At 41.6% G+C, this 72,089-nt stretch overlaps 2 protein-coding genes across 5 annotated transcripts; one reads left to right on the forward strand and one right to left on the reverse strand.

Moving 5' to 3' along the window:
* The first annotated feature begins 1,202 nt into the window (after window positions 1–1,202).
* On the forward strand, window positions 1,203–12,247 carry elapor2a (endosome-lysosome associated apoptosis and autophagy regulator family member 2a). Its single transcript, XM_037452251.2, has 22 exons — window positions 1,203–1,453; window positions 2,819–2,939; window positions 3,946–4,135; window positions 4,214–4,361; window positions 4,741–4,830; window positions 5,354–5,459; window positions 5,539–5,691; window positions 6,458–6,546; window positions 6,628–6,808; window positions 6,921–7,049; window positions 7,444–7,534; window positions 7,626–7,728; window positions 7,824–7,961; window positions 8,673–8,936; window positions 9,045–9,218; window positions 9,588–9,768; window positions 9,959–10,055; window positions 10,174–10,275; window positions 10,375–10,501; window positions 10,814–10,992; window positions 11,253–11,421; window positions 11,522–12,247. Exons 1-22 carry the CDS (start codon window positions 1,358–1,360, stop codon window positions 11,588–11,590), a joined length of 2,997 nt encoding a protein of 998 aa, XP_037308148.2. The 5' UTR covers window positions 1,203–1,357; the 3' UTR covers window positions 11,591–12,247.
* A 1,772-nt stretch (window positions 12,248–14,019) lies between these two features.
* grm3 (glutamate receptor, metabotropic 3) lies at window positions 14,020–46,426 on the reverse strand. Of its 4 annotated transcripts, XR_005114243.2 has the most exons (15): window positions 46,256–46,426; window positions 37,752–37,811; window positions 33,995–34,549; window positions 32,656–32,799; window positions 30,151–30,420; window positions 29,081–29,699; window positions 21,683–21,925; window positions 21,388–21,577; window positions 20,294–20,603; window positions 19,991–20,184; window positions 19,595–19,727; window positions 18,356–18,533; window positions 16,095–17,557; window positions 15,870–15,925; window positions 14,020–15,365 (listed from the first exon to the last, which is right to left on the reverse strand). XR_005114243.2 is itself a non-coding variant. In XM_037451012.2 (13 exons), the coding sequence occupies exons 3-13, from the start codon at window positions 34,310–34,312 to the stop codon at window positions 17,481–17,483; spliced, it is 2,676 nt and encodes an 891-aa protein (XP_037306909.1). In that variant the 5' UTR covers window positions 34,313–34,549; window positions 37,752–37,811; window positions 46,256–46,426; the 3' UTR covers window positions 14,020–17,480. The 4 variants fall into 4 exon arrangements, 1 of the variants encoding a protein (XP_037306909.1); XR_005114241.2 differs by having other exon boundaries at window positions 14,020–15,925; XR_005114242.2 differs by having other exon boundaries at window positions 15,870–17,557.
* Between the last annotated feature and the right edge of the window lie 25,663 nt (window positions 46,427–72,089).

The raw sequence follows: 72,089 nt of genomic DNA on the forward strand, positions 1-72,089 counted from the left end.
GACTGCAACAAAACAGGGAGACAAACGAGGGAGCGGGCCAAGAGGAAACAATTAATTGTTAGAAAAGGCAATCAGAAAATGTGATTATTAATATGAGTTTAACTTTTATTTTGAATACAGTAATACATTCTATGCTGTTGTTTGATTCATTGTCAAGAGTAATGTTTCGATTGATAGACAGAACCATAATCTCTGTCTCTGAGGATTCAATATACTTTCAAATTCTGGTTATGTGAAACAAAGTCTGCCATGCTCTTCTCCTTATACTCTCAATAGAGGTAGAGCTCTGCATTGTGAGTGTGACACACCCCGAAAAATTAAACCACGGTGTATTATTGAAAAATGCATGAGCTCTTTATCGTCTAAGGTAAACAAAGAGAAAGTTTGCACTGGCTATTGGGAATGCCTAGAAGTGATTAAGTAACAGGAGACTTTAATAAACACGCACAAGGTAACTTTCTGTTATGTAATTTTTAATTTAATTAAATTTTTAATTTATACACATACCCATTATGCTGATGGATGGACTAAAAAGTATTTATTCTGGGAAAACCTGTAAATATGGGTCAACTGCAGCCATACCCACATTGTATAGATTACTTGATGATACATTGATTGATATAAAAATTGGTGCAGCAAGCTTGGTTGATATAATTGCTGTTGCATTGATGAAGTAATATTAGAAAGGGGCATATTATTAGTTGCTCAACAAGTATGAAAGACAGAGTCGTAGAGCTTGGCTTCCCTCTGGCGGTCAGTGACGTGGACTACAAGGGATCTCGGATTTCGGAACAATCCAATCCAACCTAACGAGGCTATTTTCAGCATTGGGACGAAATGCAGCGTATTTATGATTTTAAAATATTGTTTTTTTAAATGAGCGACAAGAGCGTCCGAACCAATAGGTATAGGCGAGCACACACACACTTACACGTACACGTACACACATTAAAAACAGACTTACTATATGTTTTCCTTCAAAATAAAGCAAACATAGTTAATCTTAAGACAATAGCAATGCTAACTGGTGTAGACAATATTACAAAAAATTACAATGCAATCAAAGGAAAAAAACAAGCAGGGAAATCTAAATTGGTGACTGACAAATCTTTCGCACGGGACTCGCGAGTTTTATTTTGCAATGAATCACCGGAAGTAGTATCTTATCCTGCCGCGCTTGACTGTGCCGAGCCCGGGGCGCACAGACCGAGGATAATCGCAGGTGGCAGGGGTTACAATCTGCCAGCAAGAGGCGACAGAAGACGGATCCGACTAGTCACTGGTTGGGCTCTGTGATCCGCTTCGCTTCATCCATCCCGGGTCGTGGCTGCTGTTTTGTCCCACTCGAGGATCCACGATGCGGTCCTCGGCTTGGTTCGTCGCCAATTACGCTCTCATCCTCGGTACGCTCCGGTTGATTGGCGGGGCCAAAGGACATCGGCTCTGTAGCGAGGTGAGAGATGCCCCAGTCGATCAACAAGGTCTTTTTACCCCGTTTCACGGACTCTGCCCTACTAGTCAGAGCCCACTAACGGGGATGGCAACGATAAAAAAAAACACACGCTCAGATTGGGCTGCTACGCCTTCACACGCTGACCGTGGGTTTGTAATCCACATCCAATACGATTAAAATCGATGACACATTTCCGGGGCAATTTCTGGTACATAACACTGAAATGGATCGTCCTCTGCAGCAGGCACGAAGACGTGAATGCGTCCTTTCACATGTGTTGTCTTTTGCTGAGACATCAACAACACAAATCTCTGATGAGGTCTGTTGAACTTCACCACCGGAGTGTTTGTTCAGACTGTTATCAGTTTTCCTGCACGGCCTGGCCTTTCCTTCCTTCTGGTCTGGCTCAGCTCAACACCTCCCAAGTCCAGGCTGGGGGGGCGGGGGGCACAGGCCCAGGCCCAAAGCAGACACACAGTCCCACGATAGAGGAGCAACATTCCGGGCACAATCTCTCTCTTCACACTGGTTTGAGAGATAGCTGCGGCCCCCCCAGTGAAGGGCTTGATGGTGACACATTTGCTAGGATGACAAGGCATGGCATCTGAGCGGGCCACAGCTCTTCAAGGAGTCCCCGATCGATGTACAGAATGCTACCTCTTCTTAAACATCTGGAATAAGTGCAGCTGTACTTCTTCTGTTTTTTTTTGTCAGTTGCTCAATTCTGCCTCTTTTCTCATTATTATTATTATTAGTGAGACTGAGTTCCATGTCCAGACCCCACAGGCACCCGTGAAAATCATTCCTTACACATACAACAGCCTGCGTGTGCTTTGGTGTCAAAATCTGGTTTGCCTCAAGGAGCAACATTATGTAAACTTTCAGAAATCAGGCCACCCTCCTCCGTAGATATAAATATGGAGAGAGGTTCTGTGGAGTCAACATCAAGTTCATAGGCTTCTGCTCCAGATGATGGATCATAATTATATTCATCAAATGTCTGACGGGTCAAACAGAACATGTAAGAAGAGCTGCCGGGTAAAACGCCTCTCTGCCTGCTGTCACCCCACTTGTTCCCCGTCACCGTGGAGATGGTATGTTGTGTGGCTAAAGAGATGACACAGTGCGTGGTGGTTTTTAAAAGCCCAGTGCAGCTGGTAACGGAAGTTTAGAGTCAGTGCTGATTTCTGACAGCACCACCTGATGCTTCTCTCCCACAGCGAGATGACTCAGGGCTCTGATGAGGGTGGAGGCCTATTGTGGTGTTTAGTGGCCTGCTTCCGGCCTGCGTTTGTTAATTGTTAAGACTGTTGTGTCACTGGATTTCTTATGCAGATGCTCTGTGTGTGTGTGTGTCATTGGTAGACTGACTACTACTATGAGTACACAGAGTGTGACAGCACGGGATCTCGTTGGAGAGTGGCCATCCCACAAAGCCCTGGGGCTTGCACCGGACTACCAGAGCCAGTACGTGGCACCGAGTGCAGTAAGTGTGTATTAAAAACATTCAATAATCCGATCAATGGTGATGTTTTGCCATGGAAACAGGTCTGCTAGTAAAAGGTAAGTCACAGAGGCTTACATATTTCTGTTTAGGGGAGGCTGCTCAAAGACATCTCAACTGTGCCTTATTGTGATGGTTCCAGGACAGCGGATTTGAACTGTGTAGCTCATTACTCTTTTTGTACAAGGTTATAAAGTGTGTTATTTTGTTAGACCTCCATAGAACAGGATTGTCCTGCTCTGTGACATTACCACCTCACTAGTGTCTCACTTGAGATGATCACTGTGGAATTCTTTGTGTTAAGAAAGGGAAAGATAACTTACAAAATGTGCTTCATGTTGATTGACAGCTGGTGTTGCTCATGATAACAATAGATTAGGAAGATGATATGAGAATTCTTTGGTCCACATCGCTTCTAGCTGTTGCAAACCTCACCTTTTAGCTATTTTAACACTTTTCTTTAAAAAGGACACCAAAACTGTGTTTCCTAGCATTTCTCCCAGATGAGAATCTTGCATCAGATACAACGATGATGTGCTGTTTATGTAATTCATCGAAAGATTTTTTTTTTTAAGGAAAATAAGTCGAACATCAAATTATGTCAAATCACACATAACAATCACTTGACACACATGAACAAACATGCTCTTGTTTGCTGCTCAAATTGCCCACACATTCAGTATTTGTTGTTCACGCACAGTGTGGCCTCACAACGGCATTTTGATGGTATGGTATGAGTGAGCAAAAAGCACTGAGACAGACCCAGTGTGTAACAGGATGTGAGGATTAAGTCCCCGATCACTGGGGCTGCATTACGCAGCCATTTGATTTGCATGGCTGTTCCTCGTTCATCTTCACTGTGCAATTCTATATTCTAAGTCCGATTTTTCGTTTTATTTTTTGCCACAGACTTCAAAGATGTTTGGGAAAATTACTTGTGTTCCTCTTCTCCCCCCCCTGCTGTACCTCACCATTCCTCGTCCTTCAGCCTTCTCCTGCGAGGCCGGGGAGTTCCTGGAGATGTCGGCTCAGGAGTGCACCCCGTGCGCAGCGGGAAGCTACTCCCTCGGGAGCGGCATCCGCTTCGACCAATGGGATTCCATGCCTGCTGGATTCAGTAGCCTGGCAACCTCACAGGAGTACAACCCCCGCAGATACGAGAGGCTCACCTGCAACAGGTGGGCAGTTAACGACGCGAGAAAAACAAAAATCCGGATCAAAAGTGCAAAACCAGTTACACATGTTTTCCCTTGCAGTTCTACCTGGGTGCCTCAAGGAAGCTATCTGGAGTCCAACAGGGATGAATGCACGGTCTCGCTCATCTATGCTGTTCATCTGAAGAAACAAGGCTCTGTCAGCTTCGAGTACCAGTATCCAGACAACAACTTGCTATTTGAGTTCTTTGTGAGTTCCAAATATTCAATTCTTTTTGTACCCTGCGTTGTGCATTTTGGCTCACAGACATAAGTGCCCTCAGTAAGATGAATCGTTGGACCTCTACTTTTTCCGCCAAGCCAAATGATGAGTCCCCTGTTTAGTGTTCAATTGAAGGCAGGAGTGCCAGACAGATTAAGATTAAACTGAGGACGTTTCTTATTTATTATCCTTTATGAAAGCCAGATGGTGCACTGTTCAATTAAAAAACACAAATGTCTGCTAATCGACAAAAAAAACCATGGACACTTTTTGCAAGTGTATATAATGAATATTGAAGTCATAAAACACTACACTGCCATAGACAAGGGATTCAGCTGAAGAACATTGATTATTTCTGTGTGTTTAGATCCAGAATGACCAATGTCAGGAGATGGATCAGTCAGCTGATACAAAGTGGCTCAAGCTCACCAGTCATGGTGAATGGGCAACCCATACCGTAAGTGTTTCATGCCAGAAGATGGACATCTTTGCCGCTAGCTTCCTTAGCACTATACATGCATGCTTTGTGTCCGTTTAATGGTCCTGCTCCATACACAACTGAAATTGCGAACCAAAAACAATCGGTTACTGTTGTAGGCTAAAACACCAGTAGCATTTCCATTTAGTGTGTTTTTTCCTATCCATCTAATTATGCACTTTATGGTTCCTTCTGTAGATAAGCCTGAGCTAAATATCTTGTAAACTAGCCAATAGATAGCATTTGTTTTAATTTCCGACCTCATTATTATTCATCCAATATCATCTTTGTGTTTTGGTGCATTTTGTAAAAAAAAAAGCTGTTCAATAAAATCTTAGCTAAAACAAATTGGAAAAAAAGTATGTTAAATGTTGTACTACCTTGTTGCCTTCAAGTTATTTTAAGATCATGTCATGCCTCGCTAATTAGCTCTACATCATTTAATTGCGCTCTCTTAATCTACCATACTGTCACAGCTTGACTGATAAAACATGTATTCTAGGTGGACCTTAAATCTGGCACCAACATCCTGTACTGGAGGACAGGTGGAGTCCTGATGATGGCCAAAGGGGTGAAGCCGGTTTTGCTGAAAAATGTTCAAATAGAAGGTCAGCAAGAATCTCCTACCTCTTATCAACGACAAATCCATGCACTGATTACATCAATGGCTTAATGTCCTCGTACCAGGAGTGGCGTACACATCAGAGTGTTTCCCGTGTAAGCCGGGGTCATTAAGCCGAGTCCCAGGATCCACTGCGTGCGATCCCTGTCCTCGGGACACCTACGCTGGCCACGGTGCGAGCTCCTGCACCCCCTGTAACACCACCACTCAGTATGCAGGTAGGGAACATGTGCACGTAGCGCGCTGAATCTTTGAAACAACACGGTGTAACTGCAGTGCGAGATTGAGGTTAGCCTTCTTGTTATCAGCGCCGCTCACAGAGCCACATAACAACAGCCCAAGGAAAGAAAGAGAGCTTGTCCTATTTTCAGCCACATTACTCAAACCTCCGGTTAGATCTGTGTGGAGGACTGGTGTGATGTCAAGGGAATTGCAGGTTTGGGCACAGGATGTAGAAAGTATGCTCTTGTATTTTTCTTAAAGCTTCTATATTACTTAGATTTTACAATTTTATTTTCTAATATGCTATTTATAAAGATGGCTGTCTTCTTGGTGTATTTACTATGTTCCTCAACAAGGATGGACTAGAATACATTTTACTATACTATATTATTATATTTAATATTTTTGATATTCTAACTTTTAATTTGCTGTGATATAACGTATATTCACGCCCTCAGACGATGTGTTTCCTGTTTAGTGAAGTCAATGAGAATTGAAGGTTACAGTATTCATAACATATTGAATACATAATTTAGTGAACCTTTTGATGCATATTGTAAGACTTCTGTGCTTCACTTCTTTGTTTTTAGCAGATCCTGCTTTCAAGGTGCTCTTCTTTAAGAGCACATTATTTTATCTGATTGTTTTATTCATTATCTGTGTTTACATTTTTTTTAGTTCTGTATATATCTTCTAATCACCTTTTTCATCTTTGGCTCATGTTATTTTATTTTGCCTTATCACTCCTTTTACTTTTCTAAGCCGAGGGATCTGCTTATTGTAAGTACAGACCTCCTTGTTCAAAGAAGGACTATTTCCAGTTCCACACAGCATGTGACAATGAAGGCAAGGTGAGAGAAATATAATAATAAAAATCCAATTCTGTAATCACAGTTTTTTGTCCATCACCCTACATCGCTGTGTAATTTCAGACGCAGGTCATATACAAGTGGATTGAACCTAAAATCTGTCTGGACGGTGTGACTGGAGCCGAGCCGTTGCCTCCGAGTGGAGAAAAGGAGCCCTGCCCCCCCTGTAACCCTGGTTTCTATAACAATGACACAGCCACCTGCTCACCATGCCCACCTGGGACCTTTTCCGATGGAATGAAACGTACGGAGAACTCTCTTGAATCATATTTTTTTACTGCCTGCCATTTCCCTCTTTAGTTACTTTTTTTTTTGCCACACGTGGGCTTCAACTTTTCATTGTGTTTGTCCCCCAGCATGTGATCGCTGTCCAGCAGGCACTGAGCCCACCTTGGGTTACGAGTATAAATGGTGGAATGTTCTTCCTGCAAACATGAAGACCTCCTGCTTCAATGTTGGCAACTCCAAATGTGATGGTATGAATGGTGAGTACATTTTTAGTTTTAACTCATATTGTTAAAAAAATGTAAGATAAGAAGATTGATAGTGCTCTCAATGGTGGAGACAAAGCCAAAAGATAATGAACGTAGCTTAGTCAGGGACAGTAACTTTCTGGATCCTCTACTGGTTGCCTAGCAACCTCATGGTGCCAGCAACACTCTTGTGCTAAGCTTAGGTAACTGGCAGATAGCTGCAGGTTTACTTTTACTATACAAATATGAGAGGGATATTCTCTCTTTCAGTGCGTTGCAATTTGGGGGATCTATCAGCAGAAATGGAAATTAATATTTCTTACAATTCACCCGCAACTTCGTGTGTGTGTGTGTGTGTGTGTTTCTGTGAGATCATTGAGTAATTTAGAGTTGTCCTGTTCTTCAGGCTGGGAGGTGGCACGCGATCACATCCAGAGTGGAGCAGGGAGCTCAGATAATGATTACCTCATCCTCAACATCCACATTCCTGGCTTCAAGTAAGTGCCATCATGTTGTTTTTTCAGATCCTTCTCTTCACTCGGCTATTTGATTTGTGGTGAACTCCTCTTTGTTTTCCTTCGCCACCAGGCTTCCTACGTCCATGTCGAGCCATTCCGGAACCGAGTTCGGTCGCATCACATTTGAATTCGAAATAGTGTGTGTTGCTGACTGTGAGTTCTACTTCATGATGGTGAGAACGCCCTGGACAAATGTTTGCTGCTACATGTGCGTTCTTTATTTTGTGGAGGGAGAATTAAGTGCAAAGTGGGAAATATTGTTCCTTAGGATGTAAACAGGAAGAGTACTACGGTGGTGGAGTCATGGGAGAGAACGAAAACGAGACAGACGTACACACACGTCATGACCCAGAATGCCTCGGTGTCCTACACATGGGCTTTTCAGAGGACAAACCAACCTTCAGATGTAAGTATGAGTCCACTCAAAGTATATACTGTTGTTTATTAATGTCTTTTTTGTGTTTTATGTGTGTATTTGTTTTGTTTTTTCCCTAGTTTCCTTCTGTCAATCCAAAAGCCCGTTAGATATTAGATAGTCATTCAAATATGTTTCCCCTTTGGTTGGAGAAAATCACACATATTTCATAGTATCTACCGCTGACCCAGCATGTAGCGACTCACTTACGATTTGTTCTCTTTGTTTCTTTTGTTTCACTTTTTTTGCCCCGTCTCTGCCCTATGGAAAGCTCCTTTGGGTATTATATACAATTAGTATTAATAAGAATTATAATTTAGCGACTAGGCCCTTTTCAAAAAGTCAGAAAACCCGGACAAATTTCTTCAAGTCCAGAAACAAGACTGCTCTGAAAGACTTCCTGTCAGTAATTTCAGAGTATGTTGTTGGAAATCCACTCCCCACTCGGTACACCGAACACTCCCTATTGTTTGCTAATGACGATACCATCCGCCGAGGTGTTTGAGTTTAGACCCAAGCACAAATCCAACAGACACTTTATCTCTGTGCCCACTTAGCCGGAGCTTGAATCACTAACTGTGTAGAAGGAATGTGGGTGTGTTTACGGGTTTCTGTCAGTCTCACACAACAGGTCGACAACACCTATGAGCAATATTGTTCTGTACCCGTCTCTCTCTCTTTCTCTCTCTCTCTCTCTCTCAGGTACGCCGATATGTCAACGACGTGGTGCGAATCTACTCCATCTCCGTGAGTAACGCGGTCGATGGGGTGGCCTCTAGGTGCCAGGCTTGTGCCCTCAGCACCCAGCCCTCCAGCTCTACGTGTGTGCCGTGTCCACCGGGACACTACATCGATGCACGCACCAGCCAGTGCACAGAGTGTCCCCGCAACACACACCTCGTCCCACACGCCACGCCGGGCCCTGACGCCTGCAAACCCTGTGGACCGGCTAGCAAGAGCGACAAGGTTTGTTTTTCTTTTGATTGGGGAACGGAATCGGACCATTATTACTATTTTTTGTATTATTCATTTAACACACAACCATGTACTGGTGTCCTTGTCTTTTTCTCTCAGGACCACAGTTTATGTTACAGTGACTGCCACTTCACCCACACCGAGGGCAATGTGACTCTGACTTATGACTTGAGCCTCCTGGGGTCTGTAGGATCGCTGATGAACGGTCCAAGCTTTACCTCCAAAGGGACAAAGTACTTCCACCTCTTCAAAATAGGCCTGTGTGGAGGAAAGGTGTGATGAAATAAAACATACACACACATGCTGTGTTGATGTATTTGTTGATTCTGTACACATGACATCCATTGCAGTCTGTCCATCCCGGGAGAGGGATCCCTCCTCTGACGTTCTCCCTAAGGTTTCTTCCCTTTTTTCCCCATTGAAGGGTTTTTTTCATATTTTGGGGAGTTTTTCCTGTGCCGATGTGAGGGTTTCGGGACAGAGGATGTTGCATGTGTACAGACTGTAAAGCCCTCTGAGGCAAATTTGTAATTTGCGATTTTGGGCTATACAAAATAAAATGAATTGAATTGAATTGAACATGCTGAGTAAAATCTATCAAACCGTTATGTATATCAATGCAATACCCTTGCTTTTTGCCAGATGGCAGTATGCACAGACAATGTCACAGACCTATCCATCACCGACTCCCAGAGAGAGAAAGGCGAAGGAATCAGTGCCGTGAAGACCTTCATCTGCCAGTCAACCATAATCCCAGCCACTGGACGAGGCTTCCACACAGCCCTCGCCTCCCAGTCCATTAACCTGGCTGACACATTACTTGGTCAGTGAGCATGATATGCAGACGGAAAACTGCATTTGGTGTGCTTTAAACCGTTGTTAGTGTTTCAAAGGGTGAAGATGTCCTTTTTTTGTAGGTCTTTTATCAAATAATTTGACCGGAGAGAGAAAATCAAAGATGCACTAAATTGTACACACGCACATTCAATAATGTCGCTGTATGTCATCAACAGGAGTGACAGTTGCCAGTACACTTGATGGAATAAGGGCAAGGCCAGAGCTGTACCCACAAACCACCAAGAAAGTCCCTGACGTTAACTTCTACTACAGGTAACTATATGACTTCAATTGAATTGTTTTAACCTGAGAGCACTATAGAAGAAATGTGCATGCTTTCTGGGTTACGTCTTCCTCTTTGTGTGTGCCTTTTTTTTTTTTTTTTGCTAAGGTCCCTGGAGCCGACCTCATCTTGTGAGTCGGGTCGCAGCGCTGTGGTGACGCTTCGCTGTAACGCAGAGCAGAGCAATAAAGGAGAGCTCACTGTTCCCAGGTACTGCCGCTCACACTGTTTCCCGTCCTGTACCGCAGCCCCCTTCATATCTGCAGTGATGTGGTTGTCGAGGTGACGCCTTGTGTTTGGCTATTGCAGTCAGTGCCCGGCGGGGACGTGCGATGGCTGCACCTTTCATTTCTTGTGGGAGAGCTCAGCAGCGTGTCCTACATGCACAGAGAGAGACTACCATCAGATAGAGGGGGCCTGCAAAGGAGGACACCAGGTGTGTGTGTGTGTGGACGTATTCACTGCGCAAGTGTTGGGACAGATTTTAATTTGGTTCTTGTGTGAAATGGATTTAAAATGAAACAATGCGCTGGCAGCTTTAATTTGAGGGTGTTGACTGCGTATCATTTTAAGCCTATTTTAGAAAGCCTCGGCCAATATGGATGCAAACACCCTTAAAGCTGAAAGTCAGCACTTTCAAGAGTTTTTATTCCACTTACAATTTAGTAAGTATGTGAGGAAAATGTGTATGTACAATATTCAGTGTGTGTTTTGGCTTATTTGCTGCTGTATGTATGTCCTTCCTCAGGACCTGCTGTATGTGTGGACTGAACCAAAGCTGTGCGTGGGAGGTCTGTCTTTGCCTGAAAAGAAGACCTTGCCATGCGAGGGTGTGGAGTTCTGGGTCCGGCTCGGTGCAGGTCTGGGAGCTTTCACTGCGGTGCTGCTCGTCTCGCTCACCTGCTACTTCTGGAAGAAGAACAAAAGGTACCTTTTAATTCTTGTACTTTCTGCCCCTTTTCTTCCTTTCCCACTTACCGCCATCCAAACTGCACGACGCTTCCTGTTTCCCTCCTTCATGCCTAGCACATCACTTTTCTTTTTCCTCTCTCCTTACTTTCCCCCTTTCTTACTTTACCTTTTCACCTTCTGTAGGTGTTTCATGGTCACATTGCAAATGTGGTCAATATTGATGATGACAATATCAGTTCTTTTCGCACAGTATTGATTTGGTCCCTCTTTGCTAGGTTGGAGTACAAGTACTCGCGGTTGGTTATATCTGCCAATAAGGAGTGTGAGATGCCAGGAGCGGACAGCTGTGCTGTGATGGAGGGAGAGAACGAGGGAGACATGGAGGATGATATTGTGTACACAAAACCTTCTCTACTTGGCAAACTCAAAGCCATAGCATCCAAGGTGCGAGTGTAATCATTGTAAATTAGCAGTTAAATCATTTTTCTTTGATTAAAAAAAGTCTTTATGCTCTGTAAAAATAATGTGTTTTTCCTTTTTCCAGGGAAACGGAGAGCACTACGAGCATGTGCAGCTAAACTCCTCTCATTCAAAAGCGTTGGTATGGAGCTAGAAAGGTGGTAAAGTGAGGGGAGAGATCGGACCCCCGAGAGACTTTCTACTGACCCCTACCCCCTCATACCCCCCCCGAAACCCCCCTTTAAACAACCACCCCCTTTAGGAGCTCTGGTGCCTGGAATAACAGTTGTGTGTTTATGTACACTTAAACCCACACGTCATGCACCGGTAGCCAGTTCCAGAGAAGGCAAGAGCGTGGTGGCCTTAAAGCTCAGTAAGACGGAGCTGTCCAACTCTGAGCATAGTACCGTGAAGCAGGTGTGTGTGTGTGTGTGTGTGTGTGTGTGTGTCTGTGTGTGTGTGTGATGGACACGTCTGGTAAAATCCTCATTCAAACTGATGTCAAAAAGGCTGTTAGAAGAGCTCAGGGTAAGACGAAGACCTGTTTGATTGATTTTTGATTTTCTCTCTTCATATTCATTTCAGTGTGTGTAGAGCATAATGCTTCTATAGCTGTGTGTGTGTGTGGGTCTGTGTGTGTGTGTGTGTCTTTCTTTCATCCGTTTTTTTTTGCTTATTCAAAGTTATTGTAACAGGGAAAAGAAGAGTTTTGCTGATCAAGTGTAAATGAAGATGTCATGTTATACGGATAAGGTTTTGTTGTTGAGTGTCTATTTATGTTGATTAAATGATGTATTTATGTAGAAGTGGATCCCGTTTGATTCATTTGTCTTTATACTGATTATTTTGAAAGTCTCAAAGCTCATGATTTCCAGTTACAATGTAATATATTATGTGGGAGTAATGGTAGTTTTTAGGTTTTATACTGATCAACTTGATTTTAGCTTTCAGGGTGGTATGATGTATTGAAAGTACACATATTAGTACACATATCCTAGCCTACAAGCCAATGGCTTAGCAATTTCATACTAATTTGTTTAAAAATGATCACAGCACAAGTCGCATCACTGCCTCGGTGTCAGAATTCAATACCTAACCTAAAAGTTTTCTTGTATTTAAAACTTTATTCACAATATACCCCACATTTTTTGTTTTCTGTAAATGTAGAGTGAAAGTTTAGATTAAGTTTTTCTAGTTCAATTTACATTAAAACCAATTAACAAGCACAAACCATGGAACATATTCAATCAGGTTATTGTTACATAAAGTTGATGTGCCTGTAGCATATTTGATTTGTCCTACTTTGTATTGATTAAAAGTAGCCTTTACTTAATGTTGCATCTGTGTCCAAATAAAATCTAATGTATTCCCATGAAATCTTCCTGATAAAAAAGTAAAGTTTAGTAGGAGGGCGGAGCTACTTCTCCACAGAGAGCTTTGCAAATGTTGCCGAGGTTATTAGTAAAGGCCACATGTGGGCTGTGTTTAAAATTTGCATTATTTTACTGAAGCATAAATATCCTAATTAATATGCATACATCCATACATAATTAATGACCTAAAGAAATACATTCCCAAATACTCAGAAATCATTCAAACTGGTGTGTACTACAGCACACCACTGGACTCGTTACTTGTACTTTACTTGAGTAATTACGTAATACATAATTTTTCTCCACTACACATCTGTAGTAACATTGATAGTTACTGATTAAGTTTCAGATTATAACTATGCAATGACATATAATGTTATTACTAGAAGGTATTTTAGCTTATCTCGTTGCTAATTGATTAACTGTACAAAAAGAGGGGATTCCCCATAAACTTCTCAGATTTGAATAAGAGTTTGAGGTCACAGAGGTTAATGTATACATTTTTTCAAAATAAACAGAAAACCATTTTGTGTTGAGGTACTTTGGAAAGGGAGATTCCGCGTTATTTTGGGTAATTTAGGTAATGGCCAAAGCCTACCACCAGGTGGCGAGCTTTGCCAGGCTTTAAGTAAAGAGTCAACACGTAGTTCTAAAAAAGAAAGAGCTGTATGCAGTATGATGAAGCCAGAAATAAGAGACAAGGGTAACATTGCAATGCGTACATCCAGTACCTGCAATGTGTTATTATTTCATGAACCGAATCACCAACCACACGCTGTAGGATAAAAAAACTTCTGACAAACGTCACCTTAGCTGTCTTTTTCTTTTCAGACCTTTTCTTTTTTGTCTTTCATTCTTTTTTGAGGAAAGTGGGACTACACACTGGAGTGCATTGTCCTAAGGCAGTGAACACTCGAGTAGATGTTTTAATTGGAGTGCCATCACTTAGGGAACAGATTACGCACAAGTGTTAAAGACATCTTTCAGCATTTGCCAGCACACGCTATGAATAGAGCATGTGTGTGTGTGTGTGTGTGTGTGTGAATGAGTGCGGTGTGTAGTGCGTGGAGTGTGGTGTGGCTGCCAATGACGCTGTAGAGAAAAATCGGTGTACTCTTCAACGATGAGATTCATAAACACAGTGAGCCACTTTTTTTTCGTCAGCAGGAGACACGGGACACGCAAGGACGAGCAGACGACCCCAGCTGTTTTGATGTTATTTATTATGACGTAATCACAGCCTCTTTATTGCATGTATCATAAACACGGAACTATTGCTTTGATTGATCAGTTCCAGAGTCTAGCTCGACCTCAGCTTCATTTTGCCGCAGAGATCTTGTTTTGTTTCAAAGTCGAGAGGCCAAGGACACATTCTGTTACACAGCAAGAGGCTACAGCACAGAGACCCTTGTAGAGCACATGGCAGTTGGCAGAGGCTGAATGGAGGAACAATGTCCGTAGTGGATGGCTTGCTGAATGAAAGGGATATTCATCAGTAAAGCCATTTAAAAAAGTTTCCACTGAGTGTTACTGTGTACATGACACGATAAACTGAGCACAGTGGGGTGAGACATGTGATATATTTGAAAGTGATGCATTTTCTTTATTTCCAGTTTTAATTTTTCTTTCTCCAAATTCTTCATCTATCTTTCCACCTCCAACTTCCTCAAGCCTGCCTCATCGGTATGTGCCGCGGTACGAGTGTTAAGTGTGGGGGCTCCCAATCAGTTGTTCTGGCTCCAGCATGGTCTTTGGCTGAGGCCGACTCAGCAGTAAGTTTCACACACTGAGTGGAGATGAGGTGGACACAGGGTTCAAGGGGTGAGGTGGGTTTAAAGAGACCGGGTTAGTGGAAGAGTGTGAGACTGTTGTCCGAGACTAGCAGCCTGGACTAAATGAGAGGAGAGCCCGGGTTAAGTGCTCTATTTGTGTGGCCATTAAACGCTGGGAGTAGAGTACTGGGCCGAGCTGAGCCAAATCTCATCACTCGATGCCAATTTGAATCACAACCAGCAACCACTTTTTCTATTTCCTCGTCTTTTGCTTTCTCCTCACCCCTCCTCCCGCCCTCCCTCTACATGCAGACAAATAGACATTCCGGCAGCGGATGTGGCGGTGGTTGTCCGTAGCAACCTGCCATGCGGGGTGTATCTTGTGGGAGCAGGACCACTGAGTGAATGGCTAAGCCTTCTGCTAACAAAGACTGTGAATCTCTGAGATGCTTTCAGCCTCCATAGAAGCGCTGTGACTTCTGGGCTGTGGGAGTGCTTTACATAATCTAGCAGCAGCTCCCCTCTGCTTTGCCACATCACTCTCTCCTTCTGCTCTCTGCACCTAAACACACATACACACACACACACGCCCCTATGCAGGTTGGCTCATCTTGGTGCATCCTCTCAAATTCCTTCAATCTATCATTCAGTGTAAAATTACAGGGTGCTGTTGGAGAACGGGTGTGCGAAAGGTGCCAACTGGTCAGGAGATGAATGTTCAACCGTTCTGCCAGTGCCTGCTCTGTGTATTTTAACATGGAGAAACTACATCTGCAACGCTTGTCTGGGGACAAAGAAAAAAAAGGTGATTGTGATCACACATATAATGTGTAAACATTTGAGACAGTATATTGTTGTATGTTCCCATTTAAGATCCGTTTGTCCTGATGGCAATACATTGTTGCCTAGGAGGCCACTTTTTTAGCAATACCATTTTTTATAACCTTGTGCTAAAGTAGTTTAAGCTATTTAGACTTTCTTGGAACAAACTTAATTCATATTTTTGTCAGGTAATCTCGCCCCCTCAAAACTGTCACCCAGCAGAGTCTGTTTGTATTGCATGGGATGTTGTGATAAATGTAATGCATGTTCTGCATGAGTTCTACTCTAACATTCTTTTGTTAGATGTAGTATCTGCAGACAGCTGACATTGTGTGCTCTGTTTCCTCTCGTGAGCCTCTCTGGGACTGCCGTAGCCAGCTGCTCCACTGTGCCTCTCAACGTCAACACATTTAACACAGGCATGTAAACTGCACACTTCAATAAGTCGACAACTCAGTAACTTCACCTTATTGGTGTATGAGCTTTTCTCTTCCCCTTCCTTTCTTTATTGGTGCAGCCGAGCTGTAAAAAATATAAAGTGAACTCATTATGATCGGTTTCGGTCAGAAATATCCATTTCATATTTCTTTTAACCACAGGCTGGACAAAGAAGGGTGGAAAGAGAAAGTCATTTCAACCTAAATTCCTCAGTTTCAACACTTAGGTAAACAATCAATAGCAGAAGGCTTACGAGGGAAGAAGACTGGCGTTGCCTTGAAACAAGTGCTCTACACTGGGGTCACTTTTACATTTTCCAGTAATTTCCACCCTGTAATGTAAAATTGATCTATTTTCAATCCCTACCTGGAGCACTATCAAACATACATTAAGGCACAGAGCCATATTAAAAACATCACCACATACTGTATCTATGGGGCACAGAAAACAAGCTACCACTCCCCACTAGTTGTAAAAATTCTAAACGTGTTCAGCAAAGAAGAACTTTCTCCTCCATTAGTGGTTGAACTGTCTGAGCACAACTTCGTAATTACTGGGTAAGACACCAATTTGTGTTTGTTTGTTGACTGACTCTGTGTACTGACAGGTTTGAAGCAAAAGAAACACATTTGATGTGTTTTATCTCTTCAGTCCTGTTGTTAGTTGTTATTAAAAATGCAATACAACAATCCTCTAAATAAACAGGCAGTTTGAGAGTGGGAGTGAAAATACTGTTTCCTTGGTGAACACACGTCTGGAACTCTGGTCATTAAGATAAAGGGATTCCATGATTAGAAATAGAAAAATGAAAATTTGTATCAAAAGCAAAACATATTTTCCCTGCAAAAACAGCTACCACGGGTTCTTTATATTGATCTAGGAGGCAAAAAAAAATCTATCGAGAGGCGAATCGATGAATTGTCTAACTGAAAATTGTTCCGGCACAGTGTCACAGTAAGTTGATGAGTTGGGTGGATTTTTGTACACGTCTGTTCCAGCCATCCTATACCGTGCACTTTATGTTTTAGTCCACATTCATTCAAGGGTTACAAGACTGTCAACATTGTGCTGTTTGAACCATCAGTAGAATAATATACAAATGTACAGATACACAATAGAAATACGTACATTATTGGTTATTACAATGAGACCTACAAAAAAGCATGAGAATAAAAAGTGTGTGGGATATTGCAGGTGAGTCAAGCAGAGCCACACATGTGCATCCAGACTGAGGGACACACACCCTCCTACCATGATGAAGCACATGTCTATTTACACCGCATCATAACAAAGCTATCAAAAACAAAGGCTCCAAAAATTCCTCCTAAAAACTTTTTTTGTTCTTTTGTTTCTCTACTTACAACAATGTTGATTCCATGTATGTACATCCCTAGAAAATAATTTAATTATAGTTACACACTTTCTACATTTTTGAAACAATACACTTCTAAGTCCACAAAAGAGATTGTTTGTTTGTTTGTGCATGTATGTGTGTATGTGTACGTATGTTTTTATGTGTGTTTTTCTGAGTGTAAATCAGGGGAAAGGGGGGGGGGGGTGATGGGTTTGTAGGGGGGGATAATGTTCATGGATTGGCTAACAGTCGCAGGGGCAAATTTAGAGAGTGGACTGGATGTGGTCACAGAGAGGAAGTAGTGGAGTCGACAATTTCTCTCCCGTTGCACACGGTTGGGACCTGGTGGGCACTGACAGATGCTAGAAAAAGAAAATAGAAAGAAAATAAATACGTAGAAAATAAAAAAACAAAAAAAATTGTCCATATAATAATTCACAATAAACTGTAGTTGAGCATTTTTGCAAAAAAACTCACCACATCATATTATGCCATTACATCTAACCAAAATGTCAAATAATCGTAATGGTGATTGAGGTCCAGGCGCCTGGTGGACTAATTAAATGAATGAGTGACACATAACTACTATATAACTGATGCAAAAACATTAGTGAGCTTATTAATGCAGACTCAAACTAATGGTAATACTAAGTATTACCATTGACTAAGTAATTTGTAAAAAAAATACTTCCCACCAAACCTTTAAGTGATCTTTTATGTGAGGCACTTTGGAATATGTTTCAATTTCAAGCCATCTATTTGATCCAAGCTTCTTACTTTGCATCTCACTGTACTGTTCAACACCACATCCTTGTCCGTCAAACAGGACGCCATTCTCTGCAGTCTGACGAGCTTACGTTTGAAACTGTCAATCATACGCCACCCTGAAGGTAACAGCTTTAGAGGAACAGCATATTTAATGAGAGCTTTCTTGCCTCTGGATATTATAACTTGGCTGTAATACATTTTAAAAACTATATACTGATGTTATATTTATACATTCTACAAGATATTGTGTCCCTCATTGCAAAGATGCAACACAGGGCGACCACATATTAAATGCGGAAAACCTATCTCTACTTGCATGATAATAATAGAGCAAGACAGTGCTGCTCTAAGCCCCTGTCTCTTTCAAAATGAGGTAACTGGATGTAACCTACCGTGAGATGCGTACGTGGTGGCGGCCCCACTGACACTGAAGCGGTTGAGGTTAAGCCTGTGGCTGGTCACATTCTTCTGGGGCTGGAACATGATAATATGGACCTTGGGAGCAAACATACAGCCCAGGACCACAAACCCGCTCAGACTCACTGAGATACACATGGTAGTGGTCTGAACCTGCAGAGCAAAGAGGAGGAGACAGTAATTAGTAGCCAGACTTTGATGAATACATATTACGCTAATGTGGTGCAGAGCAATTTCTCTTAAGTGCTAATTTGGTGATGAAAATATGTGATAAGGAACATCTGTCAAAAGGACTTTTTAAATGAGTATTAAAAAGTGTAATGGATACTTGTAAAGCATGAAGATGCCAACGAGGCCTGTGAATAGAAATCATAACTAGTTCTTGGCAGTTACATTGCTACAGTTCAAAGGATAACAATCACAGGATGGATCAATAAACGACATAATCAGACCACAGAAGCCCAACAGCATCTCAGTGGTAGTTTTTACTTCATTCTCTGTGACATATTGTAACACAGCAATGCTAAATCAAATCTAAGGACGATCTGAAATTGAGTTTGCGGTGTGTGATGTAACTTTCATTATTGTGCCTGATTTTGTGTGGCATAAACAATAACATCAATTTACAGAAGAAAGTGAGTGTTTATACTTTGTGTGTGTGTGTGTGAGAGAAAGATTTGGGGGCTTTGGTGTTGTGCCTCTCCTTGACTAATCTTGAAGTCAGATTACAAGGCCAGAGAAAGAGAGAGCGAGAAAGAGCATGCAAGAGAGAGAGAGAGAGAGAGAGAGAGAGAGAGATTTTTTCTTGTAGGGATCAAATGAGCTGCTCTGGCATCAGCATTCCTCTCTTATGCCCTTCAATAAAGTGTGTGTTTGCCGGAGCTTGTTCTTAAGGTGTGTGCGCATGCTTACGGTTTGTATAGATCAAATGAACACTCCCCCCCACCCTTTGCTGTTAAATCTGGACACGTGTCAGCACTTTGACAGAGCCTGCCTGTTTGTTATGCCAATACTTCAGAGCTGCAACATTCGCCAGCTGGATTAGAAATTGTTTAAGTTGTTTCTGTCACTGCTTTGTGACCTGTGTGCTTGTGTTTCCATGTTGAGCAGACAGCAATATGCTAACACAATTGTCTTCAATGTTGTCTAACAATTGCTTTTGTAGAAGACAGAAACAAGCATGTGTGTGTGTGTGTGTGTGTTGAAGAAGATACCCTGTAGTCACTGGATGTAACATAAAAGATGGGAAGAAAGGCCAGCCAGATGATACATGTGGTGTACATGGTGAATCCAATAAACTTGGCCTCGTTGAAGTTCTCTGGGCACTTCCTGGTCTTGAAGGCATACCTAGAGGGAGATAATCATATTTCTAATTAGTTAGACATCATCAAAATAAATAATCTACTGGAGCTATTGTTGATATGAAATCAAAAGACACATGGATTTTTTTTCTAGTTGTCCATGAAAACAATTGGCACAAGAACTGTTGCTGCACAAAACACAGTGGACAAGGTTCTCAGGCTGGAGGACATGAAGCACTTTATTTGGAACCTTTTTTTTTTTTTTACAAAACTCTTTGAGGCGAATCCAACCATCTCTGACCCACTTACACAGTGCACAGGATGACCAGGAGCACGTCATATCCCAGTGAAAGCAGCATGCTGGAGTCGCGCACGTTACACTTGAGGATGACAGTCTGCCGTCGCTCTGGCAACGTGAAGCGGCGCGTCCCGGGAACTTCCAGCAGCAGCCACACCGACACCATCACTAACTGGACGGAGATCAAACTCAGGCAGATGAACACCTGAAGAGAAGAAAGAAGTGTACGGTCACGAAGATCCACTGTCTGTCTGTCTGTCTGTCCATTCATCTGAATGATGGAGATGGATGGACGCGGCGCCGCGATCATTCACCTGAGAGGATGGGCTAATGAAGCGGGGCCTCACTGCACCCGCTCCGTCTTTCACGCCACTGAAAATCCTGGCGATTCTGTTGGTTTTAGTGAGGAGGGCCGAGTAGCAGACAGCAAAAGAAGTGCCCAGGCCGAGGCGCCGCAGGGCACAGATGGCAGGAGAGGGTTTGGCCAAGAAGAGGAAAGTCAAGGCGTAGGACATGAAGACTCCACAGAGGAGGATGTAGCACAGCTCTCGGCCTGAAGCTTTCACCAGCGGCGTGTTGTTGTGTCGGATAAACACCCAGAACACCAGACCGGTGCACATGAACCTGTGGAGTTAGCCGAACACACAAGAAAATTAGCAAACACATTATATAAAAATGCCCTCAAAACCTGTTAAAATGATTGGACATGTTTAGGTATGAAAAGCACAAGTTAATTAACCACTTGGTAAGTCTACTCTCACTTTTAAACGGTTGTTTTGTTGTAATTTCTGGGTGGACGCAACACAGTTTAATAGCACCATTAACCATTTAAATGTATAAGTTAATCTTTTAACCTTAACTAGCAGATAATCAGCGGTGGGTAGCTAGCTTGTTGGGATCATGCTAACACAGTTATGCTGCATGTTCCAAGCAAAATATCAACTCACTAATTGATATACAGTATATTATATATATATATATATATATATATAAAATAAAAAGCTGCATTGCGGATTTTTGCAGTGTAGAGCTGTGTAATTCTAGGAATGTAGCTATAATAACAAAGATGTGTGATGAGGTTTTAATTACATTTTAGAACTACAGGACAAAATGCATTAGGATCATAACGACTACCTAATGTGTTTGTAGAACATAACAGCATCTTGGGTAATATTGGCAGGGGTGTAAATACCACCAAATCCAACAAAAAGCCCCAGAGACCTGCTGATGTTATCTTGAGCTCTTATGGCATCCAGGAGCAACTTTCACAAATTGAGGAAGAGCAAAGTCACTCCATGGAGGAATGGCTGATCCCTTCCTCCAACCCAGCACACACACACACACACTCGCACTTACATCACCCAAGCGTTAGATACTGTCATTACGTTGACAGCCTTTTATCACTCACCCTAAACAGGCAATGGTAATTGGACCGATGGCCCAAGCATCTTCCCACATAATATAGTCCTCAGGAAGGTCGTAGCAGGACGTCAGCTCCTCAGTGGGCCACTGGCCAGGAGCGCAGGGCGAGCAGGTGAACTCATCAGCCAGGTATTCATGAGGCTCGCAGGCCGTACAGATCCAGCAGCAGTACTCGCCTGAGGAGCAGCAGAATTTGTCAGTCTGAGATTTCTCAAAAGACACTGCTGCTGGGTGCGGTGTGATGTGACAGAGGAGAACATCGTTGGAATTCAGTCTCCTACCTGCCTGCATTTTCTTCATCTCATTGCGTTCACAGGGGTCACTGCACTGCGAGGTGGGTACCACAACTCTGGGCCAGTGAATAAGATCGTTGCTCAGAGTCAGACTCTCTGCCCAGTCCCCCACCGGCACGTAACCGTAACGATCGGCCGAGCGCTGGTAGCTGAAGATGTTGTACCGGCCAACGCCGTCACCCTGGGAATCAAATTTCACTACTGTCTCACTGCCTGGAGGAGAGAAAGGAGCTGCAGGGGGTGAGAGGAGACAAAGAGTTGCAAATAAAGGGATGAGACAAATGGAAAAAGAGGAGATTAAAGCTAAACAATCACACAAACAATCATTCCATTGATGCCTCATTGATGCCTCGTATACGCGACAGTGAGGACAGGAACAATGAGCCGTGGTCAGTTAAGCCTTAGGAGGCCAGAGCAGACGGTGGAGGGCATTCAAATAGTCTTTTCATTACTGAAGACCAGCCAGTTGCTAAAGTATTTGCTAAGAGGCTATAAATGCCTGGTATGGTTGGTGATGTCTGTGTGTATCAATGGCCTCCCATCCTTCCCTGAGGTCACATACGGATAAAACACTGCTACGAATTCCAATCTGTCTATAACCAAACGCATCATTAATAAACTGCCTATAAAATCATATAGCCATGAAGTTGAATCCCTGGACATTGATATAGCAACCCACACATTGATAGAATTAGCCTCTGGGTCTCTTATGTGAGGGAGGTACACCGCTGAAACTGCCAAATTGGTTTGTATACAAGCTGTTATGAAAGGATTACCATCTACCCCGAGGATGTGGGAACAGAAGAGATTGAAAAAATGGGCAGGAAGCTGAAACTAACAACAACAAAAAAAGAAAGGGGAAAAGCGACCATGAACTGAGAAAAAAAAGAGAAACTTCTTCATGTGCTGCAGGCAGCGTCGGAGTGGACATCGCTGACACTTGATCGCCGTGACACAGACAGCGTATGTCACTCCCACAGAGGAGCTTCTGTCCTTACCGCGGAGCGAGCAACGCTGCGCTGCTTACACGCTTTATGATTGTGTTACCCGCTGCTGCCTCTCCCTGTCAAACCACGATGCAGCCTGGTTTACAAAACATCACTCTTGAGCGTCTAACAAGGATCTCGGCCTTCAGTGCACAGCAGCATTGATGACACTGCGCTGCCTTCCTTGTGTCTCCGTGTCATGGGGTAAAAGTGAAGAAATCACCTGCCAAACGTACAACAGCACAGGGATTAGGGGAATGGATCAAAATACAGATTTGGGCTGCGTGTGGGCGTGTGCCTGGGGAAGCTCCATTAGGTTCTACTTTGCAGTGGGATGGTCAAGGTATCGCTCTGAGCGCTGTGGGAGGCCGTGCTGACAGAAGTACAGCTCGGACCCTGCTGTTAGCGACACGCAACACCGACGAGGGCTAAAGCACTGCGATTGTTGTACGAGCTCCGTGTGCTCGGAGAATAACGGCGTGTCTGATGGCAGCAGAGGGGGTTAGGGCTTATGAAATCCATAAATCACGTAGACAGCACAACCCTCTCTCTGTGTAACAGGAAATTCCATGTGTCAAGTCTTCTTTGGATTTTGGGGATAAAAGTTTCAGTGACAGCTAAATGAAAATGATTTCAATAAGATGGCGATAATATCTACGGACGGCGGAGAGATAATCCATTATATTGCAAGTTGACAGATAATAAAGTCTGTTAATAACACTGAGCAATAAGACAAACCGGCCCTTGTCCTCTCAGACACATACAGAATTTCAGAATCGCTAATTATCAGAACTGCTCCTTACTGGGACTTTAGGTGTGGGTTCAGGCCTAATTATCTGTGTTTGGTAATTACATGTAATACAGACTAAAGAGTGTGGAGATATTTAATATCTCCTGAATATGCATGTTGGGATAGATAACGTTGAATGCAATATTATAAGCTTATGAGCATTCTCAAACATAAATGATTGAATTTTAGATTTCCGGATGTGTTGATTACACACAAACACACACACACACACTTGAACTGTGGGTCCTCCAGGTGAGGTAATGATTTGTGTGTGACAAAGGTTGTTCAGCAACTACCTACAGAATGTAAAGAACTGACCATTCGGTTCGGACTGAGCCATAAACTTGCAAATGCCCGTGAATCCGCACAGAGATGACGACCATGTATGTCCTGCCTAGCCGCCCACTTCTATGTGATGGGAGGGTATAAAGGTTTTACCTTTTCTCTCACAGATGAAGAAATGCTGCAGTCCAGCTAACTGTGATTTCCTTCTGTTAAATTCTGTTGAAAATGGATCCACAACCTCTTCTGTGACTCGTCTGGCCGAGAAATCAAGTGCCACAAGAAAAAACAACAAAAGCCTACAGACCCATTTGAGGGAGACATATTGTCCTTGACTTCACAGCAATAAATCACATTCTTGGAGCATTAAACCCGGACAACTGACGTTACTTTCCTACATCCAACAGCAGAGACCTTGCTGACATGACAGGGCGAGCAGATTATGAGAAAAAGTGTTTGAGAGTGCAAGATGGAGCTGATGAAGGCCACCAAGAGCCTTGGCAAGCATCACAAGTACTTGACTGATGTATACCACTCTCTCTCCTCAGCCTTGTCCTGTTAACAATTCAAAAACATGGTCAGGTAGGATTTAGTGGTCTTACTTAAGCAAGCTAACATACTCACAAATCAATTTGAGCACATATTGGTGCTGTACAGCCAGGAATGTCAATAGTTTTGCAGGTATTGAGTTAAAATATTGGTCAAATTTTAAATGATGATTCCGCTAGATCAGAAATCAGGAATCAGGAAACGTTCATTGCCATTATATGTTAGACATACATGGAACATGGAATTTGACTTTGTGGTTGGTGCATAATGATAATAATATGCATAATGATGAGGTAAAAAACGGTACGTATCCTCAAAAATTATGCTACGATGAACATGATCGACAATTCGTTCATTGGTGAAAAAGAAAGGCTTCATACCCAGAGGATGGAAAAGTCAGAGGATTGTGAAATTAAGCAGAATTAGATTTTTCTGGGATCTGACCATCCATCTAAAGATATATGTTTCACAATGAAGTCAAATTTGTGTATACTGACATTGCCAGCCGTATGGCCATACATGTAGCATGGGAACAAAGCAATCACATTTAGTCAGAAACACCAGTAGTGGACAGGGAAGCTCACAGGAAGTTTCTCCCTCAGCTGCCTTTTGTACATCGGTTTTCTATCTGATGTAACTCTGATGAACTGTGAACTGATCCAATTTCATCATTCCAAGAATTGCATGTGGTGACTGCTTCCTTTCAGCAGCTTGAGGGCTTTCTTGTTGTGTCTGAACCATTACACAACATTAGGTCTGAAACTGTGATGATTATTAAATGTGTGTGACCTCATCTATACAGTACTTCCCACTGGCCCGGTCCACTACAGCTGAGACTAGCTGCAAGCTCCGCCCACAATTCATAGCAAGTGTTGCCAACGTCCAATTGCGGACCACAGCTTCTGAATGATATTCTCCCCAAATCACTCACTAAGTGTAGCAGAGGCGGGATATGAAAAATCATTTTACAAAAAAATAAACAAGAACAATTGAAAGTGTTCTGTGTCAATATTCTGCTGTTTATTTAGATTATTGAATTTTTGACAGAAATCTACTGAATATATCAAACAGCTGGCGCCACAGATAACAGAACAAATGAATGTAAATAAAGTAAGGTGAGACAATCTGCGATTACAACCCAGCCTTGCCAAATTCCTAATTTTTGTACGAATTTATTTAGAGCATTCCCGCTAACTTGAAAAACACTTTATTATTCTTAATTAGAAGCTTGGTGAAAACAAGCTTTTCATTCAGAAGCTGTGAAATTAATTATGTTCTCGGCCATGTCGGGCTGAAGCGAAGCCCAAAGGGGATTGTGGATATTAAAGGCAGGGAGAGAGAGAAGAGGCTAAGAGGCTTGGGAGGAATAAGTAGGAATAAGTAATCTGAGAAAGAGAGAGGGAGGGAACATCTTTTCATTGTATGAGTGTGTGAAAAAAATTCAAAAGCCGGTTGCTGATGTCTAAGATTATTGTTTCCAAGTGTCATTTTGCCTGATTTGGTGATTTACTTCTAATTTTAGCCTGACAAAGTAAAGCGCTGTGCACAAATGCACACCTGTTCCAGGTGAAATACATCTTCTCTTGTATATCCCTCTTTCTCTTCCTGCGAAGGGTTCTCGACCTTACACATCTGTGACCCACACAGACACACATCCCTGAGCATGTGAAGATACGGACACAGGGATGCACTCACATGTCCCTAACACACACGCAAACAGATCCCATTAGCTCTATTTGTTCTCCTTGTAGATTCAGTCACTGGGGATCGAGGAGCTGCTGAGGCCACGTCCAGCACGCCTCAGTGGAACAGAAGAGAGACAGGGTGGAGAGAAGGAGGTCGAGAGCGAGGAGCATGAATGTGTAGGAGGAAAGGTAGCAGCAGCAGCAGCAGAAAGCTGAGGCTTGACGGACATAAAGGTGGTGAGATACAGGGAACAAAGACAGAAATGGCGGGCCGAAAGCAGGAGGTGCTGGGAGGAGGGATGAGCTAAGGGACAAGATAAGAGCAAAGAAAGGAGGGAAGTGACAAGGGAGAAGAGGGAGACGAATCAGAGTAAAAAGAGAGGAGATAGCAAGAGAGAAAAGAATGTGGTGTGACAGCAGCAGAGATATAGGTGGATGGAGGAAAGCCTTTGGAAGGTGGAATCAATATAGAAAGGTGAAGGATATGTGGAGGGATGAGCAAAGTGAAGGAGTGAAGGAACAGACCGGAGCAGAGAGGCGGCAGAGGCAGGGAGCAACCTTGTGAAGTCCAAGTTGGATGTGCTGTTTTTGAATGTAGAGATATAGAAGCACTCTCTCTGGGTGAGAGAGAGAGAGAGAGAGAATGGAGTTTTTTTTTTAAGCGCCAGAAAGACATAGAGAGACAGAGAATGACAGAGGCAGGGAGACCGAGGGGAAAGACTATGAAGAGAGACAAAATGAGGGAGAGAAGGAGGGAAGGTTGTTCTCTAGGATCTAAACGTTGCGGTAAGCTCGCTGCTCAATATGGCCCTGAAGGCACACCGCCTCTGCTAACACAGACGTATTACACACACATGTACACACACACACACACACACACACACACACGCACACAAGCTTAGGGAAGGGGAATATCACATCTATCATCAGTATTTGAACAGAAGACTGCCTGCATGGTGTATATACTGATATGTTTGCTGCAGATCTGTTTGGTGGGTGGGTGGGAGTTGAATGATGGCTTTGAGAAGTGTGTGGGTTGGGGGTGTCTGCAATTTTATATTGGAAAAAAAAGTATTTCTAGCTGCGTTTAAAAAAAAAAAAAGAGCTGACAGTATGTGTCTCTTGCAAGGACGTACTTTGGTTTTGTGCTGAAAGTCAGTGCGTCTATTGCTAGATGGCAGGGAGCAGTTCCCATGATCTATCACATTACTTCAACAGTTGGCAATGGCGTCGGCTTCATTACCATAGCAACTAGCTGGATGAGACCAGATGAGAGAACACCATCCTCACCATACAACATAGTGCTCAGTGCATCACATACGCTGTCAGTAGCACACCACGAAAACGCCCTTCTCACAGCCTTTGTTTTGATCGCAAAGTTTAGGACAGGGGACAGTATTAGGAAGCTATCCCATCCAGTGAGACCAAACTTTGATGCACTGTGCGGGCTGTGCATGAACATGCATGTGTGTGGGAGAGAGAAGGCGACGGCAGAGAGATAGAGTGCAGTGTGCAGTTGCAGTTGGTTTTCTGTCTGCTAAGTTCAGACTGAGAGCACTGCGGATGGTGGTGCCGCAGTATTTATCCCCCACATCCAACCTCAACTCACCTCAGCTTACGTACAGGCTGTAGATGGAGAGACTGGTATGTGCAGCAGTGAGGCTAAAGCGTCACGTTGGGGCTAAAGCAACATCTAAAAGCAAACCGCTGCCACGGCTCCCAGTTTAACTGTACCGCCACTTTCATCATCCTCATCGTCTTATCAGCACAGACTCTTTGAATGCCTTATTTTTACCGAACCAATAAAGCTGTTTGCCATGCTGTCACCGTCGACACTAACAGTGAGCTGTGAAGAGCTTGAGATCCTTTGACACGCTGTTACTCTCTTTGCGAGGCAAAGACATGCGCCTCACGCACATGCATCAGGGGTGAAAAAGAAGGGAGGGGGAGAGGGGGATGTAAGTAAGAGGGATGATCAGACATAATGATGTGAGGAAGTCGCACTAGATGCACACCTCTCCCTCCTCTGCAACTTACTCCTCACATTTTGAACTTTCTGTGTGTAAATCTGCATATCTATTTAATCCAGCAGTTATCATTTGTGAGACTGCAATTCCTCTCTCTCCTTTCCTCTCTATCTTACTAGCACTCGTCCTCTCTCTATCCTTCTTTAGGTCTCTCTCATGCAGAAATGCTCCAAGTCCTTTGATTTGTGGCAGAAATGAAGATGGGGAATTTCAAAGAGAATCCTCATCTCTGCTGAAGCACGCTGTCCCACTCTGGCATTGCTCCAGTGTTCCCTTATTCCTTCCCTCTTTCCTTGCTTACTTCTTTTCTGTCTTTCCACCTTACCCCAAACTCTTTTCTCATTTGAGTCTACCCGTCGTTCTTATCTGCAAGCTTCACTCCCCCTCCTTTAATTCGGGATATCATTCTTCCGTCCTCCATCCATCCCTCCTGCTCGCTCCCCAGCGTCTCGTGGCAAAGCTGCCGCGTTAGCGCTGTTTGTTAGGGCGTTTTGATGTCTGCTCCTGGTCACGGTCGGCGGAGGAATAAGCACCTCTAAACCTGTGTCAGTCCCCGAGACGCAGCAGTTTATTTATACCGCTGCCTTTGTACGCCATCTGTCAGTCAAGCCAATCCTCCGTCTCTTCTCTCTCTCCTCCACAGAGACCGACATACAGAAAGGCAGCCTGCTATAGGAGCTATTATAACACACACAATTTCATTAGTTCAAGACACAAGAATATGGCTGACGGATTAGCTGCAACTCTCATCCCTCAAAGCAACTTTGTGGTGGCGTATCAATTACGCATGGGTAATAGGTGTCAATAGCACGGCTGGCTCAGACAATACGTAGCAATTAAGCGGATTTGTCCCGGTACTTTTTATACACTGCGGAAGGACAACACATCCTAGTGTTGTTCGTGAGTGGACTGCTAAGAGTGGGGACGCCACTGTTCCTGGCTTGTTTCTGTTCTATTTTCGCCCCCTTTTCCTCCTCAACTCATTCTCATCCACTTTTTTTCACTCTATCCATCCATCCACCATGAACGACTTATCTTAGACTCCACACTAGCTCCAGCTCCCTTACCTGTGAAGCTGACATTAAGGATGTAATCCCTGTAGAGTCTGCGGCCATCCAGCGCCTTCATGCTGTCGCACAGCTTGGTGGTGTTGAAGCACAGGCTGCGTTGCATGTAATGGAGCGCGTGAGCCATTGCGTACACCGCGTTGACCACAAACATGATCTTGGACTCTGGTTCAAAGTTATTCTTGTCCAACGACAAGTCCACGTCGCACGGCGGGAGAGACGTCCCTCCCAGCCCTCCGCCTCCGCCTCCCGCTCCGCCTCCCCCACCCAAGGAGCACTGGAACCGCTGCTCCCAGAATTCCCTGTACCAGGGATTACGATGGTTTTTCACTGGGTTCAGGCTGAGAAAGTAGCGGTTGAATTCCGGCAGGGGATTGGCTGCCAGCTCAAGTGTGATGGCCCCCTCAGCGGTCACCTCATTTCCCTTGACAATGCTTTCCTGGGCACCCCAGCCATCGCTGGCCACCCAGATGAAGGAGGTGTTGAGCCTCGCAGCTGCTGCCAACAGCTCTCTGGCATCGTCGCTACGCAGGAAGAGGACGGCCACGCGGGCATTCGGCTTCTGTAGGAGCTGCCGGATCACGGCTTCATAGGACTTCTTGGCATTGGAACGCCCCACCTAGAAAGAAAGGGGATATTGGCGTCAGGACGGATGTACTGTAAATGTCGCCGCTCCTGTCAATTGGTTTGCGGTTCCTGTTTGTGATCATTTATCAGCACCATCCAAAGGAACAAACAAGCCAAAAATGTCGTCAGTTGTCTTCCGCTTCTGTTTTTTCTGTAGCAAATGCGATACAAATGTCACTGTGAAAGTATTTAGAATGACTTCATGGAGATACGCTTTCATTTTCTGGTTCACAAGTGATAACTCTAGTGTAATATCACCTCCATTCGTGTATGATACATGGAGAGAACGTTTTTTTCAAACTCACAAATGTAGGGCCTCATGGGTGCACACCCAGCCCATGCATTAGCGTCACAAGTGGAAGTGGTATCTTTTGGTGTTTTGCTTTGAGCAATTGTTTTTAATAGTCATGCTGAAAAACGAAATGTTCTATTTCAAGTCTTACCTTCTCTGAAGTAGCAATACAGATGTTTCTCATGCGTGCCTCTTGTTCAAAGGCCTCTATACCAGTTTCCCCATAATCACCCTCTGATGCCACAGTGGACACATATGTCCAGTTGAAAAACCGGAGGATCTCGGCCATGGCCTTGGCCTGGTAGAAGTCGGGGGGCACCGTGCGGGCAAAGTAATCGTAGCGGGTCTTATCACTGAGCTTGGCACTGGTCGAAGCATAGCTTATCTGAGGAATCTGAAAGAGCCTGAGAAGATTGGCAACCTGTGGGGAGAAACAGTAAAATGAGAAATAAATCATACAAAATAATTCTAAACCTTCTTACAAATTAAACCCTTTTAACGAATTAACTTGATTGAACTGTTATTCGTTTTTGATACCCATCATATGTCAAATTTTGCTTGATGAAATTAATATTATTATATTATGTGCATAGAACTAAATAAGCCTTTTGGATTTTGCATAGCTAAACTGCGAAGTTAATTTATTGACTGACCGTTTTGATTATTCTTTTGACCAACTGACTGTGTTTAAGAACAAAGCAGTTAAATAATTGGAGTTAATTTGTATGATCCTCAAATGAAAGGTTTCTGCTGATAGGGATGCCTTCATGCATAATGTGATTATTTAAAGATAAAATACAAAAGTGTGGGCTTATCTGAGCATGGATAAACACAAAACAGCACACACATGCCGAATACACACACACACACACAAGGATGGTTCAATAAATCACTGACTCATGCATTAGTGATGGACATCATCTAGGGTGTACTGATGTCCATATATTATTCTCTTTTACTGCTGATTGGTGTTCGGTCATGTTCCCTTCATTACAATTTTAGTCACAGATGCCAACACAAATATAATTGCTACATATCCTCATCCACACAAAGACGTGTAAACATTCACATTCAAACATGTATACACACACAAATAAACAGAAACTACGAAGCCCTTCTATTCTCGCCTCGATTTAATCCTTTTAGAGCGCATCACTCTGGGCTTTTCTATATTCCATTCATAGCTCATTTGATGAGCTGTTTTGACAACATGTCAGAATCTCATGAGACTAATAATGTAGAAGATTAGAAAACCACACTGATGTGCACATGAACTGCTATACACATACACAGGCACCTGCATTGGCACACAGACACACACATGGATGGCTGCTTAGAGTATTTGAGGTAGGTTTTATGGTTTTAGGATGCCAGGTGACTTAAATGTCAGGGAAGGTCGAGGTGCAAAATGTACCTGCATTGTTCCGTTACCTGCCACTGAGCAATGACTGCAACTAACTAAGAGGCCTGTCTGTAGGTACATGCAGAGTTTACTCTGTATGGAAACGCTGCTCTCTTCCTGTGAAAGAGAGTGAGAAGTGAGATCTACTGAATGGGTTGAATATGAGAGACGAGTATAAAAAAATGAAAGGGAAGGAAAAAAAAATGGTGCAGTGGAGGGCTGCTGTGTGTTTTCTGCTTGGAATGCAAGTCACACACAGAGACATAGAGACTCACACACACACACAGACACACACGCGCGCACACACACACACAAACACGCATGTACGTATGAAGGAAAGGAATTAGGCCTGCTATCTGAATGGCCTCAAAACATTGGAGTTTAGTAGTGCATGGTTAAACATACAATAACTCCCTATTACTTAATTTAGAAGCAACAGAGATTGGGCAGGTAGAGTCTCCTGGAGTATCTGGGTTAGCTTTTCAGGAAACAGATCAAAAGGCAGAGCACAGTTTGTAAAAAAAGTTCTGCATTTGGGTTTAAAACAGGTAAAAACAACTGCAACAAGGGGCAATGAGAATGAGCTGCAAGAGGTAATTATGTGTGATGAAGGACAAGAGACAGAGCAGATGTGTTAACAATAGCTGCCCCAGGAAGGAGGAGGACGAGGAGGAGGAGAAGAAGGGGGCTGAGGTCAGCATACACTGAGCTCTCCCCAAATAGCCGCAAGGGATGCCTCTGAATGCATAGAGAGAAGGACAAAAAAACACTAAAAGGCCGTGATGAGAAAGAAGAGAGAAAATATTTAAGGGACAGAAAAGAGACATCAACATAAAAAAGGGATAGAGAGAAAAAGAGACAATGAAAAAGAAGAAGAAAGAGAGGAATTTGCAGAGATCAGGGATTTAAGAAGTGATAGGAGGATGCTTTTGTGTAGTCACATAGGAGTAAGGGAGAGGGAGGTTTTATGCTAAACTATGCAAATTACCTAGATCTGTGACAAGAGCTGCATGAGCCGAGGAGACACACAAGAACACGCCGATGGAAAAGCTGATGCTAAGGAATAAGTACACACACAGACACACACACACACAGACACACACGCAGACATGGGCTTGCCCCTCAACATCAATGGAAGTCAGGTTCTGCATGCTTGGTCATGAGTAAAAGACGAGAGTGGAAGCCACCGAGTTGAAGTTAGATGATGATGCTAAAGTCCGATAAATACTTGGGTACCTGCAGGCTGCACGTTACCTGTATGGAGACGCTGCTGAAGGATCCACCTATGACTCCAGCGATTGCCAGCGGGCTGTCGTCCTGCAGAGCGTAAGATCCGTCTGGACAGATAAACTCTGTGTCGTCCACCTTAGTCAGGGAGGCTCTCACAAACTCCAGAGCCTACAGGAAACACACCCAGGTGGATTTAATCGCACATGTTGTGCAATATACGGGGTACAATATGATCTATACCATGTATCTGTTCTTGGACGGTCTCTAACTCACTTTGAAATATGCTCTTTAAAAGAAATCTACAACATAAAGAAAGACTGGTTGATACTTTCTATAATGTAACGTTTCAATCGCTATGAAAGTGAATATATAAAAGTTCATTGCCTTCGTATAATCCATAGTCCATTACTAGCAGCTCTTAGATGCTTTGGGAACAGGGTCCAAAATTGCAAATGAGCTCCCCAGACATCAAGCCACATTATAACATATTGGTGGGATGTAGAAAACCTGCAACCTACAGAATTCAGGGTTTGTACCATCAGTCAAAGAGCTAATTGTATAAGATCACTGGATGCATCATCCCCTAATAGCTCAGCAATAAGACATAATATATCTTTCGGAGATAATCCCTGAGGGAAAAGGCTTTTTTTAAAATATAAATCTGCCTCATTTCTCTCATCCGAATGGCTTCAATCTCTATTTCTCATCAAGGACTTGCCCATATTATTTCAGGGAAAATCTTTTTCCAACATGGAAGAAATAGAATTTCTGGGTGCATTTACTTTTTTAATGAGACCATATAGATTTTATTTCATTTAAAATGGTAACATTGCACCTTTTATTGCACAACCAACTTTGCGGTGCAACTTTTTGAATATAAATTATAGTTAAAGTTCAAGTCGCCATCTGCGCGAAAGAACCAACAGCTAACTAAACATATTGTGTTCGAACTCAGTAATGCACAAGTAGGACTTTGTGCTAGAATAAAAGAACCAACGGAGCTATTATTTCTGATAAGATGAGTTACTCTGGTCCTTTGATGATCTCATTACTTTCAACGCTGTCATATACAGACACAGAAATGCAGCAGATAATAGTTAGTTGGAATATTGCTACTGGTGAAACAAATGCAAGAAGCACAGCAAATACTACTCAAAGAACACAAACCTAGCTGTCAATGTAGTTTTTTGTTTTGTGGTAAAAAAAGTACTCTAAAGCAACATTTTAGTTTAAACCTGAACAAATCGAAGCGTAAGCCAAACAAATGAACATATTTAAGATGTAAAGCAAAATAAACTTAAGATGGGAAAACTTTTTTTTAGTCCAGTAATCCCCCTTTGAGACACTTGCACAGTATTTGTACCTGCTCCAATGCATACGTATCCCTGGAGCAAGTGTCCAAGATGTGGACTCCAAGAGAGACCCCGGGCAACAGAGCGCTGTCCTCATTGATTCTGTCAATGGCAAACAGCATGGCCTCCAGCCTCTGGATCCCTCTGTCCTCATTCACACGCCCGCACTCCTCCATCCCGGCACCTTTCTCGTGCACAGGGAACAGACCACCGAGCACTAGATCTCCCTCGATGCGGATTTCCCGGCGGGACGGAGGAGGGTCTCCGACCGAGAGCAAAGCGCCGCGAAACATCATGACTAAGATCAGAGCGGGTACGTGGGCCGACATGTCGGGATCAACGAGGGAAAGGACTGTCAGAATATGAGGAGAGGCTTAACAGAAAGCGAGGCAGAGGGATGTAGGGGGCTGAGGGTGAAGGTTAGGACTGAGGGATTTGGGGTGGTGCACAGTGGGGTTGTGTCAAATAGTGGCCTGGGCTGCTCGGGTTGGTTTGTGGCCCATGAAGCGGTCAGGGAGAGGTGAATTGGACCACACATGGAGGGAGACACCATCTGGACATCATTCCTGTGCGGAGAAGAGAGGAGATTTAACTGGAGTTAGTTCACGTACAACAGCAACGAAGCCCTTGAGTAAAGTTTGGGGACACTGTTTAAAAGGGCTTAAAGTTGTTTTCCGCCATGACTAAAAGGGATTTGGAGTTGTTTTGTACCCCCCTGCTGTCCCACCCCTCCTCCCTCTCTTACATCCCCCAGTAAACTTTCTTCTTGTAAATGTGTATGTGTGTTTTTGCCCGTGGTTGTGTCGGGATAAGCCAGTTTAGATGGCTGGTTGATACATGAGCCCAGCCTTCTCGTGCTACAGATCAGAAAAGCTTCTCTAATCTGATCCTTGTTTCAACAATTCTCTGCTCGCCCATGAGTTCATACCCCCAAGAATATCTGTGTGTGTGTGTTATCAGATGCATTGCTCCTCTCTTCTCTGCATGATTACAGTGTGCAGACTCAATGCATATTTACCATGAAAGAAGCTAACCGACAACAATGATGCTAGTTATCATAGATTACGACTCAATTAAAGTTTCATCACTTTGTGTTTTGACGTGTGTGTTCTCATCCTCTGTATAAAGTTTTGGATAATGTCCCTGTATGATACAAATTTATTGTCCGCGAGGGATGAATTTAAATAACTTTGATCTCTGCGTAACACCATCATTAAATACATTTCAATAATTGTCTTTATGAAGCTACAAAATAATAAATTTTACATAGGAAACAGCCATACTTTGAATTTTGTAAATAAGCAAATGTTAAAATGCAAACAGTGCACCTGCTGAACATCAATATGTTAACATGGTCCTGTTTAGCATGCTGAGAATCAACTCAAAGCACCAGTGAGTGTTTTATAGCCTCAAAGGGCAGCTATCAAGGCTGTAAATTCTTAGTCTTTGAATGTAACAAAATACAGATTGCATTTACTTGTGTAGGAGACCCAATTACAACGCAATCCATATCACCTCCAGGTATAATCTGGCTGATCAAGATATATTGCACATTAATACCATGTTGAAATGGGCAACAACTGATATCCAAGGATTTAAAGATTCAGCTATAAGATATAATAATTAACCTGTTCTTACTGTAGTCCATTTCTCTTCCTCTCTGTGTTGAAATATTTTACTATTCAGCTATGTTAAGACGGTAAAGCCCAGAGAAGGAAACAGCTTTCTTTTCTTCTCATGTCTCCCTACAATTAAGATGTGAGTTGATGAGGATAATGGAGAAAGCGAGTTATGAAATTTCCGTTGATTGCTGGCATGTCTGGCCGAACCTGTGTGTGTGTGTGTGTGTGATTGAGTGAGAGAGAGAGAGTGTGTACCCTCCCCCCCATACCCCCACCCTTTGGTGGGCAGGTAGGAGGATGAAAGCTTCTCTTAGATGCAGGCAGCTCAGATATTTCTGCAGGCGGCTGCCATGCCTTTACCACTCTGCTCTGTAATATGACACACACACACACACACACAGCCAAACACACAAACCCAGACAAACACCCACCCCCACACACACACAGCCATACACACTGACACACATGCACAAACACACACCTCCACCTCTGCTGCTTCGAGGGGATTGACCTAAAAGCAGACTATTTCTATGTTTCCTTTCTCTCCCAACGAACAAAGATCTGTGTTAGTGTGTAAACAAGACACCCGTAATCAGGATATACAATCAATGCATAATTATTGTATTTTACAGAAGTTTTTAGTGCTACTATCCCATTTGAACGTAAAGTGCAAAATAAAATTTGAACGGTGTAACGTGACGTGGTCTTTTAAAGACATTCTTGTACCAAACCATTTTGCTTTAAAAGTTGTTTTGTGTCAAGATCCCACAGGAAGTTACCTGACATGTATTTGATGAATATTCTTTGGAAATATTTCTTTTTGGAAAAGAAATAGAGGTTGTCTATGAAAGATTCATATCCTTTCTCTAAGCTATCACACATGCTCGATGTTTGTGTGGGTGAGTCTATCGTATGTTTGTGAGAAAAAGGCAGAATCCCTTTGAATGATTTCAAATATTTCACTGAAAAGCTGTTCCTGGAAATCCACTCTTCAAACAAACACACTTTTTAAACACAAATGGGAACTTTGTAATGAGCTCAGTTTTGAGTACAACACTGCAACAAGGCAGACAATGTGGTTTGTTTTAGAATGTCTGCGAGTGCAAACACACTGTTGTGGTTTATAAAACAGCATATTTATAGATAATCTTCAAAATAGCGAATCTTTCAGTTTCGCTCAATGCTTTACTTTGGCAGTATGCTCTAATGTAATTGGCAGCTCTTGTAGCATTTTTCATTGACGTCATATTGTCCACTGCTTCAGTATAACTTCATGCAAAGTGCCCAAACTGCTTCCTGTGTCAAGAGAAACTGTACAAGCAAAGCACACACTGTGAAACAGAAAACATTTCACTTCTACCCCATTTGGTTTTTTTGGTCCAAAATACCGCCAGGCCAAGCATGCTAAAGAACAGTAGTGAATATATGACTCAGGCTGATTCATTTGTGCGTTTTAGCTTCTTTGTTGGGAAGCAAGTAAACTATATGTTTTAAGCATGAAACAACTTATTTTAGATTTCTGAATGCCCTATTCTCTATTTCTAGTTTTGAGTCCACATTCTTTGTTTTGTCAGAGAAACATTGTGTTTCAGTCTTAAGCATTCAAATAGGTGAGAAGAGGTTGAGGTTTGGCTTACAAACATCATCACATTTATAGGCTGGGCATCATAATGTGAAATTATAAAAACCTCTTGCATGTAAATCTTTGCACATGGAGACCACCTTTCAAACTTCAGATTTTAAAGTGTCTTGCTTTAAGGAGGAAAGCGGAATTATTACCAGTACCAAAGCCAGCTTATTTCCTCCTGATGGTTGTATTCTTACATTAAAAACAATAGGCATAACTATTTCTTAATATATTTCTATATATATACATTTCTTAAAACATATTTTTCACATTCTGTCAGTAAATTCAGGTATGAAGATTATATTTACTTGAACTTATTACACATCAGTCATTTTGCTGTTTTGTTGTTTCCAAAACCGACTTATTTTCCCCCAAAATAGGAGCTATTGTCTGTTTAACACAAGATGTAAAGGGATGTTTTTTTTGTTATTCTTGCAGAAGTTAATCGATAAGTCAACAAAGTGGTTCCGAACAGCCACATATATACAACATCTATACAGTAGGCATTCAATGTCTTACCTGAATAAAGCATGATAAGAGCAGATGGCAGCTGGCACATGGCAACATCACCACAGACACCTATTAAAGAGTCATAGGGGGAGAGACATGAGGAAAGTGAACAACAGGCAGAAAACAAGGTGACTGTCAATCGGAGAAGAGGAGAGCGAGCATCCAATAAAAGAGGAGGCTGCCTAATGAACCTTCTCCCTGGCTGCTGTGATGCACAGTAACCTCTGACAGACAACCCCATTTCACCTCTGACCCTGTTCGAATGTAAAGCAGCACACGCACTACCGCTCTCCTCTTTTGCTTATCGTGGTTCGTCCCGTTTCCTTCAGGATATCTCCCCGGCATTCTCCCCCTCTCCCACCCTCTGCCTACTAGTGCTCCTCTCCACACTTCCCATTTATTTCCAACTCCCTCCACAGGCCTTGCTCTCCCCCTAACCGGCAGGGCTGCTGTGGATGACACGTATCCAGCTGAGAGCAGCCATGCAGGGTCGATGGACCGCAACACACTGAGAGGACAGACAACCCAGCTATCTCGGTGTGTGTGTGTTTTTTCTGTTTTCTTTCCTCTTCATACGTGCGTGTGCGTGTGGGTGTGTGTGAACTCATAGCTGCACCACTGACGTGAATCTCTCAGTACGGGGAGACACTGCATATGTTCTTTCATTTTTGTTGTGTTTTTTAGAGTTAAAATGAGTACCGAATAAGAACAGTGCAATTCAATACTTTCTTAAGATGTATGAAAAGTGGACTACTTGTTCTGTGACCCTCCGACAGCAATTACGTGCATGTGTGTGTACGCGTGGTGTCCCGGACTTCTGACAGTCTCGCAGTTAAAATGGGCTGTGACCATTAATTATTTACGAAGTGCATTTTAGGCAGGAAAGACTGATGATCCATAAATAGGACAAAACACAACAGCCCAACATCCAGCAACAAACAATGCACATCCCACCATCCTTTTTAAAGCACACCAATTATTGTTGGATAAACAATAATGCAACTTTTGTAGGTTCTGTACAATCACTAAAAACAGACTTGAGAAATTATAGAGAGGGTCACAATGGCTAATAATATATCATAATACTGTATTTTTTGCACTATAGGGCACACTTAAAAGCCTTTAATTTTCTCAAAAAACGACAGTGCGCCTTAAAATCCAAAGCGCCTTATATATGGATTAATTCTGGTTTTGCTTACTGATCTCTGAGCGTTTTTTTGTGGTACAAGGCGCTCACGGCAATAAGTCAGAATGTTTTAGTATGACTTTTGTAAACTACAAAGCCGCACCGCTTGCAGCATTACGGCTACCGTGTAAAGGAGCGTCGCGGAGTAATACATACTGTACTTCACCATAATACTACAGTGTGTATCGGTATCAGACTGTGTTTTTTTACGTGTTACAACTGAACAAGGTTGGTAGTCATTGTGAATTTGCTCATTAACGATTGAATAATGTTATTTTGTTTTTCGAAAATAGACCATTCATTTACAGTGCGCCTTATAATCTAGTGCGCCCTATAGTGCAAAGAATTTGTTAATATAATAATTAAGTTAAAGTTCCTTTTTAGTGTTCTGATCTAAGATGGCTACTGATGGTCCGTCAAACAGAGTACAACCTTTCTTGTATTGATTAATCAGTCCACTTTGTGACATGCATTAGGTTCAAAGGGCAAAGGCCTTATCATGTTTGAAACAGGAATTGATTTTCTGGACAGCAGAAAATTGAAAACATTTAACCACACAATCGTTGATCTTTGCTTGACAAAAGAACTGCGCCTCCACGTTTTGTAGCGTGCAATCCGCCTGCTGTGATAGATAAAGAAGTACATTTACAACGAAAATGAATTAACCTCCAAAAGAAGAGCTGTGGCGCTTCAGGTGCACACAGAATAGCCCGTTCTCTCATGTACAGTGGGTACTCCAAAGGGATCCTACACTAAAAGAGCTTTTAACCTTTTGCGTACAACACAAAATCTACAATGGTCTATTTAACTCGGAACACTTTACTTTAGCGAGACCTTCAAAATGACTTAAAACATTATAAGTGTCCGGTAAATGTTACATTCATGAAACAGAATTTAATCTTATATTTTTTTTAATTATTCCGACAACATCTGCCTGCATCAAAACATTTGAGAGATTAATACATTACAAGTAAAAAGAAAATATTGTTATTTCAGCGATTCCTTTGTTTATGTCTTCATTGACTTCATTACGGTGGTTTTTCCCTGAGTTTTTGGTGGTGCAAAAATCACATCCTGGTTAAAAATGGCTACTCAACCTAAAAACAGACCAGGGTTGTGTGAAGGCATTCATTAGAGCCACATTCCATCTCTGTGGAGGGCGGCGGATCTGTCAGAAGGAGAATTACCCCTCTGTGGATGGCATATATCAACTTAACAGTCACGTAATGACCCTGGGAATCAACCTCTTTGTGACACAGGTGCTGCTGCATCTTACTTAATTCATTTTCACCTTCCACTGATCTGTCGTCACTGCAGTCAAAACTTGAGGTGAACAGAGCATTGCAATGAACAGAGTGTAATGGAGAGAATTGACTACCTTAGACCAGACAGATGGACGAATATATAGCGGTTTGGACAGAGACACGAGCCTTCTCAGTTGAAATAATGGTTGATTCAGGTTAGGTGGTGTTTATAGACCTTTACAACATTTCATTAAAGTTGTCATCCATTTTATGCTATCTTGTGTCTGTCAGAATATGAATATATATTGATCATAAGAGACATCCATATTAATCACTTTGTAGGTTATAAGGAAAGGAACCCCCCTTAGGTTAGGAGTTAGGATTGCATTTTAACAGTAGTTGCCTGTTGCAGTAGTGAGAACAAAGTTATGTGTCTGTGATGTAATCACAACCCGAGGAGAGGTTATTTAATAGAGGGCCATTTCTAAAAAAAAATATAAACAATATAAAAAATAAAATTGTATTTATAGTGCTGTGGATAAAATAATTTAACTATGGATTTGCTATTTTGAATCTTTGTCTGGAATTGGTAAAACTGAGCGGGGACATTTTCTAATTTTTAGATATTTCAACTGTTGCACTTAGTTAGTTAAAACAGAATAGACAGGCGCATTTTAACAGAAATTATAGTTATAGTTTCTTGGCATGATGCCACTGACTCACCTGCTCTCAGTGTGGTGTTTTCTAATGTAGCCAGTGATTGACCAGAAAGCCAAATTTTACTCTCTCTCTCTCTCTCTCTCTCTCTCAAACAGACAAAGACGCACGCACGCACACACACACACACACACACACACACACACACACACACACACACACACACACACACACACACACACACACACACACACACACACACACACACACACACACACACACACATATACACTGTCTCCCTTCTCAAGCTCATCATTTATTAAAGAGTCTGATCCCTCCCTGAGACACACCATCACAGCTGTACATTCCACTGCCCTTTCACTGCCTCATCCCCTGAGTGTAGCGTGTGTGTGTATGTGTGTGTGTGTGTGTGTGTCAGAAACAGCCTGTTCATGTAGGGATGGATGAATGTCAGTGAACAGAGAGTCCATTGCTTATGGTGTCGGTGTACGTACATGTGTGCGCGCGGCTCAGTGTGTTTTGTGAGTGACTGCTGTTGCTGATGAGAGGTGAGTTGTAGGAAGCCGGTGTTTTCAAGACTCCTTCCCGTTTCCACACCGGAGCATAACAGTGTGAGAAATATGTGGAGCGGAGCCACCGGTATAATGAAAGAACTTCAAAAGCCGAGAACTTCAGGAGGCTTAGAATGAAGGACTTTGTTTATGATATTATTTTTATTATTTTAATGAATCTCAATCCGAAACATCCTGTGGCCAAATTCAATTCAACAACATTTAACAATATCAATAGTTTAAAAAAATGATGTAAAGGAGACAATGAATTCACAAGAGGTTGAGCTGGAGATACTGCAGCAGATAACACTTTGGAAACATCAGGTTTGACCTAAAAAAATGTGTTTCACTGACTAAAAACTAATTAAAGAAATGTTTCAAATAAAAACATATATATATAATGTATATATAGCTTCACTGATATTGTTCATTCTAATTAAAAATCCTAATCCAGCAACTTAAATATTTTTTATTTAAACCTGACAAATTGGTCAGAATTTAAACAGCAAGCAATTTAATAACAAATTAGTGGGATGAATTCTATTCAGTGACTGTCTTGTTTCCCATTAGATAGAGATTCCAACATGTGGGGATGGCCTGAAAACAATCAGAAAGGAACTTTTCTGTAACAATAAGCGTCAGCCGTAGCCGATGTGAAAAATGTTTTTATTTGGGAGAAAAGCTTGAGTTACTTGTCTGACCATTTAAGTCTCTGCAATGCATTTACAGTCCTACTGTGAGACGCCTAATTGCTTGTCAGGAAGTTGATAGCTCTAAGGTATTTTGGAAAAATGTTGTAACAAAGCCATTGCCACGTTGGAAGCTTTATTATGAAATATCACGATTGTGTGAAGGGCAAAAGCTTTTAGTTTCTTCAAGATATGGATGCAACTAAGGATATAAAAGTGATAGGTGTAATTATGATACGTTAGTGTCTGAAGCTTTAGGAAGGACATATGAAAATAAGGCTCCATGGGAGACTTCCTGTTATTATGATGACTGATTTGATTAAATTCTTTTTAGAGAACGTTTTGGTATGTACTTGTTAATACAGTTGTTAAGAACACAACACCAGAAAAGTACACTGAGTCACCTGTTTATAAGTGCATTAGACTCCTCTTGGCTCTGCTGAGATTAGATCCCATGTTTCTGTTTCATTGTCTTCAGCACTGACAAAACACATACAGTCAGCAAGGGAAAGAATCAATTGAAAGAAGACAATTCATCGACCATGTATTTAAGTGAAATTGTTCCAAGAATTGTCTTTAGTCTGATGTTAACAAAATGTTATATCAGTCAAGTTACTGGATTCAGCACCATGGACAGCAACATTAAGATTATTAACACTGTTAGAGTTCACTGATAACATTAAATGTATTATTTATGGAAAACATAACATTTCAGATAATCAGTGTATTATTAATAGTTAGTATTTATTTTTGGATTTGACCAAAACAATGTACATGATTATTGAGATGTAGCATGTGTTATGTGATGAAGATGTTCATTTTGGCTTGTGGCATGTTCACTAGCCGTGCCTTTAGGTAAGTTATACTTGCTTTCAATAACAATATCAAAGTCAGGTAGATGGGATCTAATCCTAATAAATACCCTTTGGACTTTGGAGTATATCAAGGACTGCCAAACTAAAACTTTACATCAAAGTATGTGAAAACAAAAAGGTATAGCAACAATAAATTAATAATATAAAGCGTAATGGTGGACCCCCGATTCCACCGATTCTAAGAAATTCTCCATTTAGTGGTAGAAGACAGCTTTCTCATCAACCAGGCGAAGGTTTTGTTGTCCACTGTCCAAAACCTTTTTGAAATATCCATGTCCTCCCGAAAGCGTTAAAAGTAAAACGTTTTGTCATTCATGAAGCAGGTGGCTGAGAATAGCTGGAATTTGGGTTGATTAAAATGAGTTACAGCAATGACAAAATATCCATAAGTTGGATTTATAGCGCATAGTCCACATGTTTGTGGTCTATTCATGTGCTCTGTGATTCCACCCACATAGACTATAACATACCTCCAACTCAGTCTGCATACACATTATCATCAGGGGTAGAAAGATAAGTGGATCATAATGCAGGTCTGGTTTCAAAAGTTTCTATGAATATTTAGAGTTTTCAAAAGTGAAGGAAACATGAATTCTATTGATGACCACAGGCATCAATCAGTCTCCATGAAACCTTTTACGGGTACATTTTGGGCTTATTAGGAATTTCAAAGGGTATTGTGCTAAAGGTTGTGTCCAGAGAGCTGTCCATCACAGAAACATGCAGCCTTTTGGCCTCCACCCAGGACCGACTGTATGTTTTCATTCTGTAACTTTAACTCCAGGCTCAGGATTTGAACTTGGAGCTTTGAAGTTAATGAGACATCATTGATCTTATCTCCCCGTGTGAGGTTGACACAGGTCACCAGCTTCTGTATTTATCAAACACATTACAAAACAGATAATATCAATCACAGATAACCATCAGCAAACCGCAATCATCTATGATCAGCAGGGCTTCTGCTTCCAAAATCTCTGTCACATCACACGTTTATATATTACATCAACACATAACTCGCCAGCCTATTCACAAATCCAATAAAACTAGAGGACATCGCTGTATTCCTTTTCCTGTGTGCACAGAGCTACTAAAATGCTAACAATGAGGTTCTGTACTGTAGGCGGTCTAGTGATTGGTGCTGAGTGGAAGCTGCTAAGCCGTACACATACACAACAACGTACAACAATGAACTGACACAAGCTCATACGCACATTCATCACCAGCACAAAATGCTTACGTTTAGTATCAAATCCCCGACAGACTCTCACACAGGTACACACGTGCACAGACAAACAATTATAAAGAAGGATGTCTTTCAGGTCTAACAAGGCCACCAAACCACCACCCACACGTGCACTTCCCCTCCTACTCTATGTTTCCCCCCCCCAATGTACACACACACACACACACACACACACGCACACAGACTCAAGAGGGAGAGACAAATATCATGTTTAAACTGAATGAACACATATACAATTACACTTAATGACGCAACAGGTTGGACACACTTTTGGGCACAAACATTTTTCTTTGGATCAGAAATGCAGGAAGTCAGAGATAAACCAATGTTAGATACAGAGTTCTCAAAATGTATTAATACAGGGTTCACCCGGAAAGAAATGAAAAATAAGGCATATTGTGCATTCTCTAATGATTCCATTTCTTACTGGCACACAACATTTAATCTATTTTCAGCCTCTCAAATATCTAGCAGTACAGTCTATGCCCACCTCTCCTCTGAGTAAATTATTCCTGCTCTATAGATCATTCCAAGAAAAATACTTAATTTAAAATTCTCATTAATCTTGCTGTAGTGATTTCTAAAAATCTGTCTTCAATGAAAATTTTGATGATGTAACACGGAACAGGGTTTCATCATTATTTTTTAATTTGGAAAAGATAAGAAATGTGCATGGAAAAAAAGTTATTTGTAGGTTCATCAATGAATATCAACACGTGGAAGCAAATATGGAAATCTGAGGTGTACGTACTAATGATGTGTCGTTCGTGAACGATTCGTTCATTTTGAACGTATCCTTACGAGGACTTGTGAGTCATCTCAAAGGAAGATTGGTTCATTTTCTCGTGGCCGCTCATCGGGACGGTTGCACAGGCCCAGTTAAGGGAACAGAAATGATTCGTTCCTTTACCGACTGGGTTTTCGGGTACGAGTCTTTGGATCATTTTTCACTTAACCTGGATTGGTTTAGTTACCTCATTCTCCTTTGCGTAACCGCTGTTTTAGTAAGACGTGAATGATATTCGATCACAAGTAATAATTACAGGTTTGATTATTGATTTACTTTTTTGCACTTTACTTACAGTTGAGTGCATCGTAATGGTTTGCCGTGATGATTAAATGCTAGTGTGATAATAAATGACCATTTCAAATCATCCAAACTGTCATGATAGATCATTTTAATGCAGGAATTTTAATTCTGCTGGTTTAGATGCACTAACCTACATGAAAATATGAAACATGTTTGCAGTGGTATTTGGGCCAGGGAATGGGCTATGAAATGTTAGAGCAACATGAGTCTAATGGAGAACGACCTGCCCGAACCCCCGGGCCCTGTTTTATTGCTAGTCTTCACTATCCAAACATGTTATGTGGATTCAAAGGCAAAACACAATTTGGAAAGCAGAAAAGTTCCATCACACCTTAAAGCTTTACTGTTTGTGAAAAAGATCAAACTGCTGGTGTCTTAGTCTCAAGTCTGTCTACGTAATTAAATGTAGCTGCCACGCGCCTCGGCGTGCGTGCTTGTTGAGATGCAAACAGAAAGTCAATCCGCCGTTGTGCACTGACTGCATTCGGCCATCAGATCCACCTGTATGCCCGTTCTCCAGAACGCACCACACGCCCATCTTTTCCCCATCTCTTAAAAGCCGCGGGACAAACGCCTTGTTGCGGTCTGTCTGAACCTAAATAACTTCTCCGCGCAGGGCAAAATACGCAATTGCAGATAGTCTTTGTTTCACCTTCTGTGTCTTTATCGTGCATCCGATGTAAAGAGATTAGCCACTGGATGTTTGGGTCCTTTACCATAACATGCGATCGGAAGAAACATCTGAAAAATGGAACAACATGTATGCAGTACAAATGGGGGTTTAAATCCTGCGCAAAGTTCAAAGCAAATTGTCCCCCACAGCAGGATTGGCTGACGCGCACTCGAACGGTCCCGGACTGACAATTTTTTTTTCTCTGCACTCTGTCGCCGAACCTGAAATATGACATTGCAACACGTTTACGCACGGGGGAAAAATGTACTGTGTATTTGACCTACCTTGACGACTTGGATCCCCTCAAAGGTTGCGCACAAATCTTCAGCCGGTGGAAGTTTGACTTAGTCTACTCCTGATAGCTCGGAGGAGTCGCACTGACAGAGAGAGAGAGAGAGAGAGAGAGAGAGACAGGATGGTCGCCACTGCTATGCGCGCCAGCTCCGTCTATGTGTGAGTGCGTGTGTTATAGCGCGTGCACATGTGTGTGTGTGTGTGGGTGTGAGAGAGAGAGAGAGAGAGAGAGAGAGAGAGAGAGAGAGAGAGAGAGAGAGAGAGAGAGAGAGAGAGAGAGAGAGAGAGAGAGAGAGAGAGGGGGGGGGGGAGAGAGAAAGAGAAACAACAGACGTGTAGAGCCGTAGCCCCTTGCCAAAGGATGCTTCAGTCTCCTAGCAACAACAATCGATCCGGCAGGGAGACATTTTTATTGGATAAAAAGAAAACTTAGCCATTCACTCCCCCCATAGCACATGTTTACCACTCAGAACAACAACTCCAGCTTTACTGAGTGAAGGCTGGAGAGAGAGTGAGACCAAAATAAAGAGAGGGGGGAGGACGTACAGAATGGCATTCAGAATCAACATACACATCCATCTGTCCTTTCAAGCTGACTCCAAAAAGTGCATGTGTATAGAAAAAGACAGAATTATACATTCTTTGTTTTTGATGAGAGCCCCATCAATGCTTTCATGCCTTATTGCACTCTATGATGTCACTGGCAAAGAAAAACTGTGCGAGCCACTTTAAACATGATAAATTTGGCATTAGCTGCATGGCTCAGTTGCAGAGCGATATGGGACATCCATATCCAAATACCTTTGGTAGACTGGTGACTGCAACTCTACATCCGATGCCTGCCAGACATCACACTATATCATAGGTATATCATGCATGACATATAGCAACGTCACACACATACACTCAATCTTCTTCAAGAGACATGCCTCACTGCCTATTTCCCGCCTTTGTCCATCCTTAGAACAGAAACAGTAGAACTGAGTGGTGTGTGTCAGTGGGTGTGTGTCAGCAAGTATAGATATGTCTACACTTGTTTTCATGATAGTGCACATGACGTCATTAGAAGTAAGTGCATTTCAACCATAGGGATGCAAACTCAGAATAACATGAAACAAGTGCAATTTCATCAAATAAGCCGATTTACAACTCGTTATAGATAAGAGCAGAAAACAGAAAAACAGAAAAATCCCCTTCACACAGAGTGTCCTCTCTTTCTACACAGTACAAACACACACACGCACACAATGCAGGCTACATACACTTTTTTACAAGCCCGCACAACACAGAGTGAGGCACTCAGTCTAGAAGCCTGATTTCCGTATTGTAAAGTTGGTCAAGTGCACAGAAATACTCGGCCTGAGGCCTCGCTAAAGCTGTTTTGATTGCAGACCGCTGCATGCTGTTTTTGCCTGTTTTATATGCAGATTTCCAGGCAGAACGTTCTGTTCGTATGTTTTACGTGTATCTACTGTGTGACACTGCATGGCATAAGAAAAATGTCTCTGAGGTAAAGCTTTGGATGGGCAGAGATTGATTAGACAGCTGAAGAAGTAAGGGTAAGAGCATCCATTTCACACCTCTGTGACACACATACATGCACAGACATGAGGTGGGAAGTCCACACACACACACACACACACACACACACACACACACACACACACACACACACACACACACACACACACACACACACACACACGCTAGTGCCCAGTGTCAGTCACAAATTTCCCAAACTTCATCCCTCAACCCTGCCGTTCCAGCTCGGAGATGCTGGCTGCTCTGATAAAGGCCTCATTGTTTGCAGGGCATGCATATATGCAGAAAGCCCAGAAAGCCAGCTTTGTCCCATAAGGGTCCCTCAGCGAGAGAGCTTTGTGCCTGGCCTTTCCCCACAGACCAAGCCACAGCACAACAAGAAAGAAAGAGGGAAAGAAAGAGTGAAATAAAGATTGAGGGAGAGAGATAGGAACCAATGTGACAGTAGAGTAGATATGATCAGCAGCTTGAAGCTTGCCATGTGAAACCATGGATAGCGTAATGGCCAGTAAGAGAGAGTTTGTATTGGAAAGCCATGTGTGCCGGAATTCAACGCTTTGCCTTGTTGTAGTGAAATGCTCCAGGTCAGGCAGCAGGAAGTGGGTCCACTGGGATTATGTTTCCTTCTCCTTTGATTCCCCACAGATTGTTTGTATCCCTGCGCTAATAGAATTAGTCATGCTTCATTTCCCATGGTCTTCTGTCCCATCTTGGCCTCGTGATGGATGGAGCTTCGCACAGAGGAGTGAGTGTGCTTAGAAGTGTGCCCAGTGTTGGTCAGACAACAGTCCTAGTTACAACTGCTAGTTTCCATTTGCTTTGGTCAGTATGGTCCTTTGTGGTGTGGCCAAGTGGACAAAAAAATCCTCTGTATTGTGTCGATGATTCCCATTTTGAGCTATTTCTATACGAAATATGATTCCTGAATTTGTCTCATCACAAATTATAGTGGTAATTATTTGAGGGTAGTGTGTGTGTGTCTTTGGACCAAAGACCACATTTCTGCCACATTTTAGAAAAGGATCATACAACAGCATTAAACATAATGTTAATATGTTTTATTGATTAGTTTTTAAAGTTAAAGGGTTCTTTCCATAATTTCATGGACACACACCAGAAGTCTCAGAGGACTTAACCATAACCAGAATTTCCACGCCTTAACCCACTTGATAGTTTTTTGATAAACCAAACATGAAGGCCTGTTTTAGGATCCAATGGTTTGAGGAAAGCAATTCATCACACAACACAAAATCAGCAGGTTTCTTATGTGACTGTGCTTTTATGTGATAAATGTACAGTCACACACTGCCCTGATGATTTCCCTCCCAAATGAGTCTAATAGGAACCATGTCACACCCCCATGTATAACCTTTTAGAACTTAGGGGCTAATTAATTAAGTTAATTTATAGAATGTCTATAATGAAAATAATGTCCATGGCTCAGGTCATCCTAACCATTCAGGAGCTGAGGGCTGTAGTAAAGCCAACCCAGTCTCCAAAAAAAGCGTGAAATGGCTACGTTGGTCCACCGTGATAAACGTAGTCATGTTACGTTTTCCCCCAAAATAACGTTACTATGTTACGTTTCTTTTGGCCCATTCATTTACATTGCTTTGCAAATAGGTCACGTGACTATCAAGTTTCCCGGTAGCGAAAAGAAAAACATGGCGGACGGTCAGCATAATCTCCGTGAAAAACACAATATTTTAAGAAAGCATCAGCATTTGTATGCATTTCGATGGCATTTCTAGCGAGAAGTATGCGTTATTCTTTCATAATCTTCTATCAGAGACTGTAGAAGACCTTCCGTTTATTCGTTTCTGCGAAGATTTGAGTGTCCCTTTGGCAAAGCGTGGCTACGCAACGCCTTTAACGGCGCATTATTAAAAAAACACTTCCAGTGGGGGCGTAAAGAGGCGTTCAGCCTTAAAGCCACTAATCGCCAAACAAAACAAACTCAAAGCACTCGAATCACATTATGACTTTTTAAACATAAATTCCGTTATTTTTATGAGTTTTCAATGAAAGAATGCATCATTTCCGGGGGTAGGCATGCCCGGGACATCCCGAATTATGGGCAATTTTGATTTGTCCAGCTTTTTGACAGCTCCAGTCCCGACTTCCAATCACAGCCTCCTAAATCAATGACGCGCCTAAAACTCTCGGTTCGAACATTACGTCTTGTTTACATGGGAAAGGGGGGCGGGGCTTCGCCCTCAGAGCGGAGCGTCATTTCTCGCTCCACACGTCTCCTCTTTTTACTGGCCAGGAAAACGGGCGATCTATCCCACGTGGGTCTGGCTCCATTCCATTGGCTCTGACGAATCCATAGAGAGGCGGGACTTATCATTTTCCCGGCAAACGGAGAGATTTGAGCTGCATTGCTTCCACTGTGCGTGAAGTGGCCGTGAGGCCTCCACTAAAGTCTCTCTCTATTTGTTCTGCTTTACTCAATAAAAGTAAAACCTTTACAGATATACTGTCCACACACTAGGCTAACATAATGGAGACTTCCAGGCTTCGTCCTTTATGTTTTATGGGGATAAAGCCCCTGTAAGTAGTTTTTTCCCAAGCAAATCTGAGTTTCTTCTTTTTTTGTGTGTCCCATACAAATATCAAAATATATATACTGATTTTCACATCCAAACACACTCACTTATGTTCCCTTTTATCATGACAACAAGAAATTTCAAGATATACCTTTTGCTTTCATAAATATGACAGTTTTAGTGTGTAAATGCCCAGCAGTGTACGGTCCGGGGGCCCCTATCGGGCCACTTGTTAGATGGTTCGATTAGTCTATCACTACTATACTTTGATCTGACGACTAATTTGCACATCATGCTCGTACCGGCATGGCTTCGCCCTTCCCAGGCATAGTTCATCATCTTCCGGGGTCCTATAGCCAGTGTTGGGAAAGTTTACTTTCTACATTAACTAGTTCAAAGTTTAGTTTACAAATTTTAAAAAGGAACTAGTTCAGTTCATAATTCAAAATATTTGAACTAAGTTCACGGTTCCAAAAAATGAACTAGTTCAGTTCTTTTTTTCCATACGTTGCTGCGAGCTATTTTTTTTTTAAATTATTGCCACAGCCCAGAACCACAGACAGCAATTATTTTATCAGTTTTAACACTGAAGCGATGCATCAGATTTAATCTTCTTATCCAATTTGAATCCTCAAACCAGGGTTTACATTAGCATTGAGGGGACAGCATTTCCCTAATGATTCTTTGATGCTATGTTGCTGTCTATTCACTCCACACTAGCAGCAGTTGCAGAGTTTACCCCTACACTACATTCTCAAACACATGCTGCTTAAATGGTCTTTTTTAAATAAGGAATTATTAAAAGAAAAACAGGACAGTAATCATTAAGGTGCAAATGTTTGCAAAGAAAGGTCAGATTCCTCCCATCCTCACCGACCTTGTCAGTAACTTCATAAACTCTTTAAAATTATTATACGCCGCCTCTTTGCTACACTTATTAATGCGCGTTTATGGTGTGTTTTCTATAGAAATCTGGTACCCCATTGAACGATGTTAAGCTGAACGAACGCGCCGTTCATAGACACCAGAATGAACGAGAACAGTGACGTTCATCGGGCATTAATACAGTACGTTGAGTTCACGTTCGCCCAAAATATCAACAAGTTTATGAACGCGTTCAGGCACAACACTGTCCCAAAAGGGCCGGGATCGCACCTCACCCAGCATGCCTCGGCCTTCACTTTTTTCACTACAGAGTTTTGTTGCACCCTGTGACTCCGGCGTTAGACTCCTTCGACTGAGTTTTAAGATGGGTTGGATGGGTTACTGACTAAAATTTATGCCCCCACCCCCTAACTGCCTCAGGGAAACTTGTAAATATAATAAGTCAAATAAGTCAAACAAGCAAGTTGTATCTGGTTTAACCCTTTTATTCCTGTAGGCGTTTTTTAGGTCTCATGCTGGAAATTGCATTTACACACTAAAACTAGGATAACGCATGTCTGATGATAGTGACAGTGAGTCTGTCGATCAAGATGAGGATGGAGACATAGTAGAGGTTGAAAATCCTCCTTGTTGAACACCCCACAATACATTCTGTGCTCCCTCTGGCATAACATTTCTAATGATATCATGTCCCCCCCTTCAGTATTTTAAGACATTCTTCAGGTTATTGTAGGCCAGTTGAATGTGTATGCCATAAAATTTGACACAAACAAGCCCTTTAAGTTTACATGTTTTGTATGTGGATTTTGTACATACAGTGTTGGTCATTTCATTTCTTTGTTTAATATTTTTGAATTTATGTTTGAATCCATTTGTGGTTAATGTGCTCAAAATGCACTACTTTCTTAATGATTACATTGCTTGTTTGACTTATTATATTTACAAGTTACCCTGAGGCAACAGACCTAAATCAAGTTAGGGGGTGGGGGCATATATTTTAGTCGGTAACCCATCAAACCCATCTAACAAGTGGCCCGATAGGGGCCCTCGGACCGTACACTGCTGGGCATTTACACACTAAAACTGTATGATTTATGAAAGCAAAAGGTATATCTTGAAATTTCTTGTTGTCATGATAAAAGGGAACATAAGTGAGTGTGTTTGGATGTGAAAATCAGTATATATATTTTGATATTTGTATGGGACACACAAAAAAAGAAGAAACTCAGATTTGCTTGGGAAAAAACTACTTACAGGGGCTTTATCCCCATAAAACATAAAGGACGAAGCCTGGAAGTCTCCATTATGTTAGCCTAGTGTGTGGACAGTATATCTGTAAAGGTTTTACTTTTATTGAGTAAAGCAGAACAAATAGAGAGAGACTTTAGTGGAGGCCTCACGGCCACTTCACGCACAGTGGAAGCAATGCAGCTCAAATCTCTCCGTTTGCCGGGAAAATGATAAGTCCCGCCTCTCTATGGATTCGTCAGAGCCAATGGAATGGAGCCAGACCCACGTGGGATAGATCGCCCGTTTTCCTGGCCAGTAAAAAGAGGAGACGTGTGGAGCGAGAAATGACGCTCCGCTCTGAGGGCGAAGCCCCGCCCCCCTTTCCCATGTAAACAAGACGTAATGTTCGAACCGAGAGTTTTAGGCGCGTCATTGATTTAGGAGGCTGTGATTGGAAGTCGGGACTGGAGCTGTCAAAAAGCTGGACAAATCAAAATTGCCCATAATTCGGGATGTCCCGGGCATGCCTACCCCCGGAAATGATGCATTCTTTCATTGAAAACTCATAAAAATAACGGAATTTATGTTTAAAAAGTCATAATGTGATTCGAGTGCTTTGAGTTTGTTTTGTTTGGCGATTAGTGGCTTTAAGGCTGAACGCCTCTTTACGCCCCCACTGGAAGTGTTTTTTTAATAATGCGCCGTTAAAGGCGTTGCGTAGCCACGCTTTGCCAAAGGGACACTCAAATCTTCGCAGAAACGAATAAACGGAAGGTCTTCTACAGTCTCTGATAGAAGATTATGAAAGAATAACGCATACTTCTCGCTAGAAATGCCATCGAAATGCATACAAATGCTGATGCTTTCTTAAAATATTGTGTTTTTCACGGAGATTATGCTGACCGTCCGCCATGTTTTTCTTTTCGCTACCGGGAAACTTGATAGTCACGTGACCTATTTGCAAAGCAATGTAAATGAATGGGCCAAAAGAAACGTAACATAGTAACGTTATTTTGGGGGAAAACGTAACATGACTACGTTTATCACGGTGGACCAACGTAGCCATTTCACGCTTTTTTTGGAGACTGGGTTGGTAAAGCTCAACTTTGGTTTGAGTGTCTAGCTCAAGGAAATTTGACCCTGCAGACAGCCACGGATTAAACCACTAACCTCGTAGTTAAAGGTTAACCGGCTCAACCAACTGAGCTAGAACCAGCCATACTCATAGCCACACCCTGTGCTGGATATGAGAATAGCAGAAAAACAATCTGGAAATTAAGTTTGACACATATCAAATTTCTACTACTTTCTATTTCAACATGTGTGAACAACATATTGTTGGTAATTTTGTTTTTGTTTGTGGCTCCTAATAGGGGGTTGGTCTCTAATTACCTTGGTTACAAAGGCATGTCCAACAGACCGCAGGCCACTCTTCATAGGATGTGCACTGACCTGACTCCTGTTCGTCTGCTCGCCCTTCCAACACACACAAATGAGCAAACACATATACACAAACATGCAGAACAATAATGTGCCATTAGAGCAGTGACTCACTTCACACAACCCTCTTTCCAGGGAGCTTTACACCAGACCTTGATTTGCTGCCTTGCTGAAAGTTCATGGTTTCTTTCCTTTGGTTCTGTTTCAGGGCTCATAATTTTGTATGATTTTTGGATACAAAATAGGTAAAGTTTGAATTAAAACCAAAATAATCATATGCAAACTCAAATTAAAAGATTACTATTTGTGCTAGAGTGGAAAGAAAGTTCAATAATAATTCTCTTTGAAGGACTTGAGCAGAATCAGGACCGGATTTGTTTCCCCCCAATTGTTGTCTTTTCTCTTGAGAAATGTTTTCTGAGCTTTTCATGCACAAGTATACTGTATGTAAACTGTACTGTAAAAAAAGGAAATTGTGTTACTTGTGAGAAAATAGAGCAGCCTTTGGAATATGAGAATTGCTTTCAAATGAATCTGAGTATTTTTTGGTGAAAATCTGTAATAAGGTAACAATGAGTCTCAATTATTTACCATATATGCAAATCCAGAAACACAGGTGTCCTTGTATGCATATGTGTACAGATCTACACATGTGTGCACACACATATAGACTAAACAGTATTTGATTTGTCCTCTCCTATGAGCTTCCTCACCACGACCACAATTCATTAGTAATTGACCACACTAGCCTCACTCATTAAACATTAACAGGCTACTGGTGAATAATTAATTAATGATATGAGGCGATCTGCGGCAGCATTCTGACAATAAGTGTACATGGATGGGAGGAAGGAGAGGCCAAATCAATGCGACTCTAAGCAAATCCCCAACACACACACACACACACACACACACACACACACACACACACACACACACACATAAAGAAGATATTTCACTCACCATTTACTCACTGGTCAAGTGGAGATTGTTTTAGAATGTATAAACATACTGTGTTGCAAATAATAATTACAAAGCCTTTTTTTAAGTCACAGAATAAATCTGTTTGGAGCTGGATATTGAAGAATACTGTCACCAACTTTGTGCTCCTTAAAATGTCACCTTTAGTTGTAGCCAGTGTCAGTAGGGTGAGGATGTACCTTGTTTTAGACGGACCACTAACATTTTCTTTGAGCAAACACTTTGGTATGGTATGTTTTTTTCTCTCTCTGCGTTTTTATGAGATATTTTGGATTGGTTGCAAGGTTGCAGAATAAAAAAAATAAATAAAAAATGCTGAGGATGATGGATTGTAAATACGCACCTCTGCAACCCTTTCTCTGCCCCCTTCTCACTAGGATATTGGAATTTCTTAGTGCCTTTTAAAACTGATACAAATGGATGTTGCAAAAATCCAACCATTTGCTGCATTTGCTTTTGAATTTAGTAATAGTAATAGTTTAGATTGATTCATTTGAATTTTCCAGTGGCAAGAAGAATTAAAAAAGTGAGGACTGAATGCCTAAACATTTTAAGTGTCTTATCGGAGATCTCAGCCAGTCTGGGAACAGGACGTATCTGTGCTTGGTATCAAATTGGCCGATTCTAATGACATTATATTGTTGATTGTTTTTGCCCTAAAAGCCTTCATGCATCCCTAGTGATGGGATTTTCTCATTGAAAGTGGGTGCAGCGTTTCATTAAAGTAATCTGTCATTACGCTGATTGGACTTTCAAAAAGACAAGGCCAGTGTGAGAATAGTAATGAAGTTTTACATTAACTGACAAAAGATTTTAGAGCCGTACCAAGAAAAATTGCTTAAGATAATATAACTAAAATAAATAACAAATAGGTGGTCAACCATATGTCTTAATGTGAATTGCCCTTTTAAAGGTAAGAAGATAAGGAATATGAAACAGTGAGGATAGTGACCCCTGGACTTAATAGGAGGCAGACAAGCGAGACTTGGTTCTGGTATCAAAAGGTTTTATTATTTGTAATAAAAAGGATGGTCACAAATACATATATCATTAACCAGCTAAACAGCTAAACAAAACAAATTTGTTAACTTTAATGGAAATAAATGCACTCAACATAACTGTGTCTATCACGTGCCCTCAGCTACACGGACGCAACGCCATTTTTCCCCCTCCACAGTCAATGTCCTCCACTCTTATAGTGCTGTCAATCAACCCACCCCAGGTTGCACGATGTCCACAGGTGACACCCATTCTGATAGATTGACTCGATGATGTCACCGCTGACATCATCCCCTGCACCAACACAAGGCCTCACCACCTCCTCATCTCTAGTCTTCAGCACACCAACATGGGGCAAAAGTGAGTTGTCACCCACTTTGTCACAGAAACAATCAGATTTAAACCTATTCCTTTTATCATTCCAAATACAGATGCAATGGGGGTGATGGTGGCGCATGCAGTAGTGCGATGCACTGCGAGGCGCAAGGCTGGCCGTTCGAAGCCCGGATGCTCCATGTGTCATGTTGAAATGTCCCTGAATAAAAACACCCAACCCCTAATTGCTCCTCAGGCTAAATGTAAGCCATGGGTTAAATACAATGTAAGTCGCTTTGGATAAAAGTGTTAGCTAAATGACATGTAATGTAAGGTAAAATTGCAAAGATGTTATCGCTATTAAAACCAACATCCAATTAAGAATGGTGCCCTTGAATGTCTTTCAGTGCTTTTAATAACAACTGTGACTGTAAATTTGATCAAAATATTTAAATAACATTGTTTACTGGGAATTTAACTTCAAAACTGTTTGTTTATGTTACAAAAACACGAATCTCCCAAAAGCATTGAAATGATAATAATCACAATGATTATTGATACGAGCACCCAGCACTTAGTCGGTCGGGGTTATTGGGCTATTAAGCAGTGCTGAATATACTTTAGTATGTCTGATGACTGTCTTTTTTTACATTCATACTCATTAAAATGTAATTTCAACAATATATTACTGCTTAATGGAATTCAGTAGTCAGCTATTCAAAACAAATGTATTGTCTGTTTCAATGTAATACATTTAATGAAAACCACACGCACACACACATGCAACACTTAAACACTCACTCTGACATTCGAGTGACAATTAGGGTAATGACAGTCATCTAACAGTGACAATTGCAGCTGGATTTCTTCTCACTGGAGTCAAGCCAGGAGCAGTGAGATGATCCTCCGTCAGCTTTGATCAAACTTCCCAGGATTTGTTGGGTTAGGGTCACAGAGGTGACAAAGGGGACGGTTTGCCTTTCTCACATCAACTAATGGTGTGTGTAAGTATGAGCGTGTATGTTTATATGCCCGTGGTCATATAGTCTGTCTCAACTCCTGACACTCAATAGTTCATTATCACATGTTTTAATATTTAATTCTGATATTTGATAAAAGAGGATGATTTATTAATGCTGTGATCCATCCCTGAATATCAAGAGTCCTCAAACCAGTGGCACTGAAACTTCTGCATCCCTCATCCTTGTATGCTTTGATTCACTCGGATACGCCACATGATATTTTTTACTTTCAACATGTATTTTCAGCTCATCTTTTAATCAACATTTTCACGGTTGGTATTTTGCTATCGGCCTTTGCATGTATGCTTTAAATAGCACACGAAAAAATCTGTCATTTGGTTAATTATCACAGTTGCTAATTACAAACCTTTTAACAGAAGCAGACCTCCCCTGTCTGTTTCTTCCTCTCCATTCCCTTTCCTGTATTTGCTCTCCCGCCATTTGCAACATGGCAACAAGACAGTGGCATAGAAAACAGACTAGTTATATTTAAGACTCATTGATTAAATTGCCTGGGAATATTTCCAAAACAAAGGAGATCTGCTGTCCTGAGAAAACAGTGACATTGGATGAATCTAAAGCTTCCTCCTTGTTTTTTTATGTGGATACCTCAGCTCGTTCTGCCTACATATCTTTGGCTTCAATGCCGCTATTTCGGCCAATGCCAGTCGCTCCATTCTGAGCGGGGTACTTTGAAGAGCAGTCCAGGTGAAAGCTTGGCTACCGCAGAGCTTTTTCTGCTCTTTTACAACAGAGTGCCCTTCAGGGACTCTAATTACCCTGCAGTGTTATGGATAATACTCAAATCCACACTAAGATCAAACACACAAACACACACACACACACACACACACACGCACACACACACCCTCTGTTCCTTCATGTATTAAAATTGCTCGACTAAACAGAAAAGCGCAAGACAATTGCTCTGGCGTGAAAGTTTCCCTTGGTACCATTTCAAACACAACGCAAAAAAAAACAAAAACGGAAGTGCTTTAACTGTTGATTTTTCTCTCGAGGGTTTAACTATTCTCTGAGTCCCCCTCTCTGTTTCTTCTTCCCCATCCTCCATTAATTTCACCTCCCTCCTTCTAATCATTACAAACATCGGCAGGCTGCAGATGAGACCATATGCGCCTGTATCTGTGGATGTGTAATTATATGTGTCTAATCATTTGTGCTGTTCTATTCAAAGGTACTGTGGAAAGGGAATGAGTTGCAGTGAAAGTGAACTCATGACTTGACAGTTCCTCAGAGGAGCTCCTAAAATGCACTAAATGTCAATTCAGAGCTGCGGTTTTCTCCTCTTTTTGTTTTCAAAGGAACTAGCATGGACTGACGTTCCCTCCCAGGGGAATGCATTTTTGTTGTTTCCAGATTCAGAGTCGCCATAGATGGGTCTCATCCCAAGCTGTTTTAAAGTTTTACAATAAATATGATACTTTATCTTGTGTGGTCTGCCTTAAATGGCCAGGAAGAGAAAGAGACATTTTTAATTTTTTTGCCTTCTATTGGCATTATGATATTAATTATATAAACATATATTGTAATCTCTCTTACTTTGAAACTAAGGTCAGGTTTGTTCCAAAACACAGTCCCATTAATCTAAATAACAGCCACGTCTTTGGTATTACAATCTGATGACAAAAACACAACACATAAATATACAAATACAAACATACAAGTAAAGCCTTTTCAGGCGAAGCACGTGCATTGAAATCCTAAACACACAGCATACAAACAAAGGCGTTTTACCTCAAGTGAACCAAAGTCACATGGATGATGAATCATTTCCATTTCCACCTAATCTTACAGATGACAAAGTACATGTAGTTTAGAATCCATTTTATTCATGAAAGTGTGTGCATGTCGGGCCACACGCATTTTGCTAAAGCCCATTTGATTTTTTTTCATTTCCGGTGTGTGTGATGAGGGAATATGTGTAAATCTTGTCATGGAGCCTTGGGCTTTAGGCATCCTCACTGATCAAGTTAAACAAGCCAGTTATGGGGCTGCAGCAGGTGAGCCAGAGAATAGATGATAGAAGTATTGTATTGGATGCCAGGCGTTGACATAAGGGTGACATTTAAAATAAATGATTGAGTTTGAACCAAGGACCTTAACAACCACTGTCACTAAAAATGTACTACCTATACGATTTTAACATTGTATAGATGTGTACACACTTTTTTCAATATTCACATATTTACTCCTATTCATATGGACGTCAATAACATCTCTTCCAAACAAGCGAGGCTTATGCAGTCCATTAACATCTGGTTCACCTCCTCTACCTCCTGGTGGCAAGTGGACAATTTAAGGGTTCGAGCTAAGCGGGGACACGGATCTGTTTTCACATGCTGGCCCACAGTTTGTGGGAGCAGATCTGAAGTGAGTTGCGTGTCTAAGTCGGAGCACTTGGTAGCGACACATGGTAAATGAGTCTTAATGAGTTTCCCAGCCTTCATTTTCTGCACTGTTAGACAGCCCTATGGCACCACTGAGATGTCAGCCATTCCTGCTGGTGCTAATATCATCCAAGCACTATGATGACTCTGCCGCCAGTGATTCACATACACACAGGTAATTGCATGCTTCAGGCAAACATGCATATATATTTATATACAGCTTGCTACCTTGACAATAAGGCAAAGGGAAACAACGCAGTTCTCTCTGAGAGTGACTTGAAACACCTGAATTATACCTCAACTGTGTGAATGTGTGCCTGCATGTAGCACAGTGTGCCACGACACATGGGTGTACTCTTTTGAAGAATCATTTGTATCACTTTTCAACACAATGATGATGACGAATAATGACAATGCAATTCAAACACCATATGCTGTTGGCCGTCGTACCAATGAAGATACGCACATGTGAAAGTAAAACATACTTCCATCTACAATTTGTACATGCAGCAGTAGTCATCTCATGACTCATCTAAATACTAAAACTCTCTCTAACAGGCTTCCATGCAAAACACCGCAAATCCTCAGGCATGCTGCTAAATATGAACACAAAAATCATGCTTGTTTTAGCAGCATCTGCCATGAAGACTTAGAGATCTCTTAGCTGTGAATGTGGGGCAGCATATATTAATCATAACGATATTGAGTGAAGTGACAGATACTCATATCAGCATTTACATAAACAAGTGGAACAGGTTATGAATCCAAATGATGTACCGTGAAGTATGGATGATATTACACAGGAATTGTATCACAAATGCTGGGGAGCATGCGTTTGTAGGTGACAGGCAATCCAGGGAACACAGACTGTAACCCAAGGAAAAGCTAAACGGAACACAATAGTCACCTTGTCTTCAATCTGACAACCCTAATTGCTTGTGTCCGCGGATACTTATCTTTTGATCTACATGTTTGTCACTTAAGTGTAAAAAGAAAAGAGGGGTTGTCCCATCCATGGATTTAGCTTGTCAGTATTCAAAGAGCAGGAGCTGATCCACAAATAGAAAGGTATTGTAAAGCATTTGAGGGCTGAGTGCCAATCTAATAAGGCCGCTAAGGATATGATAAATGGAGCATCAAAACGACAATATACACTGTAATCTGGGAGTATTGCGTCACCTCTTACTGCTAATCTTTTTATGGGGGGAAAAAAAAGCAAAAAGGACGCTGCTTAGCTGGGCCAAGTGGAAACAAATGCATAAAAGAGTCTGTGTGTTTCCCGGTCTTCCCGTTGAGCTTCATGTCTTTGTCTCTTTTTTCTTACTCATATTTTCTTGCCTCGCATTTACATAGTCCCGTTAAGGCTTTTGCTTTTATCTGGTTGTTTAGTCATATAAGCGGCCTGGCTCCCGGGACGGGTATTTCATCCACCACTTTGATCCAAACTGATCATCTATTTCTCATCTATTTTATGGGTTCCCATTAAAACATTTCTCAGAAACACAAGATCTTCTATGTTATGCCATCTGCAAGTTTAGATTTTTTGCTTTGACATCTCTAGAATAGATTTCCATGAAATTTTTACACTAATTTCTCCCACACGATGAACTTTATTGGCTTCGGTTATCTCCACTGTGTCCATATTTTCTGCCAATTAGCAAATGCATGCATTCTAAGCTAAAATGGTGAAATCGATTAGTCTTATACCTTTGATACATCACCATACAAAAAATTGAAGCCCCATTGAATTTTGGACCAGCCTCACAGTGCTTTAGCGTAGCTGGAGTTTTTTCCGTATTGTTTATACAATGCAGAGAATAATTTATATTTGTTGCATTTCAAAGGTGTTAAGTTGTTGCTATCAATAGATAACAAAAAGCTGTTATCATTTATCTTGTTATGTTCATGTTAGTAAGTCCCTCACTATAATTGTCCGAGGATCTCAATGTGCTGTCAGGCTACCCGCATGTAAAGGTGTGTGTGTGTGTGTGCTAACAGAAAAAAATCACCTTGTTTTCCCCTGTCTCCCCCACCTCTCTTTCACCTCTTTCTGCCTCTGCCTGAGCTCCTGTTCTTTATTTTCACCTTCTTCCTCCTCCTCGCTAAAGGGCAGTGGAGGAGAACTGTCTCGTCATTGAGACGTAAGGAGTTTGATCTTCAAAAAGTGGAATCTAGGACTGTTCTTCAGGAATCTGTATGTGTGTGTACATGTGAGTGTACATATGCGTCCACATGTGTCTATGTTAAATTCCAGAAGGAAAATAAAAGACCTAACGTCTAACATGTTTTATTTAACTGAGTAATGCCACAGGAATACTTAAGCTGTTGGACACTAAATTGCCTTCAGAATTCTTCCAAAATACAGTCATGAGTCATAATCGTAGTATAATATCGCCTTGTTACATACACACAATCTATCTACCCTTGCTGTAAAAGTGTTGGAACATATTCAACAGGCCGGCATGAAGTCCAAAGATAAAGATGAGTGGATGGATAAATGTTTGGATAGATGGATTGCTAGATGGAAAGAAGAATGGATTGATGGACAGCTGGATAGAAAAATAGATGGATGTATAGACTGATGCATCAATGAATGGAAAGACTAATGGAAGCACAGATGGATTGATGGAAAGACAGATGGATGGGTGATGGACACATAGATCCAGATGATAGATGGATGGATAGATGGGCAGATGATGGATAAATGGATAAATCAATGGATGGATGGATAGATTCATAGATTCATGGATTAATAGATGGATAAAGGATGAATAGATGGACGGTTGTATGGAGAGAGGGAGAGTTCCTTTATTCTGGGCTAGAATCAGATGCATATATACATACAAGAGCCTTATGGAATGAATGTCAGCAGAGAAAGAACACCATAAAACACCGGAATCAGAGGGTATAATTAGTATAAACGTTATTGTGGAAATGAACAGGACATACGATGGGGTGTGATATTAGTAGGGTTGCATGCTGGGTGTGTGTGTGTGTGTGTGTGTGTGTGTGGGTGTGTGTGTGCGCGTGCGTGTGTAGGGGTTATAAAATACATTTAGTGTACATCAGGATACATCCATGATTCTGGAAATATGTAATCAATAAAGAAATGACAATAGTAATACACAGCTATGATTGTATTCCATGTAATGTAATCAACACAAAATGCATGTAATACTTGATACCACCACTCATATTGACCGAGAGACCTTCAAAATCCGAGTTACAGTGATTGCACCATCCAGTGTAGTTCCTCATTACAACACCATATCCTGTAAAGAACTATTCAACCTGAATGCACCAGGGGATGTCACATGCCCAGGGGCGTGGACACACCTTTCCTGAAGTGTACAAATACGTGTAGTGTAGTCAGCTCTGGTGATGTCAGAGGATGGAGGTGGGCTGGTATTGGACCACCAACTAGTAGTTGTAATAGTATTAGTGGTGAGATTCATTTTATTTTAATCACTAATTACTATATAATATATTCTGTAATCTATAGCCACAGGACATATTCACAAACTGTGTCATTTTAAAAATCGTAAACTGTATGGTTCTGGCATGTAAACTATATAATATATTTTACAGTTTTTATTAAATGGTAAATATCCAGTTGCAGTGTATGTGAATGCATTAGCTGACAGGAAGTTAAAATAGACCCAAGCTGTTGCCTAGCAACGCAATTCCATTAAAACACGGTTAAATGCAGTGTTTCATAAAGGGGTGAATACAGGTACATTGAGGCGGACAGCATGAGAAAAATAAAGAGTTACTAACATATTAATACACATAAACATGTTCTATTAGAAACCCCAAATACAAGAAACAAAGCATGGCATGTCTCCTTGAGGTAGAGCTTGATGTTGCCTCAACATGAAGGATGAACCCAGTCTCAGTAGCATTCAAATTATTAATTGAACACCAGTATTGAATTGTATAATAATATTCTGCCATTACCCAAAGCCTGGATAAGGCTATCTGGGGCTGAATAGATAAAGGATAGATGAGTAAATGGATGAACGTATGCTTGTTAGCACTTGAAATAATGAAGTCTAGCACGGTACAGTTTAAATGGTGTTTGTTTGTTTTTAGGGATGAAAGCGGTTAACAAAAGGCCTACAACTAGCTGTATCACAGTTATACTCAGTAAAGAAATAGAACAAAGGTATTCACTTGAATTTGACTGGATGGTGAAATGGGATACAGGAAATGCTGCTTTAGAAACAGAAAGCCTTTCATGTTGTGCTCATATTGATGAGCAGGAAAGTTTAATAATTCAAATGATACAAGTGTCCTACAAACACATGTGCGCCTTTCCATTCGCGGATAACATGATGAATAAAAGCCAGTGTTTGGCCTTGATTTTGTCTTCAAAAAATTCATTTTTTTTGCTGTCCACAATATATCTCTCTCAGCAACCTCTTCTGGATGGGTTCACTGCAGGAATGTCAAGGCTTCACTCAAATGTGTGTGTGTTTGTGTGCATATTTGTTTGTGTGTTTCTTGTATGGGGCCATGTGTTTCTCCATCTATCGTAAGATCTGCTGTAAAAAATGTGTCCAGGGGATTGTGACTTGATTGTTTGACCATCACTCAGCATTTCACCCAGTCAAACACAAGACAGCATTTCTCTCAAAGCTGTCCACCCACGCGGTTTGGGAAGGGATTAGACAACTAATGTGTTTCACTTGAAGGCATACCTCCAAACAGGTTTAGCTTTTACACCGCAGTCATTGTGTTTTGAAGGCTTGTGCGTGTGTTTGCGTGCGTCTATTGCACATCTGTACGTATCTTTGCATTTGTGCTTGTGCCTGTGCACAAGATTGCTTTGTTGCCAGATGAAATAGAGAGAAGGAGAGAAGGAGAGAGAGAGAGAGAGTGTCTCACACTCACAGGAATTTAAAGATGTTTCCGGATCGTCGCTATCTGAACTTCTTCTGAACAGTTGGCGGTGTCAAGGTAGAAATAACAGCGACTTTCTGAGATCCTTAACTCTGCAGTTCTGGATACTCCAATCTTATACATCATGCCTGCGTACAGAGCGATTCACGTGTAGTGTGACATCCAAACAGGCTTTCTCTCTCACTGAGGCTGCTCAGTGTGTCCATTTGTGTCAGTGTTTGTGTAGGTGTGCATGAATGCAGTGTGTAGGATCATATTTTCACCATCAAGCCTGACACTTTGTTCAGTGTTTGTGTTTCTAGATTTGCTTTTTCCAGTGTGAAGGTGCATCAATAAAAAAGTCACCTTCTTCACACACCCAGATAGCTGAAATTGTGCAACAACAATCGGTGTTTATGCTGCATTTTATTTTATGTTTATGCTGAAATTACATTTTTCAAATTGCTCTTACTCTAAATATTTATTTATCAAGTCAAACCTATTTACAGAAAGTAAAATGGTACAGAATCCTTCTTCCATCTGCAAGGGAATGTCAAAAGTATTTTATGCTTCAGTTTTGGAAAGATGAGTCATGCGCTATAGTTTGAGTTCATGAACACGGTTTGGGTGAGGGGGAGATACTCTCATATTCAACTGATTTACTTTCCCCACGGCGGCATGCACTTTTATGCACAGTGGGGCTCTTTTTGCATAACCTTGATCCATGATTGAGGGCTGACTTCAATCCACTGTGTCACAGCTAAAGGTGTTGCACAAGCACTTTCTTTATCTAATTTTATCCCATATGAGACTAATGGTTTGTTCAATTTAAATAGATCTCGTCATAGACAGGGATTTTACTTCCATTTGAAGTGATTCAGTCATTTAAAAAAGTAAACTTACAACACATATTCTTTAGTTTTTAAACATCAGTATCATCATCTATTTAAGAAACAATATATAATGTATTAATTAGTAAGCTTTGTGGTCGCTTTATATTTACCAAAAAATAATGAGAGGCATATTATAGAGGCATTTTATCCAGTAGACTCCGGTAGAAAGCAATAGGCTAAACATTTTCGAAAATGTCAAACTATTCCTGTCAAAGACAGTATGGCAAAGTAGAATTTGAGTAGAGGATTAAACTTTACTTCTCCAATACACCTTTACTGTATATCAAATACAATGATAGATTGTTGTATTGAATACTAAATGGGCAGCTACGGGAAGATGGTTCTTTCAATCCCAACTGGTCTCATTGTTGTCCCTGGCTTACACCCCCCCGCCTCCCCACACACACTGTAAACACTTTGCAATGACTCCTCCAAGGTGTGGCCCCTCATTGTGACTTGTATGTACTCTACATGTGCACTATGTTTACCTCTGTTTGAGTCAGTACTATAATTGGTGTTGGTTGCCTGAAAACACAAATAGACACACACACACACACACACACACACACACCATGTATTTTTTCAGCCCCCCTCTGCCCTGGTTTTTGTCCCTTCAGTGGGATGGATGCTAACATATGGACAGCTACGGTGAAGATGAGGTGGATGAATAAATCCACCGGTTTATCACTCTCAGCATGTGGTCCTGTTTATAGGCAGCCTGGGAGGGATTTCAAATCGACTCGGCTCTGGCTCTGGGTTTCTATTGTTAGACCCGAGGAGATTGGCTACATTTCTTTTCTCTCCTTTATATTCCTGACTACATTTTTCTCAGTTCCCCCTCTCCCATTTTCTCCTCCTCTCTACTTAAGAAATAAAGGCTGTTCAAATACACTTGTTTAAAACGGAGTAGCCATGGTGCACAGCATCAAATGTGTTTATGTAAGTATGTATGTTTGTGTGTTTCAAGGACAAGAAAATGTAAGAGCACTTATAAATTTGACGGAATTAGAAATGCAGAACCACTGATCACTGTCATTTTGCAAATTGGCAGGTCATGTTTTTTTTTTACTTGCATGGAACTGACCATTCCCCAAAACGCAAAAAATAAAACCAAATTGTATCCTAAAGTCTCTGTTCTCCTTTCTTGTAGACTGGGAACTGTATCATGTTGTTTTGCAACAAAGAGTTTGGCCTAAAGGAGGCACCAAATCCGCCCTAATTCAACCCTAATGTAACCTGGAATTTTGAGTCCATTTATCGATGGGTTCACACTACGAATGGGACTGATTTGAATACCATAAGGATACATAATTATTACTTGTGAATAATCCTATTGAAACTAATAGTTCTAATGATTTTAATAATTTAGCTTTCATACTTGCTGATAACATGCTCGTAGACAATAGAAATGTATGCCTTGTATGACAAAGCTAGTGACTGCGCACTCCCAAAGGAAACCAAATTGGGAGATCCAATGCTTATTTTTTAGTTTTTTCAACTTTGACCCTGCTGATATTTTTGCCACTTGGAGGTGAAATAAAAAAACTGTTACATCATAATATAGTCTTCGCAATGGAATATAGTTGCTGGTTACACCTCGAACAGAAAACAAAGAAACATTGTCTTTCATTTGAGGTCCAGTATTAACTTTTCTTTCATCTTTTATGTCAAACATTGATTAAAACCCTGACGAATTCACAATTCAAAATAACAGGGATCAAACCGTAATGATCTTATTCTTTCTTTTATCTTCGCCTTTACATTTCTCTGCAGTGGACACTGAGGGGACTGTTAAAGTTCTCCCCACGCTGGAGTAACAATGTGATTGATGGCCAAAGGAAGGTAATTTAATTTATCGAAGAAAATTGCAGAGAAAGGAGAAAGAGGGATGCTCACGTCTCATATCAAGGAAACCTCATTGCATCCCAAACAATACTGAGCGAGAATACACATGCAAAATATCTCCCAATGATCTCGGAACGGTCACTGCAAACTCCTTAAAAGCCATTAATGCAACAGTCTCTAATTCATCAAGTGGATTCTTAAGTTAAGAGCATTCTGTATTTCATTTTTTGATTGAAATGGGAATATTCTGAAATTAAATGGACAGGCAACAACGTCATCAGGAAGTGACAAAGACGACTTGGGTCCTAATGGGGAGCCATACTGTATGGCCTACTTCACATTAAGAATTTAGCCCTGAATATCTATTAATCTGCGCAATAGACTCCACAAGTCAAATATTTATTAGCTCTGATTAGGAAATTCATATTTTAGACAAGACTGTGTCTCATTCCTCTCAGCTCATAAATATTCACATTATTTCAGATGATAACTTCAGAACTTTTCAGACTAGACAGCTTCTCTGTCAAAGATTCTGCTGTCCAGACGTGTAACATATCTTTAAAAGTTTCTTTGAACTTTATTTCATTAAATGTTGAAGATTTGGTCGACTGTTATGTCAGACACTTCTTTGCATTTGAGTCAAAATATATTCTTGGTGGGTTTTTATCGTTCAATGCTTGTGTAAAAAATGTTGTGTAAATTGTATGTGGGTGTGTGGTACAATTTGAGCAATGCACATGAGTGGCCTGGGAATTCTCTTGGGGGCAGATAGAATCATCATGAGCAGCATGAAAAGAGAACAGAGATAGAGAGGATGGTGCTTGCCAAATATGCCTGTGATCTGATTGGATTGACTGAATCAAGTCTGTGTGTGGTCACATTATGTGTGTGTGTGCATGTGACGATTGTGTGATTATTTGTGTGCACTCATTGGCAAAGTGGTGTCTTTACAAGTTGAAGGGACCTCCTATTGGACTGTACGGGTCATGGGAACCTGCTCTCTCAGGGTCTCCATTGGCCATCTCAGCACACACACACACACACACACCAGAGGTTGTGGTGTGATATGGTGCTTCTCCTAGTTGTTCTATCTCACAGTATCAACACTCCCCTCTAGAGCAGATTAGCACCACTTGTTTTTGCCAGCTGGTTTACAGTTATACATGCCTTAACCTGTGTTCGAGACCCCGATGGACTGGCCCCACATTTCATGACTTTCCCTATTGATGTGCGTAGGTGGGAGAGTAATGCCGCCTCATATCAAAACACCTGAAACACAGGATACGCTCGTTAGTTTGGAAATACACACAATGTGGAATGAAACCCCATTATGACATTCCAGTCGCTTGGACCTCACCTTCGCCATAGACTCTTTGCTCAGTGTGAGCATATGGGTAAGGAACGGCAAAATGTTTGACAAAGAAAATGATTATCCTTCCTAAACCAGCCGACAATATGATGCATTACCTCAATTAAGGTCATTTTGGGGGGTACCATGATTTGCAATCCATTAAGCAATATGCAAATCACGGTGTTTGTTTGGGGAGGTTGGGGAAGGACGGAGGCAGAGAGAGCGAGGGAATGGAAGGAGAGGGAAGAAAAGAAGAACTTGGTGTAATTGGCCAGGCTACTATGCTCTGCTGGTAAGCACACACAGGCAGACATACACATATCACACGACATTTCAGACATCAACTGCACTGGTTGTTTTTTCCAAAAGGTTTGAGTGGTTTGGGACAGGATTGTTATTTATTTTCATCAATATTTAAAAGTGCATGTCAGTGTGTATGCATGTGTGTGTAAGGCATGTAATTAGGTGTTAGTGGTGGTGACATAGAACAGCCACTCGGACGCTTACTTCTGCATAATAAAGGGAATCATTCAGTAGATGGTTCAACAAATAAGTTCAGGAGAAAGGAAAAACAAAGACAACAATAAGACCAATTTGAAAATAAGAAATGTCCCATTGAGAACATCACCTGGCTTCCCTTTGGATTCCCTCTCTACTTCTGCAGGGCAAGAGCAAGCGTAGGACCTGTAATGAGCCAATCCGCGTGCAGGCCTGCTCAGGTAGTCTGTGCTCTCTCAGGCTGAACCATCACTGCGCTGTTGCCTCTTCAGCACTTAATAACTTTCTGCTCTGTGAAGTACTTGGACCATAGAAATTACACATGGGAAAAAACTGAGCGAGGGAGAAGGACAGAAAAAGACAAAGAAAGGGAATGTGTGAGAGCAAGAGGTGGGGGGTTGAGCAGTGAAGCATGCCAGGTTCTCTAAGGGGGTGTAAATTGGTTCAGACTGGTGTTGATCTTGATCACTGATCGGTACTGGTCCTCCTCTGCCCTGCACTTTCCAGCCAACAGTAAACTGAACATCTGTGCTAAATTTAATCTTACCAGTAAATCAATATTCTCAATATTCTTGCTCGAGTGGGTTTTCAAAATTGAGACAGAGGAGGGTTGAGCATCCAGGGCCACTAAACAGTCTTCTTCAATTTTCTCAGAAGCAAAAGCCCAATTCAACATCATTGTCTCCTCTTTAATATTAAAAGAAATGAGGCATCTGGGTTTTTTAAGCTGGAAATACCATAGTTAAAAAACACCAACTGTCATAAATTGCAACTAAAGGCATTGATGGATTGAGTTTTCATGCTAACAGAAGCTGGCCGATTCATATTTAAAGTACACAAGTGTGTGTTGTTAAGCAACAACTTTTGGTTCTGAAAAGCAAACCCAGTTTGGGAATGCACTAACGTTGTGCATTCTTTTACAATGACTCTAGTTGTAAAAATAAGTTATATTACTCTATTTTATACTTATAGATTTATTACCTACGGTGGCCGAGAAGGTTCAGACAAATACAAAAGCAACAACACAACCGCAAATGCCACAACGCAACACGAACGCCACAACACAAAATACAAAAGGCACATCACAACCGCAAATGCCACAACACGAACGCCGCAACGCAACACGAAAGCCGCAACGCAACACGAAAGCCGCAACGCAACACGAAAGCGAAAACGGAAGTAGCTGCCCACGGGAGCGAGCGTATTTTGGAGGAACGCCCACGGGAGCGAGCGTATTTTGGAGGAACGGAGCTGGAGGATGCCAGATCGTTTAAGAAGTAAGTGAAACATGATTCCTTGCGGCTACAGTTAAAGTAAGGAATCATGTTTCACTTACTTCTTAAACGATCTGGCATCCTCCAGCTCCGTTGTTACGTGCCTACTGGTTTTTGAACCTACTGGTTTGGCTACGCGTGCGTGTTTGTTTTGCCCCGACAGCGGCAGATGTTGTCTGCCTCGGCCACCTGATCCGTCACACATTCGCAAACATATTTCTGAAAATGTTCAAAATGTATCCCATATCCAATGCAGCGATTATGATTGTATAAGTGAGCACTACATCACTGCCACGTATAAAGAAATAAATAAAAGAACATACGTTTATTAAAAGATCGCCACAACCTGGATTCGAACCCGCAGTCGAACAAAATAGCAAAACTTTATAAGACGGCGAAGCTACGCCGTCGGCCAACCGAGCTGTCATAAGCTGCTACTGATTTCACTACTTAACATGAAATTGCAAATCGTCAGTGGCAAGAACATCTTTTGGTTCAGGGTGAGCCAAGACAACTGGTTTTTGGTGGCGTAGCGTGAAATACATAGTTCTGTCAGGTTTTCTAGCACATTGCCCAAGTAGGATTACTCTCTTAATAACATCTAAACGCGTAGCCAAACCAGTAGGTTCAAAAACCAGTCGGCACGTAACAACGGAGCTGGAGGATGCCAGATCGTTTAAGAAGTAAGTGAAACATGATTCCTTACTTTAACTGTAGCCGCAAGGAATCATGTTTCACTTCCTTCTTAAACGATCTGGCATCCTCCAGCTCCGTTCCTCCAAAATACGCTCGCTCCCGTGGGCAGCTACTTCCGTTTTCGCTTTCGTGTTGCGTTGCGGCGTTCGTGTTGTGGCATTTGCGGTTGTGATGTGGCTTTTGTATTTTCGTGTTGCGGCGTTCGTGTTGCGTTGTGGCATTTGCGGTTGTGTTGTTGCTTTTGTATTTGTCTGAACCTTCTCGGCCACCGTAATTACCGCAGTTAAAATAAAAAAAAAAACATTATCGTGTCAATTATTAGTTAATTTTTTTCAATACAGTGTGATGTTCATTCAGTAAATGATCTCACTTAGAATTAAACAGCTTAACAGCTAACAGCTGGGCATGGCAGCCTTGTGATTCATTGCTTCCACAGTGTTGTTTTTTTTGTCACGGAGCTTTAACCCTTTCAAGGTTTATCATTCATTTCATTTCAAGTTAATGAAGCTAATTAGCTGATTAGCCTTTAAGTTTGAATTATTCAGGATGACCTTGAACTTTCACCAAACTGTATTGAAGGGATTTCAGTTTTCTAATAACTGTGAGAATCTTTACATTCATCAACAGTTTTATCCATAGATTCTGTAAACTGCAGATGTCTAGATTACACCAAATGTTGGTCTGTTGACAGGAAGCAGGTCACAGACGAGTGTCTTATTGTAATGTGGAGATGTAATGTGCACTCTCACTGTCTCAAAGTTACAATTTTTCCCTAAAACTGGCCAAAATTAAGCTTCTTTACAACCCTCAAATAAAGATATCATACGTTTTGAGCAGCGAGGTGCAGCCATTCAGTGGTATTGTGTCCAAAACACATCACCCACCCAAATATGGAACCCCACTAAGCAATGCCACTGTGATTTCAATATGAGGTGGCTCAGTCTACGGACAATACTTCCATTGTGCAAACAGATGTTCCTCACAAAAGAGGATCCAGATCTGAGCACCACTGTAG

This window comes from Pungitius pungitius, chromosome 6 (genome assembly GCF_949316345.1).
Source record: "Pungitius pungitius chromosome 6, fPunPun2.1, whole genome shotgun sequence".
NCBI classification, from domain to species: Eukaryota; Metazoa; Chordata; class Actinopteri; order Perciformes; family Gasterosteidae; genus Pungitius; species Pungitius pungitius.

Excerpts from the sequence above, each read along its gene's own strand:
- elapor2a (XM_037452251.2), top strand. The coding sequence starts at position 1,358 with ATGCGGTCCTCGGCTTGGTTCGTCGCCAATTACGCTCTCATCCTCGGT. Across the intron at positions 7,535-7,625 it reads ATCCACATTCCTGGCTTCAA|GCTTCCTACGTCCATGTCGA; the intron begins GTAAGTGCCATC and ends CTTCGCCACCAG. Across the intron at positions 11,422-11,521 it reads TCAAAGCCATAGCATCCAAG|GGAAACGGAGAGCACTACGA; the intron begins GTGCGAGTGTAA and ends TCCTTTTTCCAG.
- grm3 (XM_037451012.2), bottom strand. The coding sequence starts at position 34,312 with ATGTCGGCCCACGTACCCGCTCTGATCTTAGTCATGATGTTTCGCGGC. Across the intron at positions 21,578-21,682 it reads GATGAAGAAAATGCAGGCAG|GCGAGTACTGCTGCTGGATC; the intron begins GTAGGAGACTGA and ends GCTGCTCCTCAG. Across the intron at positions 20,185-20,293 it reads TCATTAGCCCATCCTCTCAG|GTGTTCATCTGCCTGAGTTT; the intron begins GTGAATGATCGC and ends TCTTCTCTTCAG.